Below are 72,089 nucleotides of genomic sequence, written 5' to 3' on the forward strand. Positions count from 1 at the left end.
TAAAGCATAAATTAGATTGATAAACTGTGTGCCTGCTGTGAAATCATTGCAGTTAGAATTGCACTTTTTTTTTCCTGCCTCATGTGTATCCAGTCCTTGTGTGCTTGAGAAACATCATGTCAAAGCCTCCAGGACAAGTGTGTGATTAATAACTCATCTTTAATTTTAAATTCACAAGAATGTGTTGCTGGACACAGCCCTTACTGACCCTGTGAAAATCCTCGTTGCTAATATCTGGAGACCAGTGTCGAAATTGGAAGAGCTATCTTACAGACTATTTAAGCAACAACCTGACATCTGGATGCTTCTGGAGTTAGAATTCCTACAATGTGGAAACTGGCCCTTCGGCCCAGCAAGTCCTCACCGACCCTCCGGAGAGTAACTCACCCAGACCCATTCCCTTATTTCTCTACATTTCCCACTGACTAATGCATTAACCCACCCATCCCTGAACAATATGTGCAACTTAGCATGATCAATTCAGCTAACCTCCACATCTTTGGATTGTGGGAGGAAACCCATGCAGACACCAGGAGAATGTGCAACCCACACAGACAGTTGTCTGAGGCTGGAATCGAACTTGTGTCGCTGGCGCTGCGAGGCAGCAGTGCTAACTATTGAGCCACCGTGCCACCCCATAATCTACAGACGGTGTACCAGATGTTACCATCATTATTGTGGGTATACCCACTCCAACTGACAGGACAGACTCAGCACTGTGGTGAACACTCAGCTTAGGGTTGCCTTGACAATCCTCAACCTTACCTCCAGACACATGAAATGTCATGGAATGAGGTCAAGCATTAGAAAGTAAAATTCCTGATTACCATCTACCATACACCATCCTCAGCCACCTTTGTCTGATGGATCAGTACTCCTCCATATTGAACACCATTCAGAAGAAGCAAATGTGTAAGTTGTACTCTGGGTGGTGTCTTTAATGTCCATTACCAAGAGTGTCTTGGCAGCACTACTACTGACCAAGTTGGTAAAGTCCCAAAAGACATAGCTGCTAGATAGGGTCTGCAGCAGTTGGTGAGGGAGCTAACTAGAGGGAAAGACATACTTTACCTCGCTCTTTCAAATCTTCCTGTGACAGATGCATCCATCTAAAGCCATTTCGGATCGTTCTTGTGGTGATGAAGTCCTGCTTTCATGCTTACAATGCCCTCCATTGTGTTATGTGGCACTACCATTGTGCTAACTGTGATCAATTATGAACAAATCTAGCAACTGGGTGTCCATGGGCCATCAGCAGTAGAAATGTATTCCAAAACACTCTGTAATTGTATGGCAAATCATCTACCCCACTCTGGTTCAATGAAGATTATATCCAGGCATACTTAAACATGAGGTCTCAACATGCTGAAGCTACAACACGGGACTACCTGTCTGCCAAACTGCATAATCAGCAAGTGCTCAGTATATCTAAACAATTCCATAACCAAAAGATAAGACTAAGCTTCAGAGTTCTGCCACATCCAATTGTAAATTGCGGTGAACAATTTTAAATAAAAGAACTCACTGGATAAGGCGGCTCCATAAATACCCCACTGTTATTAATAGAGTCGCACTGCACATTAGTGCAAAAGATAGGATCGATGTATTCATCGAGATGTGGATGATCCATCTCAGCCTCCTCCTGGAGTCGTGAGCATCGCAGATGCCAGTTTTTAGTCAATTTGTAATATTATTTGTGGATATCAAGAAATACTAGGTGCTGCAGAGGTGGCACACATTTACAGGATTCTGATAATAGTACTGAATGCATTTGCTCCAGACCCTGCTCTCCCCACCCCACCCCTGAAACACCCCCAACATTCCTGATGAAGGGCTTATGCCCAAAACTCTCCTGCTCCTTGGATGCTGCCTGACCCGCTGTGTTTTTCCAGTACCACACTTTTCGACTCTGACTCCCCAGCGCCTGCAGTCCTCACTTTCTCCTACTTGCTGTTGATCTGCCCATCGTGCTGTTTCAGCAGAGCCACAGCTCTGGCGGCTATGCACCAATTACCCACGTATATCTCAGGGATAGAGTGTGGTGCTGGAAAAGCACAGCAGGTCAGGCAGCATCCAAGGAGCAGGAGAATTGATGTTTCAGGCATAAGCCCTTCATCAGGAATGATGAATTTCCTGATGAGCAATTTCTGATGAAGCGCTTATGCCTGAAACATTGATTCTCCTGCTCCTCGGATACTGCCTGGCCTGCTGTGCTTTTCCAGCAACACTCTCTTGACTCTGACTCTCCAGTATCTGCAGTCCTCATGTTCTCCTATATCTCAGGTCTATACACAAAAATCTGGACATAATAAATTCCACCAATTGTCACCCCATTAGTGTACTGCCAATCATCAATAAATAGATACTAGCACAATTAATGATATCTATTAAAGTAGCACTTGGTTAGTTATAGTATATAAAGTGGGATGCTGGAAAAGCACAGCAGGTTAGGCAGCATTTGAGGAGCTAAATAGTTAACCCTTCGTCAGGACTGGGGAGAGGGAAGGGGGATCAGAAATAAGTAGGTGGAGGGGGTTGGGGCTGGGGGAAGGTTAGTTGGGATGGCGATAGGGGGGTGAAGGTAAGAGGTAATGGTGATAGGTCAGTGGGAAATGTGGAGCAGATACATAGAAAGGAAGGTGGACAGGTAGGACAGGTCAAGAGGTCAGGGCCGAGCTGGAAGGTCGGAGCTGGGATGAGGTGGTGGGAGAGGAAATTTGGAAACTAGCGAAGTCAATGCTGATGCTGTGTGTTTGTAAAGTCCCGATGTGGGAGGTGAGGCGTACCTCCTTCAGTTGGCGGGTGACTTTGATTTGGCAGCGGAGGAGGCCCAGGCTTTGTAAGTCCTTAGGTGAGTGGGAGGAGCGTTTGAAATGGTCGGCCACAGGGCAGTGAAGTTGTTGGGTGCATGTGTCCTGGAGATGTTCCTTGGACAACTCCACAAGTTGGTGGCCTGTCTCCCCGCTGTCGCGGAGACCACATCGAGAGCAACAAATCCAGTAAATGAGGTGGGTGGTTGTGCAGGAAAAACTCTGCCAGATTTGAAATGATCCTTTAGTGCCTTGAACAGAGATGAGGGGGGGAGGTGTGGGTGCAGGTTTTACACCTTATGCGGCAGCAAGGGAAGGTGCCAGGAGTGGAGGGTGGGTTGGTGGGGGGGCGTGGACCTAGCGAGGGACTCCTAGAGTGAATGGTCTCTATAGTATGCTGTTAGGGATGGGGAAGGAACTAAAACCCTGGTGGTGGGGTCTGACTGTAGGTGGCGGAAATTGAGGAGGATAATGCCCTGTATCTGGAGCTTCATGGGGCGAAAGTTGAGGACTGGAAGGGGGGCATCTATTGTTGTTGCTGTTTGAGCAGTGGGGTTAGAGGGCAGAGTTGTGGGAAGTGGAGGAGATGCACTGGAGGGCATTAATGAGCATGTGGGAGAGGAAATTGTGGTCCTTGAAATAGGAGGCCATCTGGGATGTTCTGTAGTGGAATTGTTCCTCTTGGGAGCAGATATGATGGAGGCCGAGGAATTGGCAGTGTTTTTACAGGGAGGGAGGTTGGAAGGAGGTGTAGTCATGATAGCTGTGGGAGTCAGTGGGTTTGAAATAATGTCTGTGCCAGGCAATAATCATCTCCAGGAAGACGGAATGTAACTATCATCCCATAACATTCCACTGTATTACCATCTCTGAATCCCCACTGCCAACAGCCTGTGGTTAAGATTGATCAGAAACTAAACTGGACAATGCTTATAAATATCGTGACAACAACAGCAGACCAGAAGTTTGGAATCCTGCAGCAATTAGCTCACCCCCACTTCCCCAAAGCCAGACCACATCTGCATTGCACAGATCGAGTGTGGAGTGGAATATTCCCCATGAGTAGAGCTACAACAACACCCAAGATGGTTCCTGTCTTCCAAGACAAGGCAGCCTCTACGATTTGCATCACATCCAAAAGCATCCACTCCCCCGGCCATCCAACGCACAGTAGCTGGAATGTGTACCATCTCCAAGATTCACTGTAGAAATTCATCAAGGGTGTTCCACCATCTGCTTCCAAACCTGGGACCACCACTGTCTAGAATAACAAGGGCAGTGGATTCATGGAAACACCATCATACTGGCTGCTTGTTCCTGTCCAAGCCACTCACCATCATGACTCAGAAATATATCACTGCTTCTTCACTACCATCGAGTCAAAGTCTTGGAGTTTCCTCCTTAATGATATTGTAGGGTGTACACTCTCCAAATGGAAAAAAATAGTTCAAGAGAACAGCTCAACACCATCTCCTGGTCAGGTCAGCAAAGCATCTCCTAAATGCAGTTTTTAAAAAATCATTTATTTTCGAAAACACTTTGACAATAAGAAAATAGATACACCTTACCAATTAAGACATTTTGATTATGGGCAGTCTGTGACAACATCATAAGGTGATGAAAAATCCTTTAATTAGCACATTTTATGAAATATTTCAAGAAAACTTATCCAAATTATATTGATTGGCTCAGCTAATAACAGAATCTCAATATAATAATGAATGTAATTAACCAGCCACAAACACAGATGTACTTAAACTAATTATTTAACAATTGCTATATTAGATGAGGAGGTGTGGATGAGCAACTTCGGTTTTTAAATCCCTCAGTAGGTCAGCACGAATATTTGTGTCCTTTTAGCGCACAGCTCAACTCTATTACAATATCATAACAGTCAATTAAGGAGTCAATTACAAGATTTTCTCAAATGAAAGAGGAATTTTATTGTTTAATAATCTCAGGAAAAATAATAAATGTGACCTTCAGGGCAGGTATAAAGTTTAAAACAAGACAATTGTTACAAAAGGAAGGGTTTTTTAGGAAAGATCCTTTGTGCCTTGAAATGTTATATTTTAATCCCGATTGTTTAACGGATGTCTTGTAAGCTCAACAGTGGCAAAATCTGTATGTATTCTTGAGGTCTCGATGTTTTTTGAGAGTCTGATGGATATATGCAGAGAAAAAGAGACAGAAAATAGTAAATGGATTAGTACGAAAACCATTCTCTGCCTAAAATTGTTTTTGTTTTGGAGTCCAGAACTACATGGCATAGGTTTACGGTGAGAGGGGCAAGATTGAAAAGAGACCTAAGAGGCAACATTTTCACACAGAGATTGGTGTATGTACGGAATGAGCTGCCAGTGCAAGTAGTGGTACAATTACAACATTTAGAAGGCACCTGGATGGGTATATGAATAGGAAGGGTTTAGAGGGATATGGGCCAAGTGCTGGAAAATGGGACCAGATTTATTTAGGATATCAGATCGGCATGGATAAGTTGGACTGAAGGGTCTGTTTCCACGCTGTACATCTCTATGACTCTATATTTCATTTTTATATTCTATATCTGGCAACACTGTATTTTTGTCCCAAGGCTGGATAATTTGCAGGTAACTTCATCCCAATGTGTGAAACTTCCAGAAAGGTGAACATCAAAGTAGGAAACAAAAGTTTCTTCACACCTGACTGAATTGTTTTGCCTTTTGCAAAATGTTATGGTGTTGCAGGTTAATATGGCCAGTACTGAGTCTATAAGCAATGTGCAGGGATTATGTCTGCACAAACTCTCCACACTTACACCCACTTTGGAGTTAGAGGACAGACTAGTGATTTGCAGGAATGTGGCATTCTAGCTTATGGCTTTCCAAAGGACAACACTGCCATTGTGTGCTGGGAATTGTGCAATGGGTCATTCACATCATTACTGTCACTCAATAGCCTGTCAGGAAATGTTGCACTACGTGCTGCATCTGTCACATTTACATATTGTTCTACAGAACGCTGAAGCATTTCTGGGTAATTCAACCATCGATGCAAATGCGAGAAGGAAGTGCCTCAGAATTGCCTTCAAGCTGCTGCCCATGATGAGGGACTGCACTGCACAGCACTCCGATTTCATATGTTGACTGAAGCCAGCCCTAACCTCACAGCCTTGTAATGTGAATACCTAGTCTCATTGTTGCCTTCTCTTGAAAGGTGGGAAGGACCTGAAAAAGTGCAGAGACTTTAAGGTGGGATCAGCTGAAGGCACATCTACTGAAGAGAAAAGTTCAACGAATACAAAATCATCAGATTCACTTGCGTACTCTCGCTGACTTGAGGCTGCTTGCCATCTAACTGAGAAAAATTAAAACCATGAAGTAAAGTCCAAGCCCGTTTTAATTATCCTGGAAGCAAGTTTCCATGGCATTCTGTTTGGCTTCTCATGCTCAATGACTCAGAGGTTTCTTGTGTTCTTTAGAAAGTCCCTCCCAGTGATGGGCCTGACCATCATCCTCAGGATTGCTGTCAATTTTCTTCAGGTCATCTGTATCCAGGACACCAGCCTCTCCACACCCTCCCCTTTCTGGATCCAATGTAAATAGCTCAACATGCTACAATGAGGGGGTGCACCCTTTTAAAGAATAATTGAAGGCATTGGATAGCTAAAAGGCTACGGGCTGTGACAACATTCTGGCAGTAGTACTAAAAGATCTGTGCTCCAGAATATCCCTCACCAAGCAGTTCCTGCATAGCAACAACACTGACATCTACTTACCTCAACAATGTGAACAATTGCCCAGGTTTGTCGTGTATAAAGCAGATCAAATCCAGCCTATCTCATGAATGAATGAATAATAAAAAAAGTACATCCATGTCGTTTAGTGTACCCTATTCTTATAGCATGCCCCTTTCTTACAGGGATATATCAATTCCATAAAAGGCTGTAATCATCGATGAAAGTTAAAGTGAAGTGGTAACATTTATTGCATGGCTCGTGCAATGCTGTTTGACATCTTATTTCAAAGAACCTACAGTCATTCCTTGATATCATTTAGAGTGAATCAAACTGGTTAGAGACCTTGTACCTGTGTTGCTGCAGACCACAGGAGGAGGCTGAGATGGATCATCAACCTTTGTTTCACACTGAATATTGTTGCTAAAGTTTCAGTTTATCATTTACGCGGATGGTTCCAAGTGGAGTAACAGCGCAGTGTACAGACTCCTGTTACAGCTCATCTACTCCGTCTGCTTTAACATGCTTTCCTTTCAGTGTTTTTCTTCTTTCACTACTTTTTTAACTTAGTTTAATCTACTTGCTGATATGAGGTGCACACTTGTGCAGCACGGAGGGAGATCAGCCCAACGTGGTGATAAGAGAAGCCGTCAGCATCACTGGCAGTCATCCTGATGACAGTGAGAGAGTAAACAGGCAGTCTACAGGGAGCAGTGAGAGCAGAAACAAGCAGACTGGGCAAGGGGCAGTGAGAGAGGGAACAGGCAGACTGGAGGAGGTGCAGTGAGAGTGGGAACAGGCAGACTCGGGGAGGTGCAGTGAGAGTGGGAACAGGCAGACTCGGGGAGGGGCAGTGAGACAGGGAACAGGCAGACTGGGGAAGGTGCAGTGAGAGTGGGAATAGGCAGACTTGGGGAGGGGCAGTGAGAGTGGGAACAGGCAGACTGGGGAAGGTGCAGTGAGAGTGGAAACAGGCAGACTCGGGGAGGGGCAGTGAGAGAGGGAACAGGCAGACTGGGGTAAAGGCAGTGAGAGAGGGAACAGGCAGCCTGGAGAGGGATGGTGAGACTAGGAACAGGCAGATTGGAGAGGGATGGTGAGAGTGGGAACAGGCAGACTGGGGTAGAGGCAGTGACAGTGGGAACAGGCAGACTGGGAGAGGGGCGGTGAGAGTGGGAACAGGCAGACTGGGGAAGGGGCAGTGATAGGGGGACAGTGTGGCCTGGGGGTGTGACAGCATGTTGAGGTTCCCTGGGGCAGCGGTTGGGATGGAGTTGAGCCTGGAGCAGGAGAGGTTGAGCCCTTGTGAGGAGTGTGAGTTCAGCATGGCCAGGTGTTGAAATGTTAATTAGGTTTCTTTGTTTTTCTACGTTTTAGGGAGAAGGATTGCAATGGTTAACCTTTTAACTTGGTTTACTTTATTTTTCTGCTTTGTACCAAGATTCTGTGCCTAGGTACCTTGTACCTAAGATACTGCTGTCAGTGGTGACTTGTGAGTACATGTGACAACAAATGAAATTCATATCAATGATTCAATTCAGTTGATTTTGGAGCTCCATATATTGAGGGTGTGAGTTCTACAGAGTACAATGATATCTAATTGTGCAAAACAAAACCTGCTTTGTTAGGTACATTTGACAATAATAAATCAAATCAAAATCAAAAAGCTGGTTTGCGATGCAGAGCAAAGCCAACAGTGTAGGTTGAAATCCTGGACAGGTTGAGGGTATCAAGAAGGATTCTCCTTATCAACGTCTCCCCTTGTCTGAGGTGTGGTGCCCCTCAGGTTAAACCACCACCAGTCGTCTGTCTCTGAGAGAGTAGCCCAGTGGTCTGGTATGACTATGGCAACTTTATCTTTTCTCATCTTTTGTTCCAAGAAAAGGAATTGACTGGAAACAACTGATGATGAGTGTCTCGATGTGTTTCCTGATTGAGGATGGAGACTTGGCTTTTATCTTGAGAATCATCAAATGAAAAAATGCAAGCCATCATGTTCTGTTTTTGTTTTCAAGGAGGTGACCAGCCATCTGGTGAGAGTAGTGCAGCTGAGGTTGTTTATATGGATTTCACTAAAACTTTTGACAAGGTCTCACATGGGAGGTTGATAAAGAAGGTAATAGCATATGGGGTCCAGTGCAACTTGGGTAAGATGAATCCAAAACTGGCTTAGTGACAGGAAGTGGTGGTAGAGGGCTCTTTGTCCTCTGTCCAGTGACGTAGCACAGGGATTAATGCTGGGACCCTTATTGTTTGTGATATAGATAAACTATCTTGATCAGAATATAGTAGGTGTCATGGGCACACGTTGTAGATTGCACTCAGTTACGAACTTGACTGAATCGTGAAAAGACTAACTTGTAAGTTTAATCCTCCTGCTTAACACTAAGATTACTTCAACCATTCTTCCTTATTGATGGCCTAACAGCTTTATCAGGAATGAGAAATGTAACTTGTATTACTACTATCTTCCCCCACAGGTTTATAAAGAAACTAACTGAGTCTCCTCAATTCAATGGACTTTTTCTGAGAGAATGGTTAAAGGAAGACATAGGATATTTCCAGAGCATCAATTCAATCTTGCAGTATCACCACAAAACAATCCGAAACTGTCCAATTAAGTCCTGCTCTCCCGTGGAGCTTTGCAATGTTCTACTTTTCAAGCATGTATCAAAGCTCCCAAAAGATCGGGATTCAAAGCCCACGTATCCCTGAGGAGTGTTACAGCCTGTCTGAACAGGTTGATTAAAATAGCTATATCTAATCCCTTTTCGAGAATTGCTAATCTATCCGCTTCCACTAACCTTTCAAGTTGTGCATTCCAGATTACAGCCTCTCTCTATATTAAACCATTCCTCTCATTTCACCCTGGATTCTTTTGGCAATGATCATTAGTTTAGGTCTCTCAATTTATGTTCACAAAACTCTTGCAACCCGATCCAATATAAAATCTCCCCTAACCATCACTTGTCTAATGACAGCAGCTCTCAGCTTCTGAAGTCCTTCCATGTCCCTGAAATCCCACACTCTGATGTTATTCTATTCCTGATGAAGGACTTTTGCCCAAAACATAGATGTTCCTGCTCTTTGGATGTTGCCTGACTTGCTGTGCTTTTCCAGCACCACTCTAATCTAAACCCTGGTTTCTAGCATCTGCAGGACCCACTTTTGCCCTGTTACTCTAGTGAACCCTCTTGTCACTCTTTAACAAGGAGACAAGTAAAAAGTTGAAAGTCAGTTTTGCATCATACGCTCAGAGACAAATTAGATACATACCAGGTTCCCCCAAATCCGAATTGCAATATTCAGCAGGAAGGTCACAAGTGTTCATTCTCCTGCCTCTGCTCAGCTGTTATAGAACATGCAGGAGGAAGAGGATGTAGGTACAGGGTGAGGGTCCTGAGCAGTCGATATTGGAGTGAGGATGTCTTGGAGGTTTCGGCAGGTTCAAAAGTGGACAAATCCCCAGATCCTTGGAGTAGTATTCCAGGCTGCTGTGGGAGATGAGGGAGGAAATTACAGGGACCTTAACCCAAACGTTTAATTCCTTTCTGGCCACAGTGGGAGGATAGCTAGCGTGGATCCACCTTTAAAGGAGGGTGGGAGAGATGAACCAGGGAATTACAGCAAAGTGAGTCTCCTATCAGTGTTAGGGAGAAAATTCTGAAGGAGGGATATACATCATGGCTTTGTCAGAGGGAGGTCATGACTAACAAATCTGGTTGAATTTTCCAAGGGGTGACCAACCATGTGGTGAGGGTAGTGCACCTGATGTTGTTTATATGGATTTCATTAAGACTTTTGACAAGGTCCCACATGGGAGATTGATAAAGAAAATAAAAGCATATGGAATCCAGTGCAACTTCATAAGGTGAATTCAAAATTGGTTTAGTGACAGGAAGTGATGGTAGAGGGCTCTTTGGGTGACTAAATTCCAGTGTCCACTGGCGTAGCACAGGGATCAGTGCTGGATCCCTTATTGTTTGTGATATAGATAAACTATCTCAATCAGAATATAGTAAGGATCATGAGTAAGTTTGCGGGGGACACAAAGATTGTTTGAGTGATTAACAGCGAGGAAGGAGATCTTGGGTTACATGAGGATTTAGCAGACTGGTCAGATAGGCTGTGAAACACCCCCATGAAGGCTGATATCCCATTACCAAGTCACCCTCTATTTACACATACACTGAATGTGACACTGACCCAGCTCGCATAGAGTCAGGTCCTACAATGAACAGAACCTCTAACGCTCTTGGTTATATCTGTCAGCCAGGACTCCCTGATTGGGGCTTTTAACCTGGTCTAATCAGGGAGTCCTGGCTGACTCATATTCTATGAGATCCATCTGGCTGACCTAATTCTGCTCACGACAGGAAAATCAGTGGCAGATGGAATTTAACCCTTATAAAGGAGAGGCGACACAGTTTGAAAGAAGTAATAAGACAAAGGAATGCTCAGTGAAGGACCTGATGAAAGGCTTATGCTCGAAACGTCGATTCTCCTGCTCCTTGGATGCTGCCTAACCTGCTGTGTTTTTCCAGCACCACACTCTTGACTCTGATCTCCAGCATCCACAGTCCACCCTTTCTCCAAGGGAATACTCAATAACTGGCTGGAGACTAGGAAGCTCAGAGGAACACAGGATCTTGGGATGCTTGGCCATGGACCACTGAGGTGGCAGGACAGGTTAACTGGGTAGCTACGAAGGCACACGGGACACATTACCAGTTGAAAAGTAGATTATTAGAGCAAGGAGTTTGCACAGAAGCTGTACGGGACTTTGGTAAAGCCACAGTTGGAGTACTGTGTGCATTTCTGGTCCCCACACGATAGGAAGATTACACTGGGAGGGGGTGAAGAGATTCACCAAGATGTTGCTAGAAAAGAGCAGCTTGCCAACGTAGAGAGGCTGCATAGCTCGGGGTGTTTTTTTTGGAGTAGAAATGGCTGAGGGGGGACCTGACAGTGGTGTATAATATAATGAGGGGTATGGACAGGGTGGATAGAATGCAGTTGTCCCCTTAGTTGAAAGGTTCATAATAAAAGGATGCACTTATAAGATGTTAGGGAGGACATTTAGTGAGGACTTGAGGAAGCATAAATTCACTCAGAAGGTGGTCAGGATCTGGAATGTACTGCCTTGGAGGGGAGTTGTGTTGGTAACATCACAAACTTTAAGAAGTACTTGGATGAGCATTTGAAATGCCCTACCATTCAATGCTATGAGCCAAGAAAGTGGAACCAATGAAGATTTAGTAAATGTTTGGCAATACAGACTTGATGGACCAAAGGACCTCTCTTTTGTGTTGTTCAAATCGATGATGCCAAGCAGAGATTTGGGACTATGGAGGTTGCTTATCCTCCTTTTGTTCAGTAAAGAAAAACAAAATTAGATTATGAAGATGGGGGAAGAAAAAATAACTTTCAGGTTCTTGGATAGGGATTAATTTTTTTATAAAGGAATAAAGGGGGGGAGTAAAACCAAAAACACAAGGTAACATCACAATCTGATGTGGCTCACCTCCAAAGTATGTTTTGATGTGTCTCCTTCCCCTCATACAGCAGTAACCTTTTCTGAATTATTATCCTGATCATAAGCCTCCTGCTGTCTGACGTATTCAATAAATAATTTAATAATAGGCACCCATCGTGAAAATATTACAGCAGCTTTGCTTGGCTGTTACCCTCATTTAAAATTCATCATGCAATTTGTATATCTCACCACTTCTCACAGACTTAATTACTGCATAGAGGTCTCTCAACATTTCTTACAGTAGTTTTGTGCGGGTTTTATTTGGTACATTTTTAAATGTTCTCTGTTGTAGTAATTATGTCTGTTCATGTTTTAATCACTATGGAAGTATCATAAAACAGATTGGAATATTGCAAAATTTTCATTGTGATTTATACATTTCTATTCAACGAACATAAATGTTGTTTTCAAAGTCTCTTGAGTTAGCTTTTATACTAAACATAACGGTTGCATCGCACACTTGCAAATACGTTCAATTAACTTTCTGGACCACATTGGTGCTGCAAAGCAATTGCAAACTTTAGACTGAATGGGTAGCAGTGATACTAATGATCATGTAAATGACAGAAAAACAACTTGCCTCAGATTCTGTAAATTTATCTGTTTACAAATAATAATATGGATCTGGCATGGAGAAAGCTTTGTAAGTTATAAGACATTGTACATTTATGAATCATCCAGTAAAACAAACAAATATCCAAATATCTTTTAAATGTTGTGACTGTACCTGCATTTATCCTTGTCTCTGAAAGTTCAGTCCACACATGTGTAAAAGTTGCCCCTCATGTCCTTTTTAAACCTTTCTCCTCTCACCTTAAAAATATGGCCCCAATCTTGCAATCCCCAACCTGACAGAAAAGACAACTGCTGTGCCCCACATGATTTTATAAAGTTCCTCAACCCCCTATGCTCCAGCGAACAAAGTCCCAAACTGTCACTCAAACCCTCCAATTCTTGGCAACATCCTGGTAAATCTTTTCAGAACCTTCTCCAACTTAATAATATTCTTCCTATTACAAGGCGACTAGACCTGGATACAGTATTCCAGAAAATACCTCAGGAAAATCCTGTGCAACCTTCATTTAAATCTTAAGAAAAAAAATCTCAGACCCACTCCTCTATTCGTCAAACTAAATATAAAATTCAATCCTATTTTGGTTTCTGCTACTTAGCCCCAGCATCATTATAAGATCCTTAATTTGCCCTGCCTTGTTGTACAATACCAGATCCAATGTAACATGCTATCTGGTCAGCTCAAGAACATATTGTTTTGAGAAACTTTCCCCAAAACATTTAATGAACTCCTCATTTAGGTTACCTTTGTCCATATGACTTCTGTAGATTGTATGAGGGTTAGAATCTCCCATGATCACTCCCATCCTTTCCCTACCAGCTCATCTTAAATCTTCCTTTATGCCCCACCCTACCGTGTGGTCACTCTTATTGGGCATGAAGAAGACTTTTCCACAAGTGATTTCTTACCTTCAACATGTCTCATCTCTACTCAAATCCACTTCCACATCTTGGTTTCTTAACTTGTGTCATCCCATTCCATTATGCTATTACTATCACTAACTAACAGAACCATCCCTCCATCTTTTCCTAGCTTCCTGTCCTTCCTAATTATCTGTACCCTTCAAGATTCAGGAATCAATCTATATCATCCTGCACCCACATCACTGTAATGGCTACCAAATGGTACTATTTCTTTTTATGTTCTATCTATCGATATTGTTTTGAATGCTATGTGCATTCAGATATGGAGTCTTTTAGTTTATCCTTTAATTTATTCTATCTTTTCTGTTGGGATCCTCTATCACTTCCTGTCATAGTCGATTATTGGTATTGAGTGGTCTGGAGCAGTTTTCCCAGACCCTGGGACAATGTCAGACAGCAGTGACTGAAGGAGCAGAGAGGGTGAAGGCTACGGAGAGGGAAGGATGAACTTTTGAAACTGTTTCCATTTTAGTAATATCAATTTAATATTAAGTTATTCAGTATTTTGCCATTTATACAACTTGTTCAGTAATTTATTCTGTAATCAAAGATCACGCTGGAACGTCATCACTTTTCACTGTGCCAAGGTACAAACAGCAATATACTGAATAAATAAATATATACATCAACATTCCAGCCACTGGCAGCAGTACATAATTTGTACTTCCTGGTTACTGCCATGTATTTAACATGCAGTCAGCACTAAACGTGGTATTGAATGGCTACATACCAGGACAGGGATGGAAAAGCAAGAGATGGTAGCATGATATCTAACTAGTTTGCCCTGTTAAAATCAGCCTGAAACTTTATAAGGTGCTGTTTGATTGGAGGCGATGCTTGGAGTCATTCTGAGAATGCTTTTACTCTGGAAAAGATGTGACAATAATATAACAGGGCTGGCACTGCTCTGCACAAATCAGCAAGGTAGCACTCCATGTCTTGTGAAAGATGTTGACAGGAGGAGAGGACATCTTTTAGGGAGACACTCCAAAGGCAATGGGAGCAGATTGCCGAATTGTTCAAAGACCTCTGGTGACCTAGATACTGTGCCACAAAATCTTCAATGGTCAAAGTGAGAGAATGTATCTTCAAATGCCACATCCAACCATTTTCCCTCCCAGCATCAGACCAAGGACGGGATACCTTACCCCTAGTACACAACGACCACCAACCTCCAATCACGACTCAATATTCCTTCAGAACTTATTCTCACTCTTACACAATTGGAACAGCTGACTGACAGTGAATCATGACCTATCACCCAAACAGATTGTACCAAACTCACTAATACATATTCCTCACTTGCATGACAAGATGCTCCATCAAGGGTAGCAGTATTTAACCCACAGGGTACTGTCGCATGTCTTCACCATGTCATGTTAGCTATCCTTCGAATGGTCACAACTGAAGCCATCAAAGAAGATAGTCTGCTCAAAAGTGATCTTCTTCCTTACATGCTACTTTCTTTTCACCTCTCCCCCCCTCCAACCCCAGCCCATAGCATGATCTGTTCTCATTGTTGAGCTGCAAGCTGGTGGGATAAGCGTGTGCTTCTTGCTTTTTACTTTTCTATCACTTTGTTCCATTCAATTTCAGATGCCCATAACTGCAACTACACCAAGCAATAGCACAGGGACAAGACATAGTGGAGGAACTATGGAAGAAATGTTGTCATTTTATTTCATAGTCATGAAATTCCACAGACCAGGAACTGCTCAGGTGATTGGTTCCTCTGAACTGACTTGATTCTCCTGTGGGGAGAAAGTGTTCCACCTTCTGAACTGAACTCCAGATTTTTCTGAACTAAAGCATTGAACCATGTGCTTTGCAGGTAATAATGAATCAATTGTGTTACACTTCCTGTATTAACCTAACAATGTAAATATTTTAACCATTACCACCACAATGGGTCTTCCAGATATTCTATTACAGTCACACAATTTCTTGTGACTGATATATTTAGATCATTGTTCCAAGTTGACTTTCTGACTGTTTTCAAAAATAATTGACAGAACTGATCTATGTTCATCTGCTTCTATTTTAACATCCAAATCCAAATATATAACACATTATGTACATTTTATCAGAAATAACTTTTATGTTAACCCTGGACATTCCATGGCAATAAAAATGACAGCTATAGGCTGAGAAGGTCCTATCCCCTTATGAATTGACATATTTATGGTCTTAAATGCATAATCTAATGAAAAATTAAGCATCTAAACTAATTTGAATTCATGTGTTCAAAGTAACTGGTGCAATTCTCACTATTTCAGCTTTAAGACTTTGCTTGTAGCAGGCCCTTTATTTCCTGTAACTACAGTCACTTTGTTCTATAAAGATCACATGCACAAGAATGCATCTTCAAGTATTTTTCAAGTCTGAAGGAAAAAACGGCCTCTTGGCAATTGCAATTTTCAGCTTATCTTAATTATACAATGCATTACGATATTTCTTGGAATCAGAAAGTTGGAATGTATGATTAAAGACACTGTCTACAAGCTTTATTTGATTCCTAACAACTAAGGAAGGATCTTATACTGCTTTGTACTCTGCTTCAGTGAAAGAGTTCTTACTTCTGAGTCTGAAAAACATGGGTTCATGTTCCCTAAGAGAGAACTGAATGCAGAATTTAAGCTAACATTATATTACCGCAAATCATAGAGATTGATATTTGGATCAGATATTAAGCTGAGGTCCTAGTTATCCTCCCTTGTGAATATAAAAACATAAATGGCAGGTATTTGAAGAAGACAGGCAATTTCTCTCTGGTGTCCTGACCAACATGTATCCATCAACAAATGCCACTAAAACTGATCATCTTATCATTATCTCATTATCTCCAACATTGAAGGGGAAACATTTTCTCCCCAGTTAGTCTGTTTGCCTATAAACAAAATACCTGTAATTAAAGGACACATTTCAACAAAATTTCTTCCCTATGTAGAATATAGTTCAAGAAGAAATGGATGGCTCAGATTTTCATATGACCAGATAATCATTTCTGAAGCATTGATGGGAGTTACACAAGGGGACCATGTGAAATCCCATTGTCATAGAGTCAAACAGCAAAGAAACAGGAGCATCATCCCAACGTATCTTTGCTGACCAACAGACACCAGACTACACTAATCCTAGTTACCTCCGCTTGGTCCATAGCTTACAATACCTTGGCATTTTAAGTACTGATCCTGAGTTGGACTGAAAGGTCTGTTTCCGTGTTGTATGACCCTATGACTCTACAAATGTTGCGAGGGTACTTGGTTGCACCACCTTCTCAGTTCCATATTGCTGCACTGTCTTTCTCAGGTCCCCTGTAAATCACTTTTAACCTGGGCCATCTGGCCTTAGACACATCTGCCACAGGGAAATGATTCTCACAACTTATTCTGTTTATGCCTGATATAACTCTTTATGGCTCAATCAGATCCTTCCTCTGCCTCTTCTGCTCCAAGGAAAACAAACCTAGCCTATCCACAGTCTCCCCATAACTGAGACTTTTCATCTCAGGCAACATCCTGATGAATCTCCTCTGTACCCTGTACAGTCTGGCAACTGTATACAGTGGCACACAATATTCCATCTGTAGCCTAACCAATGTTTCAACAAGTTCTAACAAAACTTTCTTACTCCTGTATTCCATGTCCTGGCTAATAAGAACGCCTCATCTTCCGCCTCAGAACACTTCAAACCCAGGGCATCAATGTGGACTTCAACAGTTTCCTCATTTCCCCTTCCCCCACCTCACCCTAGTTCTAAACTTCCAGCTCAGTAACTGTCCCCTTGACTTGTCCTTGACTTGTCCTACCTGCCTATCTTCTTTTCCACCTATCCACTCCACCCTCTCCTCCTTGACCTATCACCTTCATCCCCTCCCCCACTCACCCATTGTACTCTATGCTACTTTCTCCCCACCCCCACCCTCCTCTATCTTATCTCTCCACGCTTCAGGCTCACTGCCTTTATTCCTGATGAAGGGCTTTTACCCGAAATGTTGATTTCGAAGCTACTTGGATGCTGCCTGAACCGCTGTGCTCTTCCAGCATCACTAATCCAGAATAATAAAAACAAGTGCCCATGAAACTTTCTCCCCACCCTGCCTACCTGTGCTGACATCTTTGGGGTATTATAGACCATAGACAATAGGTGCAGGAGTAGGCCATTCTGCCCTTTGAGCCAGCACCACCATTCATTATGATCATGCCTGATCATCCTCAGTCAGTATCCTGTTCCTGCCTTATCCCCATAACCCTTGATCCCACTATCCTTAAGGGCTCTATCCAACTCTTTCTTGAATGTATCCAGAGACCTGGCCTCCACAACCTTCTGGGGCAGAGCATTCCATACACTCACCACTCTCTGGGTGAAGAAGTTTCACCTCAACTCTGTTCTAAGTGGCCTACCCCTTATTTTTAAACTGTGCCCTCTGGTTCGGGACTCACCCATCAGTGGAAACATGTTTCCTGCCTCCGGAGTGTCCAATCCTTTAATAACCTTATACTTCTCGATCAGATCCCCTCTCATCCTTCTAAACTCAAGCCCAGTTGCTCCAATCTTTCAGCATAAGATAGTCCCGCCATTCTGGGAATTGACCTCGTGAACCTACTCTGCACTCCCTGAAAAGCCAGAATGTCTTTCCTCAAATTTGGAGACCAAAACTGCGCACAATATTCCAGGTGCGGTCTCACCCGGGCCCTGAACAGCTGCAGAAGGATTTCTTTGCTTTGAGACTCAATTCCTCTTGTTATGAAGGCCAGCATGCTGTTAGCTTTCTTCACTGCCTGCTGTACCTGCATGCTTGCTTTCATTGACTGATGTACAAGAACACCCAGATCTCGTTGTACTGCCCCTTTACCTAACTTGAATCCATTTAGGTAGTAACCTGCCTTCCTGTTCTTGCCACCAAAGTGGATAGCCACACATTTATCCACATTAAACTTCATCTGCCATGCATCCGTCCACTCATCTAGCCTGTCCAGGTCACCCTGTAATCTCCGAACATCCTCCTCACATTTCACACTGCCACCCAGTTTTACGGACTTGTCCAGCAAGGTCCCTTTGTTCTTCAGTACTGCCTAAGGACCTACCAATCATTGCGTGTAACCTTTCCTTATTAGATCTCTCAAGATGTATCACCTTGCTATTATCGAGATTAAATTCCACTTGACAATGCTGTGCATCACTTACCAGCTGGTCAATATCAGATTGGAGCCTGAGACCATCCTCTTCACTATCAAGAACACCACCAATTTTCATGTTATCTGCAAACTTGCTAATTATACATTTTACATTCACATTCAGGTTGCTAATGCACTTAACAAGTAGCAAGGCTCCCAGCACCTATCCCAGTAGTACACTGCTGGGTCACTGGCTTCCATTCACAAAAATAACCCTCCACCATCATCATTCACCTCCTATTTGCAAACCAATTTTGGATCCAGTTTACAAACTTGCCTTGGATCCCATGGGTTCATACCCTCTGGACCAGTCTTCTATGTGTGACCTTGTCAAAGGCTTTCTGATCTCCATATATGATCCCTATCAATATATTTTAGTTAACTTGTTCAAATAATTCTGTTAAAATAGTCAGACATAGATCTTCCTTGGTTATCCCTGATCAATCTTTCCAAGTATTGATTAATCCTGTCCCTCAGAATTATTTCTAATAATTTCTCTACACTGACATCAGGCTAATGGCTCTGTAAATGTCTGGTCTATTCCTGCTGCCCTTCTTGAACAAAGGAACCACATTAGCTATCCTCCAGTCATCTGATACTTCACTTTTGGCCAGCGAAATATTAAATATATTGACTAGGACCTTAGAAATCTCCCCTGTCTCCCGTAGCAACGTGGGATGCATCTCATCAGGCCCAGGAGACTGATGCACCTTTATGCCTGCTGAAAGATCTAATACCTCCTCCTTATTTATCTTAACGTGTTGTAGCACCTCATAGTCCCAACTGAAATCCCTGGCGATAATGTTTTTCTCCTCTGTGAATTTAGATGAGATATATTCATTCAAGACTATACCCAATAATCCACTACTCTTAATAGTCTCATAAAATGCCTTGGGATTTTCCTGAATCCTACCTGCCAAAGAGATGTCATGGCCCCTCCTTGCCTTCCTAATTTCTTTTTTAAGCACCTTCCTAGACTCCCTTAATCCTTGAAGGCCCTTCTCTGTTTTTAATTTGGTGTCCCTGACATAAGCTTCCTTCTTTTTCTTTATCGAACCATCCCTTATCCCTTTGACCCCCAGGATTCCCTCGACTTGCTGTCCTTGCCCTTCACTCTTTAAGGAACATGCTGAGCCTGAAAGCTCACTGTTCAAGTTTTAAGAGGCTCCCACTTACTAAATAATAATAAATAGCAGATTCAGAAGGAATTGTCCCAAAGACTGAAAATCCCACTGGCAATTCCCTGGACCTTGGTACCCTCCAAAAGTATCCATTCAAATCAGAATTTGGAGGGTTCCACTGGAGTTAAGTAAATTGTTCCAGAGGAAACATTAGATTATTAAATATCTGGTCTTATCACTGAGTAACTAATCAACTGAGCTCCCACCTCCAACTTAACTCACATGCCCCAATTACACCCATCCCATCCCATAAATAGCCTAGCTCCTGAACTAACATACCCTCTCCCCAACCAGGACCCTAAAGCACCACACTAGATATTCCCCATCTACCCCCCTGACAACTCCCTTCAAGACTAGGACCCTACATAACTAGGCCCTCTCTCCCCAGGACATGACCCCTTCCCCCATACCCCGGCATGACAACCCGTTCATTAGACCCAACCCCTTTTCACTGTGGTTGGATCTGACAACATCCTCCTGCAGCACTCTGTAGAACGCAATACACCTTCCCTCATCGGCTGATCTCAAGCATCCTTCTCTCAATGGAACCAAGCCCCCACTCTGCCCCTTAACCAACACACCCAGTCTCTGCCTCAGTCACAGCACTCCACAATGGACTCAGCCCCCTGACAGCAGACCCAACCTCCGTCCTCCACTCCAGATCAGATCTCTCTGTCCTTGCTGCTAGATCTGCCCCTCCTTTCATCCTTGGGACCTAACTACCCCTTCCCTCACTCTCCCACATCATCCCCATTGGCCCTGCATCAGAAATGTGGAGGTCACTTTCATGGAATTAATAAGAAGTGGAGTGGTAATCTACGTGAGATTGCAATTCCTCAGAAAATCCAACCCAATGTGTTCTCGTCAAAGATTCAGATCTGGATCTGTGAGAGAGCTTACAGGTAGGTGAGTCTTGTTACAGCTTGCTTAACATATTGCTGAGGTTCTGGTCTCCTTACTTGAGGAAGCACATACTAACCTTGGCAGCAATTCAGAGAAGGTTCATTAGGCAGGTCCATAGGATAAATGAGTCAGGCTCAGTGGTTAGCACTGCTGCCTCACAGCGCCAGGGACCTGGGTTCGATTCGCACCTGTCTTTGTGAAGTTTGCACATTCTCCCCGTGTCTGTGTGGGTTTCCTCCGGATGCTCCGGTTTCCTCCCACAATCCAAAGATGTGCAGGTCAGGTGAATTGGCCATGCTAAATTGTCCACAGTGTTAGGTGCATTAGTCAGAGGTAAATATAGGGCAGGGGAATGGGTCTGGATGGGTTTCTCTTCGGTGGGGCGGTGTGGACTTGTTGGGCCGAAGGGCATGTTTCCACACTGTAGAGAATCTAATCTAAAAAAGATTAAATAGATGGAACCTGTATTATTCGGAGTTGTAAAAATGAGAGTTGATCGAAATGAAATTTTGCAGGACTTTACAGCGGAGGTAGTGGGAAGATATTTCCTCTTGTGGGAAAATAAATGTCTTCTCTTAACATGGAGAGGAATATCCTCTCTCAGAGCATTGTGAGCATTTGAAATTCTTTCTTCTACTAAGCAGTAGAGGATGGGTCACTGAATATGTTCAAGACTGAAGTCGATTTTTGTTCAGGATTTATGGGGCCAGACAGGTAAGTAGAATTAGCCATGATATTTTTCAGTGACAGAGCAGGCTCAAGGAGCTAAATAGTTGCCTAGAGTCATAGAGTCGTAAAGCATGGAAACAGACCCTTCGGCCCAACTTATCCATGCCGACCAGTTTTCTGAAACGTAACTAGTCCCATTTGCCTGCATTTGGCCCACATCCCGCTAAACCTTTCCTATCCATGCACCTGTTCAAATGTCTTTTACATGTTATAATTGTACTTGCCTCCACAACTTCAATTACTATTTTTTACGCTCTTATAAAATATTCGGTGCACAGACGCTATACAATATTGAGTTCGCTTTACAACACGAAAGCCTTCGTAATCAATATTTGATTGTCAATTCCTGCAAACTATAGATTTATTCCATTCACCTAATAAGCCCAATCATCACAGTTGTACAGGAAGTTCCCCAGCTGAAATATCCAGTAAAATATCAATGGAAATGATCAATAAATGCGCAATTCAAGGAGCAAAAGAACCAGGGAAAAGGTGAGATTTTTTTAACATAAATGAATTTTTATAATCGGGAATGAACTAACTGAAAGTGTGTGGGAGGCAATTTAATAGTAGTTTCAAAATGAAAATGAATACACACTGAAAAAAGAAACAATTGCAGGGCTATAAGGAATGAGCAGGGAAGTAGAACTAATTGGATAGCTATATCAAAGATTCAGCATAGTCAGGAGAGAACGAATGGTCTCCTTTGCTGAAGGACTCTAGTGAGGGAAAGTTTCGTATTCAGCTTTCATGACTAATTACACTTCCCATTTAATAAATATCCATTTCCTAATTATAGCAATAACGTACTAAGAAAAACATAATGGCATTTTTAAAATTTAATTGTGTTCTAAATATTTTTGCTTTCATTATAATGCAATATTCAAGAGCATTTTGCATAATCTGGAGTAATGTCATATAATGTTCCATATCTGCACAAATTGCAAAAATGAAGAATGAGGAACCAAAATATCTAATACAACAGCAGTGCAATAACTGAGGGTATGATAACAACTTTGGTTTGTTCCTAGAACTCCCATTATGCAACTATAAGTTTAATTATTTACAACAGCTGAAAATAATACTTTATCTTCCATATTTCTCAATGTCTACTGCATGAACACTCCTATCACCACAAGTCTTTCACTAATTTGAAAAGGAAAAAAACTGAATCATAATGAGGCTAAGATTTGCTATTGTTTTTGTTATCAATCTTACTCTGAACTGGTAAGATTATTATACTCAACAACATGGAAAAAAAAGCAGCATTGCCTGTCAGAAACATTTAATTAAAAAGTGATTAGCAGCTCTGCTGTTCAAACAATGGAAAAATGGTTAATGAAGCTGAATGCTAAACTAGACCTGCAAGGTTAAAGTAGAAAACCAATTACAAGATTCAACCAATGCTATAACTGTAGCTTGCTCTTAATTCCTACGTGCATCATAATTCACTTTATACACATCTCTCTTCCAGCAGAGCACATTTGTCTATGTGAACTTTGAAAATTAATAAAGCTATGTGGAAGGATGAAATCAATATAACATGTCAGCACACATGAATTATATACACAGCACCACTGCAATAAAGATAAGGCAGAGCGGTTCAGTGTTTGTTTTAAATGGGTGCACTCTTAAAATAAAATGGCTTTTCTAATTAAGTTCAGCTTAAACTGGCATTTTATCAATTTATTTAACCTTCAGAGATAATGCTGTAATTTTTTGATGGTTCAAAAACTTCTGGCAGGTTTTCTGCTACCTCATTTGTAAGCTGACAAAACCACCTGTGTCGGTGAGAATAACACAAGAATCATTACAGATGAAGATTCAATGAGAACAGCAATTATGAGTGCCCTTACCTCTAGAGAATACAAGAAATGGCACAGCTTTGTACACACACGATCAAAATGCACCCTGCAGTTGTATCATGTTTATTGGGTAACATGTGGAAGAGTATTTTCTTCAAAACTGAAGCTTAAGCATAATGGAGTCAGCATTAATTCCAGGCAGATGGGGAACAGGGTGTGAGTGGTATGTAAGTCTTGTTAGCCACTTTGTGAGATCAGTGACATTACACTTTAATTAGCAGCTTTGTAGGTAAGTTGTGAACACTGTAATTGGAACGCCATTTGTGTTCATCAGTCAGTCTCCTGCCTTCTACTAGTCAGTATATTTCAGATGGGAACCAGTTCCAGAGATCATAGGGTAGTGTTATGGGGAAAATCAGAGCCAGAGTCAGGGCTCAATGACACAGTATATTGTATAAGGAAATACAGGAGCTCCTGGGAGAGAAAGACACCAACAGCAGACTGGGCAGCTGTGAGTCTTCTCTCAACCCAGAGCGCATGTCAAAGATACTTTTATACATGTTGTGATATAATAGGTCAGTGATGAGGTTATTGTCTCTGTAACATAGCTTGTTTGCTGTAAACATTGTAGAATCATTGATAGGTTCGGTGCACTCATTGTCAGTTCCAGCACAACCTTTGTTAATTTAAGCGCGGTCGTTGCCAGTTTCAGTGTCTGCACGGAAGTCCATTGCTGTAGTAATGGGCACTAATCGTTCTTCCTGAGAAGGACAATTACTGCAGCCCTGACTATTAGCACTTTGTATTGAACCTGTATCAAACAGTTAGCATTTCTATGAAAGGTGTTGGCTGGACCCAGACACTTGGGCAGGCAGCATACGCTACTCATGTGTATTCTCTCCCCCACCCACTTTAAACTAATCAATGTGGTTGTGAGTGCATTGTGCTGGCATTCTGGTGGCCCAGGCAGTGCCTGTGTTTGCTCTGCTGTCTCTCTCCATATTGTGGCCCGGCGGCCATCTTGTGTGTCAATTGGCCAACTTATGGCGCAGCGGCCACTTTGTGTGTCCGTGTGCCTAGTGTCACCCTGCCCTGTGCCATTTCCCACTTCAGTAGTCAGCAGATTTTTCTTGTTCAGGATTGATTATGGCAGGCTAATTTTGTTAAGCTTACCTGAATACCGGTCCTCCCCACTAGGAAACCAGTGAGCTGGTTTAAAATTTGCACCAATATTTTAATTTACAACAGTAAAGGTTTCAACATCATTGCAGTCACTTACTGACATTTGTGGCACCATCTTCTACAGAAATGCAATATGCAATCATGTTTCAGAGAACCCACTACTTATACTCATCAATGGAAAGCAAGAAAATTAGATGTAGTACGAAAGGCCTAGCAAGCACTACAATATAGGGATGGGTGGTATGTTCTCAAATACCGCCACTGTACATGAATGAAGGAGCATGTAAATAAAACAGATGGTTAGCTCACCATCTTCCTGGTCACCCCCAAACTACCCCCATTATAGTGCACAAGATGTCAGTCAGCTCACTCAGATTTAAGGTAAAAACAATGACTGCAGATGCTGAAAACCAAATACTGGATTAGTGGTGCTGGAAGAGCACAGCAGTTCAGGCAGCATCCAACGAGCAGCGAAATCGATGTTTCGGGCAAAAGCCCTTCATCAGGAGCCGAAACGTCGATTTCGCTGCTCGTTGGATGCTGCCTGAACTGCTGTGCTCTTCCAGCACCACTAATCCAGTCACTCAGATTTAGGCTTATTCAGGCCCCTTAAGTTGCTAGTTCAAAGCCTTTTAAGAGACCTTTTCTGCCTTGGAAGACAGTAGATAGGGCAAAGAAAGGAACCATTTGCCATTTCAATCAATTCAGGGCTAAAAACAAGACATTGAGTGGCACAGTGGCTCAGTGGTTAGCATTGCTGCCTCACAGCACCAGGGACCCTGTTTCAAGTCCGGCCTCAGGCAATTATCTGAGTGGAGTTTGCACATTCTCCCCATGTCTGTGCGGGTTTCCTCTGGGTGCTCTAGTTTCCCCCCACAGTCCAAAGATTGGCAGGTTAGGTGAATTGGCCATGCTAAATTGCCCATAGTGTTCAGGGATGTGTAGGTTATGTGTTTAGTCAGGGGTAAATGTAGAGTAATAGGGTAGGGGAATGTGTCTTGGTGGGATACTCTTCAGAGTGTCAGTATGGACTTGCTTGGTGAGGGGCCTGTTACCACACTGTAGGGATTCAATGAGGAAGGGGGTACATCTTCTTTGGAGAGATCCCCTGTACCCATCAGCATATATGCCTCAACATGGTACATTCTCCTTTCTGTCTTTTTACCTGGCCTCTCAAAGCTCCACCCCAAAACACTTGCCCCAACACACACCATTTCCACCCCTCATTTGTGTACCCAGTCCTTATCCAAACAAAAACTCTAGACTTGCCTTTCACCCTGATCTTCTTTCTGGCAGTACCTTGTAGCCTTGCTGTGGTCATTGTTGCTCTCTCGCACTACTGGCGTTATTCAAGTGCCTGGCAATCGGTTTGGTTGGCAGCCCTTCAGGCCAAGACCTGAGGGCAAGATTCCCACTTTTTAAGACTGGGATGGGGTAGTCTTAGAAAAGTATTACTGCTACCTGGCAAGACACCCACTATCAAATTCAAAGCATGAAGTCCAACCATCTTAGATGTTCAATAAGATTTGAGTTACTGTTTGTTTTGAAATTCCCTGCTCTTTTTCAAGAAAATCAATAAACTGTTGATTTATTTTATGAACATTTACAATTTATAACAAAAATGTGCTCTTAGACAAATTGATGTTCTGGGGATTTCACTTTTCTGTTCTTATTAATTTATTGAATAATTAGTGTGTGGGTGGAATAATTCACTCTTAAAGGGACATGAAATTATTGGCCTAATTTTCCATTTTTATTCACAAACTACAAAATCAAATAGCTTAATTTACGTTTCAAAATTAACATTCTCTTTGGAGGAAACATTGCTGCACTCCATGCATATAATTGACTGATTTATTTCATTGATGGAAATAATGATGGATTATTTTTGTTTTAAAAGCATATCTCAATACATGCACAGTTTTATATATATATATATATATATATTTAAATGATTCATTAAGCTGATGGGGAACTAGGCTTTGTGAGATGATGTGACTCATTTTTCAAAACAGGCTACCACTTCACTCTGCTATGTTAGCCCATGCTGTAACTGAAAACTAACTGGATAAACAACTAACATCACTGTTTTAAGTCCCAGTAGTCACGCTATTGGCATTTGGGGTACCATTTTCTCCAAGTGCACAATATGTGATCAGGTTCTGAATTGGTGAAAGTGTTTTTGAACATCTACAGCCGCCTGTATTGTTTTCATTGGTGCTACCTTCTGTGTTGTCAGTGGCACAGATATCATAGAGATTTGCCGGATCAACATATCTCACTGCACAAACAGATAACTGCTGCCTTTTCTTTTACTGGCCATCACTCTATCAGCTTCCAAATTCAATGAATCAACAACAGAAAACACAAATGAATTTTTGTGTCAATGCTCGCATCTCTTAAGCTCAGGGAGTATTCATGTTGAAATATGTACATTGCTATAGATCCTATTCTGCAATCAAAATGTTTGTTCTTTTAAATGGGCAGATGTTCAGCAAGTTCCCGGGGTGATGTCATAACATGTTCCTTCTGTCCAGATTGTCACTTGCTATGCACTCAGTGAGAGATGAAACTCAGTGTCAATGAATAAAATTGTTCTTGATTGAATCAACATGTGTTACCATGCTCTGCATGTAGAATTATTGTATTTTTAACTTTTACAAGAATTTTGTTGATGATTTGATTTGATTTATTGTTGTCACGTGTCTAAGTGCAGTGAAAAGTTTTGTTTTACGTGCAGTACAGGCAGATCATGCCATACAAAGGTCATAGGGTGGTTGAACAGAGCGAGGATTACAATGTCACAGCTATAGAGAAGGTGCACAAAAGCAAGATCAACATTAGCGTTGAAATCTGAGAGGTCCATTCAGAAGTCTAATAACAGTGGGGAAGAAGCTGTTCTTGAATCTGTTGGTCCTTGTGTTTAAGTTTTTGTATCTTCTTCCTGATGGAAGAGGTTGGAAGAGATTATAACCAGGGTGGGAGGGGTCTTTGATTATGTTGGCTGCATTGAGAAATGTAGGTCAAGGTAATGGATGGGAAGTTGGCTTGCGTGATGGACAGGGCTGAGTTCACAACTCTCTGTAGTTCCTTATGGTCTTGGGCAGAGCAGTTGCTGTACCAAGCCGTGAAAGTGAGAGCAGAAAGGGGTACAAACCCAGCTCATGAGTCAGCATTTATTTTTGCACAAATCAACAACTGCCTTCTATATCCTCAAACCATGATTCTAACACTTCCTCTTTATAATGTTTATTATTTGCCCGATCTTAGCCTGTGGAAGGTCATGCTAAGATGTGGAATATTTCTCTCGGAATTGTCTTGCCTGTACTTGTAATGATTTTGAAGTTTCCCAGAGTGTAGACATTCTAAACTTTCTTCAATGGTTATTATTCTGTGGTGATCGTTGGAAATGGGAATGAGGTAAGGGGAAGTAGAAAATTGGATTTAAAAGACAGGACTGATCTGAAATATCCTGATTTTGTATGTTGATGATGATGATGCACTGTCAATACTTAATGTATCAAACATTATGGGGTCTACATTACTCTTAGCTGGCTTTTTTCACTGAATATAGTTTGTACTATTGTTGTCTTTTTTTATCCCACAAAAGGTTTTGTTGTGAAAAGTTCTGAAAAAGTTAATGTCAATGGTGTGGGAGGTTACAGGAGCAGGAAGATGGGAATCGAAGTCTCACCTATAGCTCCTTATGCGCCAAAGTCATTACTCCTCACAAGCTGGAGCCCAGCATGACAGAACCTTGTCATATGCCCTTTTTTAAGCTCTTTTCACCTGACCTGCAGTTGTTTCTGCATCTCCCAGTCAATGGGATCTCCACTGTTAGCTGCACATATTTTCGATATTTCTTTTAATGGTATAATACCTCACTTTAGTTGACCAAAATTGGTTAATTACACCATCAGAGCTCTCCATGTACAGAGCATTGCAATAGTGATGGGTTTTGTAGGATTATGTTTTTTTGATCATACCTTCAATATCGGTAAAATAAAGTGAGTCAAGTGACCGGTACTGAGGTCTGCCTAACATCAGGTCTGGATATTGTGGCTGTTTAATGATAAGAAGGAAGTCCGGACTGTTTGCAGCAAAGAAGGTGGACTGTTCTCAAAACGCGGAGACATGACTGCGTTAACAATGGTCAGTCTGCATCTCCAAAATCCCAGGAAGGTGTTAAGGAAGTAACGTTGTAAATAGTTACACTTTAAACTGTCCACTAACCTCCAGGATAGAATAGAATCGGGGGAGGGGTGGGGGCAGTCTAAGGAAGAGGTAACCAGCATCGATACCTGCAAAGTCCATGAAATCCACATTGGAATGGAGATAGGGTTTGAAGTAAAGTGCATATCAATGCAAAGCTATTGTGAGACCAGTTAAACATTTTCCTAAGAAAGTACCACTAAACCTCACAAATGGGCTGATCTACTGTGTCCAGGGAGAAGGTGTACCCAGGGCCTGCAGTCTCCATCCATGGTCAACCTACAGAAATCCATCGTCAGATTAAAAAACCCTAAATCCGTGGGGACCCACCTAGCTTGTGCGAGTGAGAGACTCTCTGGGAATAAAACCCTTTACTAAATTTGCAAGTTATGAGGTGGCAACAAAGAAAGAAAAGTAAGTCTTCAGGAGCTAAAAATTCATTTGGATCGAGCCCATGAAAATTTGAATGACTGCTCAAAGGCCAGTGTAAATTGTACCCGTGAACTAGACGGTCTGTTAAAAGTGAACAGGGAAAGGTATGTTCTGTCACTTTCGGAGCACTCCAAAAGCTTGTGATTTCAAATAAAACTTTTGGACTATAACCTGGTGTCATGTGACATCTGACCTTGTCCACGCCAGTCCAACACCAACACCTCCACTTCCTGTCGCTTAAAATCTACAATTAGCCAAAATATGTTTAGCCAAAGCTACTTTTAGTCTGTTTGTTACAGTAAAAGTTTTAAAAAGTGAAGTTTTATGTCAGCTTTTAGCATTTTACTTAAGTTGAATTGTTTTCTAAAATTCTATATTGGGATCATAATAATATTGACAGATCAGTGTATTCTATAAACTTTCTTTGTTTTCCTCTTACTATTCGTTTGTTCACAGTTTGATCCTTTGATTGTTCTGTTCAGTAAATTCTAGTCACGTTCTCCAAATCCCTCCAAAACCAGCATTTTCTAAATTTAAAATCTTGTACGATGACTCACCTTTCTCCCTTGCAAACAGAAAATTGAATTCAATTAAATTATGGCAACTGCAAGACAGGTGCTCCCTTAACATTACATTATTGACTAAGTCAAGCTCATTACTCATTCGAACTCATTATATATTATTAAATCCATTTGTATAGCATCTTTTATAACTTCGGGATGTCTCACAGCATTTTACAGGCTATTGTCACTCAGGAAATATGATAGAGTCCTGAGGCGTAAGTTTAAAAGTTGAAGCTCTCTGTTTTACAGATCAGCTATTGAAAATTGTTACAGTCACATCAACTGATTTCATCCAGAGTACAGTATGTGTATGTGTGTGTGAGTGAGACAGAGAATGTGTGTGTATGTTTGTGTGCAAGAGAGAGAGTGTGTGTGTGCGAGAGAGTGTGTGCATGAGTGAGAGTGTGTGTGTGTCTGTGTGCGTGTGCAGGGGTTTGTGTGAGTGTGTGTGTAGGGGTGTGTGTGTTTCTGTGAGAGTGTGTGTGTGCATGTGCTTATGTGTGAGAGGGTGTGTGCATGAGTGAGAATGTGTGTGTGTGTCTGTGTGTAGGGGTATCTGTGTTTGTATGTGGGTGTGTGTGTTAGGGGTGTGTGTGTGTAAGGCTGTGTGTGTCGGAGTGTGTGTGTATGTGTAGGGGTGTGTGTATGTAGGAGTGTGTAGGTGTGTGTGTGGGGGTTGTGTAGGTATGTGTGTGTTAGGGATGTGTGTGTGTAGGTGTGTGTGTGTGTGTGTGTATGGCTGTGCGTGTAAGGCTGTGTGTGTGTGTGTGTGTGTGTGTGTGTGTGTGTGTGTGGTCTGGAGGGTATGGGCACAACTCTACACTCCATTGTTTTAACCATTGGTGCACCGCACCACGACAAGGTAACCTGGGAAGCTCATTCACTGTAGGTGACCCTTTCTGACAAGGAAACCGAGTGGGGACGAATGATGGTGAGGAGGAACCATTTCTAGGCTCCCCTGAAATCTCAAGCTGTTCTTTCAGTGTCTGGCACCTCCACCACCACCACTGTGCTTGGGACATCGAGCATTGGACAGTGAGTCTGCTCCTGTCCAGGACACTGTCAGCATGTCTGGCTCCACTGCACCAAAGCCCCTGGGGTCCTCTACCCAGATATTGAAGACCAAAGGGTGTCACTTTCAGACATGCTCAGACCTCGAGACAACAGCTCGAAGTAGTGAAAGGGAAAGAAAAAGAAAACCATAAGGGGACACATAAATGACATGAGTGACACTTCATTATACAGAGCATTTGAAATTTGTAAATACATGTTAAATTTTCATCAGCTGTTGTTTTAGCTGCAGCTACATGAATGAAGTTGAGGGAGATTAGCCAGCCTTCACAGCCACACACACATGATATTTGGAGATTGTGCTGCAAACATTGGAACAGGAAATCTCCGACAAGGATGGTAACAGAATACACTTCCATGAACCTTTTACATGTGCGCCTGAGTCAGATATATACTGGGTGAAAGTGGGTACTGCAGATGCTGGAGATTAAAGTCAAGATTAGAGTGGTGCTGAAAAAGCACAGCAGGTCAGGCAGCATCCGAGGAGCAGGAGAATCAACTTTTCGGGCAAAAGCCCTTCCTGCTGAAGGGCTTTTGCCCAAAACATCAGTTTTCCTGCCCCTCGGATACTGCCTGACCTGCTGTGCTTTTTCAGCACCACTCTAATCTTGGCTCAGATACATACTTCACCAGTTATTTGACACACACATAGTAGGAAGAATGAGAATGTTCCCCACTTTCCTCCCCAGTTCCTACATTAACTAAGAAAAGCAGCATTGCATATTGGATAACAGTGCAAAATGTTAAAGTTCAAGGTTTGAAGTGAGTATCTGCTGGGCACTTGCAAGGTATGAGATCTTAAACTGTCTTTGAAGATTATTGAATTCAGGTGAAACCTGAAACTATTGCTGTTTCAGAGGCATTACCAAAACAAATTTGTAATGTTCAATGACATTGTCAAGATCACAAGTGGCTCGGAAGTTTTAGACACAATCGATGGTCACTTCACATAATTCACTTTCAGAATTGAATGTTAGCAGGTGTCTGTCTACTGTACTGTGTGAGTACCTGTTTAATACTATTGCTCTTTGAAAGTTACCACATCATTCACATTGACAACCTGCTCCCTCAGAGATTAAAAGAAATTTACTCCACCCACTCACCATGTGGAAGCAGCCACATTCATTTCTATTGTACATTTGCAATTTGGATGTGTGTAAGTTCACACAAGCAGTACTTCATGGAGCATCAGTATAGATAATACCCAAACTTTAATGTTTCTTTCTTCCCTGCACTCCCTGATGACACTATTGGCCTTGAATTTCCTTCTGTTCTTATTCAACTCTTTCAATTAACTGCCTATCTCCACACTTTACTCCCTGAGACCTAGGCATAGAGCTCAGTCTTGCCAAATATGCACTAGCACAGTTGCCCCCATCAAGGCCAGGGTGGTGGTGACCATTGATGACCACTCCCTCATGGTAGTACCCCATGTTCTCTAATGTCTTCCCCTTTTATATATTGAGTTACTGCCTTTCCTAATTATTGACTTTCTGCACTCCAATATGCTGCCCTTAAACACCCCCCTCCCCAACACACACACACAAAACAATGGCTCCTGATTATCCCTCTGACTGTCAGTGGGGACACACACACACACACACAAAACAGTGGCTCCTGATTAGTCCCTCTGACTGTTAGTGGACAGACCCCCCCAGGACAGAGAATAGTCCACCCCAGACTGACTTGGAAGGACAGCCATGACTGATGAATGACCAGATTCTTGACTGATCTTTGAACAGCTCACTGACTGAGCTACTACTAATATCAAGACTTGCACTGGACCTGGAGGACAGATTGTTCTCCATTCCCCAGATTGTTAAGGGATGGAGTATCTGACTGTGACCACTCCAAGTGACCAACTTACCACATTGAAGCCCCTGGTTAGAGATCGGATAATGCCCTTGACTAATTATGGCACCTCTCTCAGTTGATGATGGGCCCCCTGTATTTGACTGAAGATTGTGAGAGAGGATCACCTTGTTAAAGCGTGTACTGTGTGCTTGCCAAATAAGCTGCTGGTATCTGCTGTAGATGTGACATTGACATAGCACAGTGCCAGACAGCAACATATCCACCTTCTTGACTGATCACTGCTGACAACAGTGACAACCTGTCTGCCTTTGTGCCAGCGCTGAAAGACAGGGCAAGACAGAACTGCAGTGAGCTTGTGAGTTCTGAATGATGAAAGGACACACACAAAGACCAGGCGAGGTGAGCATCCAATTTGGCATAAAGTGAGTGCAACAACAGAAGAAATGAGCTAGTGGGTCACCGAGTCAAACAGCACAGAAACACACCCTTTGGTCCAACTCATCCATATCACCCTTCCTCCTCTCGTCCATTCTTGTCCATTCTCGTCCATTCTTCAGTTCCTCTGTTGCCTTTGCATCTGCTCCAATTGTGCCACTTCTTTCTCAACCATCAGTGGTTGACAAAGCCCTCAGCCATGCCCATCTCCTGCACTTCAGACCTCATGAAGAGACAAGGCCTTTTCCCTGGGGTGGGGGATTTCCAAAACTAAAGACATAGGTTTAGGGTGAGAGGGGAAAGATATAAAAGGGACCTAAGGGGCAACTTTTTCACACAGAGAGTGATACGTGTATGGAATGAGCTGCCAGAGGAAGTGGTAGAGGCTGGTACAATTGCAACATTTAAGAGGCATTTGGATGGGCATATGAATAGGAAGGCTTTGGAGGGATATGGGCCGGGTGCTGGCAGGTGGGACTAGATTGGGTTTGGCTAACTGGTCAGCATGGACAAGTAGGACTGAAGGGTCTGTTTCCATGCTGTACATCTCTCTGACTCTATATTTCATTTTTATATTCTATATCTGGCATCATTGCATTTTTCCCCCAAGACTGAATAATTTGCAGGTAACTTCATCCCAATGTGTGAAACTTCCAGAAAGGTGAACATCAAAATAGGAGACAAAAGTTTCCTCTATGACGCTCTGACCAAGTATACTAAACTGAACTAGCCCCATTTGCCTGTGTCGGATCCATATTCCTCTAAACCTTTCCGATTCATGGACCTGTCTGAATGTTTTTAAATGTTGTGCTTGTACCCACCTTCACCACTTTTCTGGCAGCCCATTTCATACACGCTGCATTCTTTATGTGAAGAAGTCGCCTCTCAGATCCCTTTTAAATCTTTCCCCTCTCGTCTTAAACCTACGCCCGCTAGTTTTGGACTCCCCTACCCTAGGGAGGAGACCTTGGCTATTCACCTTATTTATGCCCCTTGTGAGTTGATAAACTACTTTAAGGTCATCCCTCAGCCTCCCTGAAAGGTACCCTGCTCTGAAGGATGAGATGGGTTCCTGTCCCTGCAGCATTGCTACAAAAGGTGTCAGTGAATGCTAAGGTGTAGTTTTGAAGTGGTGTGGAAATATAAAACAAACCATATTGGATCACTAGGCTTGCTAAGACATTGTATTTAGTCAACTTAGAATTAAAACTTACTTCAGCAACTACTATCAATCTAAATGTCAGCAGTTGTAATTAGGTATTGCAATATCTTGCAACAACAAAGACAACCTGCATTCCTTGCTTAAAGTATAACCAAAGTGAGGGATGATGACACTGAAATATAGCAAAGGAGACAAAGAAAGATTAATCCCCATAAGTAGACGTTACCCAAAAACACCGATATTTGGATAATAACAACACTGAAGAAGCAGCTGAAAGGTGGTAAACTTTGTACTATGACACAAACTGCTTTAATCACATTGAGGAAGAACCATTACACAAGGTCATATGGAACTTGTTGATGTGAGTGTGTAAAAATGCTAGGTAAAAACAATGACTGCAGATGCTGGAAACCAGAGTCTTGATTAGAATGGTGCTGGAAAAGCACAGCAGTTCAGGCAGCATCCGAGGAGCAGGAAAATCAACGTTTCGGGCAAAAGCCCTTCATCAGGAGTACAGGCAGAGAGCCTGAAGGCTGGAGAGATAAATGAGAGGAGGGTGGGGGTGGGGAGAAAGTAGCATAGAGTACAATAGGTGAGTGGGGGAGGGGATGAAGGTGATAGGTCAGGGGGAAGGTGTGGACATTGGGGAGACTGGGTGCCTCCTAGCAGAGCGCTTTAGGGAACATCTCTGGGACACCCGCACCAATCAACCACACCGCCCCGTGGCCCAACATTTCAACTCCCCCTCCCACTCTGCCGAGGACATGGAGGTCCTGGGCCTCCTTCACCGCCGCTCCCTCACCACCAGACGCCTGGAGGAAGAACGCCTCATCTTCCGCCTCAGAACACTTCAACCCCAGGGCATCAATGTGGACTTCAACAGTTTCCTCAATTCCCCTTCCCCCACCTCACCCCAGTTCCAAACTTCCAGCTCAGCACTGTCCCCATGTCTTGTCCTACCTGCCGAAAATCCTTTCCACCTATCCACTCCACCCCCCCGAACTATCACCTCCATCTCCACCCCCACTCGCCTAATGTACTCTATGCTACTTTCTCCTCATCCCCACCCTCCTCTCATTTATCTCTCCAGCCTTCAGGCTTTCTGCCTGTATTCCTGATGAAAGGCTTTTGCCCGAAACGTCGATTTTACTGCTCCTCGGATGCTGCCTGAACTGCTGTGCTTTTCCAGTACCACTCTAATCTAGACCCCGTGTAAAAATGCTGCTGTAACTGATCAGGCTGCCCTGTGACTGTGCACTCTCCCCTTGTGTACAGGTAAAATAAAAGAAGCTGCAATCTGACGGTCACATATCCTGAATGTGTGTGTGTGTGTGTGTGTTAAGCGTCGAACTCGGAGTCGGATTTCGATTGTGGTGACTGTATCATAAATGAGTCAGAAATGTGCCATGATGCTCTGGTGAGGCTGGCACATGTGGGATACCAACTCCATGAATGGGAGAATGCAGCCAGTCAGTGTCTACACAGAGGGCCAGGCGATTCTGGGAAATGCTGGCCATGATGGCAGCATGGAAGAGCAAAGGGGTGAGATGCAGCCACTGGGGATGTGCATGTCAGGAGTTGACACTGGCTAGTTTCACTCTGCCATGTGGGAAGAGAGCAAATTGCATGTAAGTGAGAAGCTGTATTATGAATTGAAGAATGGGTGTTATGCAGTGGAGCTGCAGAGCTATGCACCGAGCTAGAATTCTAAGTACTGGAGTTTGGGTGTTATGTACAGAAGTGGAAGTGTCATCTATGTACGTAGCTATGTTACTGTTAAGGCAAAGATGCCAATTACTGAAGCAGATGTGTCAGATGGAACAGAAGTGCCAACTGCAAGTGAGTAAGTATTATATACCAGAAGAACTGGAGCAGAGCCATTATGTACCGCATCAGAAATTATATTCCCTATAATAATTTATAATTGCTTTGGGTAAAAATATTTGTTTGAAGTAAGATGTTGTGTAAGCAGCAGCATTATGAATTGGCCAAGAGTGTCATTTACTGCCTGTCTCTCCGTGGATGCTGCCTGACCCACTGTGATTTCCAGCTTATTTGTTGTTTTCAGTACAGATTGCAGCATCTACAGTAATTTGCTCCTACATTGTGTTAGTTATTGGAACTGGGAACATATGGACTGGAGCAGAGGGATCTGGAACAAGTGCTACACAATGAGAATAATATATGAGTGTTATCTACTGGGGAAATGTGTTACATTCTGGAGTAGGGAATCTACATGATAATGCAGATGTGCCACATATAACAGCAGGAACTCTATTTATGACAGCAGAAATGTTATCTACTGGAGTAGGTATGTCACATACAGCAGCAGAGTTGTTTGTTACTGGATTAGAGGTTCAATGGTCTGTACGTAGTAGGGATGCTTGATGTAAATGCAAGTGTTCTGTAGATGAAGTGTGTTATGTTCTGCAACAGAAGTATTCCAGCCTAAAACATGGAATCCTTTTTCCAGTACAATAACCCACCCATATCTGCAGTTAACATTGTTGTTCCAGTACAGAGAATCCATGCTTTAGGATCCTGGGTTAAAGCCCCATTTGATCCCAGGTTTCACAGCCTCCTGCCTGTCTGTTTTGGATTCCAGCATCTGTAGTTCCTTTTGCCTCTAACCCAGGTTTGCCTGAACAGACTGATTATGAGTATATCCCTGTTCTATTGACTCAGCATAACCAATCTCCCTGTGCATTTGCTGTACTCCTCTCCGAGGTGCAACTTTAACTCTGCCAAAGATAGTCATTATTTTTGGTTATTTGGTCAGTGTCTGATTTTTCACTTTCCTTCCATTACTTCTCCATCTCCATTTATGGAGTTTTTTGGATTATTTAGCACAAACCCCTATACCTACCTCATCTACACTGCTTTCCACCATGCTTGCAGTTACATTATATTGTGGTTTTCCCCCCCCCACCCCCCCCACCCACTCCACTAAGGAATGCTCAGTGGCATGGTGTAAAGACAACAAACTCCATCGACACTAGCAAAAATGAAGGAGCTAGTCACTGACTTCAGGAAAGGGAGAGAGATCCCAGTGCAGGGGGAGACAGAGCCCAGTGTAGAGGGAGAGAGAGCCAAGTGTGGGCGGAGAGTGAGCCTGTTGTGGGGAAAGATTGAGCCCAGTGTTGTGGGGAGAGTGAGCCCAGAGCCAGGGGGAGAGTTAGCCCAGTGCAGGAGAGAGAGAGTCCAGTACAGGGAAAGATTCAGCCCAATGCGGAGGGGAGGGGAATGAACCCATTGTGGGGAAAGATTGAGCCCATTGCGGTGAGGGAGAGTGAATCCTGCGCTGAGGGAGAGTGAGCCCAGTGCAGGAAGAGAGTGAGCTCAGAGCGAAGGGAGGGTGAACCTACTGCGGGGCAGATTGAGCCCAGTGCTGGGGGAGAGTGAGCCCATTGTGGGGAGAGATTGAGCCCAATGTTGGGGGAGAAAGAGTCCTACACTGACGGAGTGTGAGGCCAGTGCGGGGGGAGAGTGAGCCCAGTGCAGAGGAGAGAAAGAGGCCAGTGTGGTGGGGAGAGGGGGCTCAGAGCGGGCGGAGAGTGAGCCCAGTATGGGGGAGAATGAGCACAGTGCTGGGGGAGAGTGAGGCAGTATGAGGAGAGAGAGTCCAGCACTGGGGGAGAGTAAGCCCAGTGCGGGGAAGAAGGAGCCCAGCGCTGGGGGAGAGTGAACCCAATGAGGGGGAGAGTGAGCCCAGTGTGGGGGAGAGTGACCCCAGTGTGGGGGAGAGTGAGCCCAGTGTGGGGGAGAGTAAGACCAGTGCAGGGTGGGGGGGCGGGCGGTGAGTCCAGCGCAGGGGGAGAGTGAGCCCAGCCATAATATTACTGTGGGCTGTATTGAAACACTCCAACATTGTTGGATCCAGCACAGCCAGTGCTGGCGTTGAATCGGTCGGAGGTGAAAGATGGTGCCTGAAGATCAGCACCTTTGATGTTAGTAGGGTCTGGCATAGATGGTGGTCAGGCAGCTCTGAATTTGAATGTAAATGGACTTCTCTCTCAGCTATATCATTTAATTTTTCTCTTTTTCTTAAATGATCAAAATGACACCATTACATTCTATTCGCTTTCCTTGATGTACTACTTGCTGTACCCGCATACTAACCTTCTGTATTCATTCACTAGGACACCAGATGTCTCTGCCTCTCCGAGCTCTGGAATCTCTCACCATTTAGACAATATGCTTTGTTGTTATTTTTTTCTGCCACACAAAGACAATGTCAGTCTTTGACACAGCGGACTCCATTCGCCAGAACTTCAGAAGAGACACATTCAGGGTGACAAAACTGTGCTAGGTTTCTGAATGAAAGCAAATGGGACAAATAAACATGTTCAACAATACACAGAACCAACAAATAACCAATACAAGTAAAATAATCCCGGGATAACTGCATAGATGATGGAAACAGAAGATGCAATTAAACAAGGTATTATAATAAATATTCTGAAAAAGAGTCATACTGGACCCGAAACGTTAACTGTTCCTCTCTCCACAGATGCTGTCAGACTTTGAGTTTCTCCAGTATTTCGGTTTTCAGTTCAGATTTCCAGCATCTACAATATTTTGTTCTTATTATAATACTAGATCACATGTCAGGCATGTGGATAGAGTTAAGGAACCAGCAATGAGCACTTCTACAGCTTGGGAAAATCCAAAAGAGACTTTCAGCTGTCATTGGACTATTGTTCAAAGGTAAAGAGAAACCCAGTCTATAAGATAAATATAAGGGGAAATGGATTAATCACTCCGAGTATTATGGAAAAAGTGTCAAAATTAAAGCTCTGTAAAAGTCCTTCATTCAGTAGAAGTGCAGTTCAGACAATTGGACACAAAGGTCAACATGCCCAATTCATCAGTTCCCAATTTTAGAGTCATTAAAATTAATGGCTGAAACACTGGAAGAGCTGCAAATTGGACATGGTGACCTCCACGGCCCTTTGTCACAACCGTTCCCTTATTCAGTGAAAAGTTCCCTGCCAGAAATACCAACCCATGAAATTTATTCTATTGCAACAAGGGATAAAAAATGCAGTAAGCAGAAAGTCAGAGCAGCTAAAGAGAGAACACAAAGTCATGATGTGCAAGCACAAAGCAAAAGATGCAAAGATGCCAGTTTCTACATTGCTTCCAGTGTTACCTGGGGCATTAAAATAATGAACAACATAACGGATATCGATAGGAGCTTATTAAACTAGATGCAGGGCAGAAAATTGAGTTGTAGGTGTAAAGTGAGATTTCTGTGTGGGAAGAATTTAAGGAACAAGAGTGAAATGCAAGCAAATTCAAGTTGTTGCTGGAAAATACAGAAAGCATGCCATATTTACGACTACATTTTGAGAAGCTAATATTTCAGGGAACGAACGTCAGTCTTGTTAAGTAACAACTCCACACTAAAAGTTACCATATATTTTATTGTTCAAGTGGCCCTCTAAGTACCAAGTGTTGGCAAACAATTCTGTTGTGAAAGGCCTTCAAATGCCCGAGCTCAGCGGGTTGTTTTTATTTTCTGTGTTTAAGTCCATGCCATACTGGATGTAATTGGGTGGATGCTGGATAAAAGGGAAGAGAGTGCGGTGGGCATTGGGGACAGTCGCACTGGCTCAAAAGGTGTTCAAACAGGATGGCAGGCAGGCAGGTTGGGTCCCATAGCCAGCCTGGCTTTATGGCTGCTATGCGATGGCATCACTGGTGAGGGGCAGTGCCGGGTTATGAATGATTGCCCAGGTAATTTAAACATGGTGCCGACACAATGGATGTGGATCTTTCGGTGGATATCCACGGAGTGGCTAATGGTCCAATAACATGGAGTAAGGTGGGGCCAAAACTCAGGCGTGATGGATATCATAAGGACAGTAACTCTTCGGAAGGTCAGTATGGACTTGTTGGGCCGAAGGGCCTGTTTCCACACTGTAGAGAATCTAATCTAATCTAAAACATTAAAACTGGAGGATAGGTTAAGGCAGATACTTCTTGTAAGAAACGTAGAAAATAGGTGCAGGAGTAGGCCATTCAACCCTTTGAGGCTGCACCACTATTCAGTATGATCATGGCTGATCATGCAATTACAGTATCCCACTTCTGCTTTCTCTGAAATTGTGCTTTTTGTACAGATTTATAAAGTACATAAAAGGTAAGATCTCCATAGACTTACCAGATCATAGGGCAGCTTTCAGACTAGAACAAGACAACTAGTGGTGACTTAACCTGAGGGTCACCATGTCTCAGGCAAGGGTGGAGGTTGAGACACAGTCCTGTATGGTCACCTCAGTTGGTTCAGCAATTGAACTCATACTGTTGGTGTGACTCTGTATTACAAAGTATAGGTGAATACATTGCTGCTGCAAATTCAACTAATGTATGACATGGCAACTCTTGTTGAACAATGAAACAGTTTGGCCTGGGAATTAAATATACTGCATCATAAGATCCACAGGAAAAACAAGCAAAAGTGCAGAGGGGAAGGAATTATGAATCCACATCAATGATCAAAGAAGATACAATAACAGGCGAGTGAGCAATGGAATGGGTTGACTTAAAAAATCAATAAATTATTAAAATTATAGTGTGAATTGTGAATGCATTACTTGGTAATAGATATGACATGGCAGATTGTATTAATGCAGACGAAGGCAAGCAGGTAAAGGCAGGGCAGTTTAGACTTTCAATATCGCATGTAAAAAATCAACTTGCACATGTCAGAAAGGTTTCTTAGGGTGTGTTCAGGATTGTTTTCTGTAACAGTTTGCTCTACAAATGACAATTAATCAATGAGAAATAATTGAAAAAGTGTGATAATCAACGTTTCCTGTAAGTGTGTGTGTGAGAGAGAGAGAGAGTGCATGTGGGTGTGGGTCATTGTATACATGTATGGGAGAGTGTGTCAATGTTTGTGTGGGTATGGGTGTATATGGGTATGGGAGTATATGGGTATGGGAGGTTGTGTGTGTGTGGCTGTGAGAGTACGGGAGTGTCTGTGTGCGTATGGGAGTGTGTGAATGTGTGTGGGTGTGGGTGTGTATGGGTATGGGATGGTGTGTGTGGATGTGGGTCTGTGTGTGAATGTATGGGAAAGTTTGAGTGTGGGTATGGGAGGGTGTGTGTATGTGGGTGTGGGTGTATGTGTGGGTGTGTAGGTGAGGGTGTGGGTGTGTGGGTGTATGGGTGTGGGTGAGAGTATGTGTGGGTGAGAGTATATGTGCGTGCAGGGAATGGGATAGTGGGTGTGTAGGTGTGTATGCGCGGGTATGGGAGGGTGTGGATCTGTGTGTATGGGAGAGTGTGTGGTGGGGTGTGGGAGTGTGTGTGTGGGTGTGGGTCAGTGTGTGGGTCTGTGTGTGTGTCATAGAAGTTTTGTGTGTGTGTGTATGTGTGCGCGCGCGTGTGTCTGTGTGTGTATGGGAGAGGTTGTATGCATGTGTGTGTGCACATGTGTGTATGGGTGAGGTTTTGTGTGTGTCTGTGTGTATGTCTCTGTGTGCGCGTATGTCTGTGTGTGTTTATGGGTTTGTGTGTGATTTCTTTAAGTCTAAGTCTTCTGTTATCTGGAACATGTCTGTAATTTAAAGTGGATAACTTCTCCCATTTTCATTCTGACTTCAGCTTGCTATCAGCAAGAATAAGAAATCGCAGATTTATTCCTCTGGAATGCATAGATTCTCTACAGCAGGCCACTTGGCCCATCGGTATCACACCAACCCCTCTGAAAAACATCTCAACCAAACCCACCCCCTACCGTTTTCCTGTAACCCTGCATTTCCCAAGGCTAACACACCGTAACCTGCACATCTTTGGATTTTGGTAGGAAACCAAAGCACCCGGAGGAAACCCGCACAGACATGGGGAGAATGTGCAAACTCCGCACAGAGAGTCACCCCGAGGCCAGAATCGAACCCGGATCTCTGATGCTGTGAGGCAGCAGTGCTAATCACTGAGACACCACATTGATAACGTTACTAAAATTGTTAAAGACAGTTACATTTATTCATGTGCTCTATCCACGCTTTAATATTTACCATGTCTTAAGCTCTGGTCTCCTACTTTATTTGGTCTTTGTCAGAACGGTGAAATATTATTCAGGAAGAACACATTCCGTGCAATTGCTGAAATGAAGTGACTCTCATCGCTGGCTGAAAGAGAACATAGAACATAGAACAATACGGCACAGAACAGGCCCTTCAGCCCTCGATGTTACAACGACCTGTGAACTAATCCAAGCCCATCCCCCCTACACTATCCCATCATCATCCATGTGCTTATCCAAGGATTGTTTAAATCTCCCTAATGTGGCTGAGTTAACCACATTGGCAAGTAGGGCATTCCACGCCCTTACCACCCTCTGAGTAAAGAACCTGCCTCTGACATCTGTCTTAAATCTACCGCTCCTCAATTTGTAGTCATGCCCCCTTCTACAAGCTGACGTCATCATCCTAGGAAAAAGACTTTCACTGTCTACCCTATCTAATCCTCTGATCATCTTGTATGTCTCTATCAAATCCCCTCTTAGCCTTCTTCTCTCCAATGAGAACAGACCCAAGTCTCTCAGTCTTTCTTCATAAGACCTTCCCTCACAGCCAGGCAACATCCTGGTAAATCTCCTTTAGATTAGATTAGATTAGATTACTTACAGTGTGGAAACAGGCCCTTCGGCCCAACAAGTCCACACCGCCCCGCCGAAGCGCAACCCACCCAGACCCTTACCTAACACTACGGGCAATTTTAGCATGGCCAATTCACCTGACCTGCACATCTTTGGACCATGGGAGGAAACCGGAGCACCCGGAGGAAACCCACGCAGACACGGGGAGAACGTGCAAACTCCACACAGTCAGTCGCCTGAGGCGGGAATTGAACCCGGGTCTCTGGCGCTGTGAGGCAGCAGTGCTAACCACTGTGCCACCGTGCCACCCACTGCACCTTTTCCTCTGCACCTTTTCCAATGTTTCCACATCCTTCCCGAAATATGGGGACCAGAACTGTACACAATATTCCAAGTGTGGCCACTCTTGCGTTTTGTATAATTGCAGCATGGCATCACGGCTCTGGAACTAAATCCCTCCACCAATGAAACCTAACATACTGTATGCCTTCTTAACAGCACTATCAACCTGGGTGGCAACTTTCAGGGATCTATGTACATGGACTCCAAGATCCCTTTGCACATCTACACTACCAAGAATTTTTCCACTGACCCAATATTCCGCTTTCTTGTTATTCTTCCCAAAGTGAATCACCTCATATTTAGCTGCATTGAACTCCATTTGCCACCTCGCAGCCCAATTCTGCAGTTTATCCAAGTGCCCTGCAATCTGCAACATTCTTCAACACTAACCACTGCTCCACCAACTTTAGTGTCATCTACAAACTTACTAAACCATCCACCTATGCCTGCCATTTTTTTATAAAAATGATAAACTGCAGTGGTCCCATGTCCTATAGATTGGTGGATCACATCAAAAAGTATGATCCTTTGGCTTTTCACAAAACGTGAAGTGTCAACCATATTCTAACTGACACTAAGTGATTCAGCAATTGGACAGCATTGACTGAATATGCCAAGTGTGTGAATAATTACATTCACAACGAATTTAAGATTGTCAGTTGCAGTCACAATGTGGTGGGTCTGCATGAACTGGAAGCTCTGTGTATTACTATAGGGTCCTGTTGATTGTAGACTGAAAGAACAATGTTTCAAGTCAACACAATAAATGACGACTGTTCACTAGTTTGTTTCTCAGGGCAATTCCCTGACCAATTAAAATCTAAACAAAGCTTGGCAATTAACTGTCAATCATTAACACCTGCATTCTTTGTGGCAACACCTCTACTGATTGTGACCAAATTATCATGCTCCTTATCCATGATTTATATTATTGCAAGTTGTTCTGATGACAAAATATGTGTCTGTTTCAGTAATAGTGGCGATTTGGAGATTGGGGAAAATGTGTCTGTCCTGTAAAACTGTGACTTTATTCTGTCAACAGAACACATGGGATGATAGATCATTTCCTGCCTCAAAATGGATAGTATTGGACACCAATTTAACATACACCCCTTACAGATATACTGCAACATTCCTTATTTTAAAATCCAAAATTGAGTTTTATCTTTAAAATTAAAAATGCATTGTGTTGCATGAGAAGAAAGTTAGTGTTTTAATATACTATTACACAAGGCAAGAATTTATGTGTCAGGAAAATACTGGCAGTTTACTTAAATTTGCAGATTTAGAATTAGAAAGCTTGATTTGAAATTGATGCATGTTCTCATAATGCTGTTTGTTAGTAGGAGTCTTGGGTCACAAGTTACAGACACTAGGGTTATGTGATGTTTCTGGTTGTGCTAATGGATTGGTTTAGCATCTGTGTTTTTGTACTTTCAATTGGTGTTCACACTTGATATAATTTTAACTCTTGGTATACACTGATAATTTCGATTGGATTCCATGGGCTGTTGATTTAGTGTTGTACTCCAGCTTTTTGTCCAAACATACAAACATAAATCATTGTTTGCTTGCCAGTTGTGGGCATCTTTCACCTCCCCTTGTTTCTTGATGAAGGCATCCCTTCATTTGCATGTACCGTTGAGTGGTGACTGGGAAGTATTGATTGCACTTATCTGCAACACAGTAACTCCTCACTGATTCCACAGTAAGATGAAGTTTGTCAGTTCAGAATAGATGCACATGATTGCTGCAGAAACTGCCATTTAGCATATCAGCTTTCATGATGCGAAGTTCGGATATAATGGCTATCGTCACAGCGTTTGCAAATTAACTCCATGTGAACTTGCAATTGTCATGACAATACCATGAATGTTAACCAATAACCACATCAGTAGCTCTGCAATTAATGGATCTGTGCAGACCATTATTTAAATTTCTGTGTGACCAGGATGGGTTGTTGTCGTGATATTGAAGTGCTGGGGGGTGGGGGGGTGGTTTGTTAACACAGTTCAATACACTGTTAGTGATCTTCAAAATCATTAGATTCTGGAAAAGTAACAGAGGATTAGAAAACTTCAAATATAACATCTTTTTTTTAAAAAGGGAAGAAGAGGGGAAAAAAGCAGTTAACTCCAGGCCACTTAGCTTAATGTTTGTTATCGAGAAAATGCTGGAGTCGATTATAAAGGATGCAATAGTAGAGCATTTAGAAATACATTTTATGATCAGGCAGAGACAGCAAGGCTTCATGAGGGGGAAATCATGCCTGACAAAATTCTTTGAATTTTTTTGAGGCAGTAACAAACAAGATCAATAAAGGGCAAACAATGGATGTAATATATTTGGATTTTCAGACGGCATTGATGAGTTAGAACGTATTTGGCTACTTAATAAAGTAAGCACCAATGGAGTTGGGAGTAGTAGATTGGCATTATTGAGGATTGGCTAACCAATAGAAGACAGAGTTGGGATTGGGGGGTGGGAGCGCTTTCAGGATGACAATCTGTAACTAGCAAAGTCCCACAGAGACCATTGCTGGGGCCATAATTATTTACAATACAAAATAATGACTGGGATGAGGAAGGTGTCTGTGGATGACATAAAAATATGAGAGAAGGCAACAGGTGAAGATGACAAAGAATCTGCACAGGGATACAGAGAAGTCAAGCAACTGGGTGAAGAACTTGAATGAAATATAATGCGGGAAAATGTAAGTGGGTTATGTGCTTTGACAGGACGACTATACAGGGTTAAGCAATATTTAAATGGAGAAAGACTGCAGAAGGTTACAGAGGAGAGAGATTTGGGAGTGCTCATACCTGAATCATAAAACACTAGTATCCAAGTTCAGTGGATAGTAGGGAAGGCAAATGGAATGGTGGCCTTTGTTATAAAGGGATTGAAGTATAAAAATAGGAAGGTTTTCCTAAAATCTTGCAAGGCACTCACAGACCACAGCTGGAGTACTGTGAACAGCTTTGGGCCCCTTGTCTAAGCAAAGCTACACTGGCATTGGAGGCAGTCCAGAGTAGGCTGATCACTCGGCTGATCCTGGGTATGGAGGGGCTGGCTTATGAAGAGAGGTTGAGTACATTGGGCCAGTACTCATTGGGGTTTGGAACAACAAAAGATGATTCTTATTGAAACATACAAATTTCTGAGGTAAATTGACAGGTTAGATGCAGAAAGGTTGCTTGCCCATGTGGGGAAGTCTAGGACCAGAAGGCATTACCTCAGAACAAGGAGTCACACATTTAAGACAAAGAACAAGGATAAATCTTTTACTCTCGGAGTACTGAGTCTGTGGAATTCTTTACTGAAGAGGGCTGTGGAGGTTGGGTCATTCTGTATATTTAAAGCTGTGATAGTTTAGAAATCAAAAAGTACTGGAAAACGCAAGAAAGTGCAGTTGAGGATACTCAGATCAGCCATGCTTTCATTGAGTGGCAGAACAGATTCAAGGTGCTATTTCTGTTCCCACATCTTATGGTCTTATATGTTTCTCAAGTGAATCTTCAAAGATCATGGGCTGGACAACAATCAACATTCTTCAATTTAGTGCAGAGATAACAATTATATATCAAAGATTGGTAGAATAATAAAGTGGGCTTTTATGTGAAAATAATAGAACACACAGATAATGGTAACTGGGAGGCGAGGTACTTAGAGCAGGCCTGACCTGTAGGACCATGCTCTGTTCTGACTACAGAGTACATGTGATTATACATTACAGCTAGATTCTTAGTGAACAATGGCAGAGAGTAGTTTAAGATACATTCCATATTAAATACTACCCATAATGGTGGTATTAAGTGTCAGATTCTGTTCATGAGAAAAATAATCTAAATTTTAGGTGGTCTGACCTCAGTTTCTGGTACTAGGCAAAAAAATAAGAAAAGATAACCAAAGTGTTTATTGTAATCTTTCAACAGCCTGAGCATTACTTCCTTGTTGAGGCAGTGCGTTGTGCAGAATGATAAGAACAATTAACTTTACTGCAGCTACGCCATAAACAGGGTGGAAAGCAGTAACCAAAAATCTCATGTGAAGGTAAGTTTTAATAGATAGACGAATAGAATAATAAATAAATGTTAATAAATATGAAGTCATCCATTTTGGTTGGAATAACAGTAAAAAGGAGTATTACTTGAGTGGTAAAAAATTGCAGCGTGCTGCTGTGCAGAGGGACCTGGGTGTCCCTGTGCATGAATCACAGAAGGTTGGTCTGCAGGTACAACAGGTAATTAGGAAGGCAAATGGAGTTATGTCATTCATTACTAAACGAGTTGAGTTTAAAAGCTGCTGAGTTCGTACCTGGAGTGACTGCGTGCAGTTTTGGTCTTCTTATTGAGAAAGGTATACTGACACTAGAGAGGATGCAGAGGAGGTTCACCAGGTTGATTTCAGAGTTGAGGAGTGACTGAGTAGACTGGGATTATATTCATTGGAATTCAGAAGAATGAGGGGACATCTTAGAAAAATATATAAAATTATGAAGGGAATAGGTAAGATAAACATAGAGAGGATACTTCCACTGACAGGTGAAACTAGGTTCAAGAGGATGTAGTCTCAAGATTAGGGGGAGCAGAATAAGAATTGAATTGAGAAGGAACTTCTTCACTTAGAGGGTTGTGAATTGATGGAATTCCTTGTCCTGGGAAGAAGTTGGCATTACTTCAGTAAATGTTTTTAAAGATAAGAGAGATTTTCTTTGAACAATAAAGGAATTAAGGGTTATGGAGAGTGGGTGGGTAAGTAGAGCTGAGACCATGAAAAGATCAGCCATGACCTTATTGAATGGCGGTGCAGACTCAATGGGCCAGACAGTCTACCCCTGCTCCTCGTTCTTATGGTCTTATGTTAATGAGAATCCTGGCAAGTAAACTAGTCACGGATATTAGTTCCACATTAAGTGGTACCTATAGTTCAGTGGAAGTACTATCAGTGACAGCATTAACAGTGACACCATTGTCAGTGGCAGTACTGCCAGTGTCAGTACAGTCAGTATCAGTACAGTCAGTCGCAGTACTGCCAGTGGCAGTACTGTCAGTGACAGTACTATCAGTGACAGTAATTGCAGTGGCAGTACTGTCAGTGGCAATATTATCACTGTCAGTACTGTCAGAGGCAGCACTATCAATGGCAGTACTTTCAGTCGCAGTACTACCAGTGACAGTACTGTCAGTGACAGTACTATCAGTGACAGTAATTGCAGTGGCAGTACTGTCAGTGGCAATATTATCACTGTCAGTACTGTCAGAGGCAGCACTATCAATGGCAGTACTTTCAGTCGCAGTACTACCAGTGACAGTACTGTCAGTGGCAGTAAGGTCAGTGTCACTACTGTCAGTGGCAGTACTGTCAGTGGCAGCACTATCAGTGGCAATACCATCAGTGGCAATACCATCAGTGGCAGTACTATCAGTGGCATTAGTATCAGTGACAGTACTATCCACGGCAGTACTATCAGCGACAGTACAGTTAGTGACAGTATTATCAGTGGCAGCACTATCATTGGCAATACTGTCAGGGTCAGTACTGTGAGTGGCAGTACTATCTGTGACAGTACTACCAGTGGCCGTACTATCAGTGTCAGTGCTGCCACTGACAGTACTGTCATTGATAGTACAGCCACAGACAGTACTGACCCTGACAGTGTCAGTACTTTCAGTGGCAGTGCTATCAGTGGCAGTACTATCAGTGTCAGTACTGTCAGTGTCAGTGTCAGTACTGTCAATGACAGTACTATCAGTGGAAATACTATCAGTGTCAGTACTGTCAATGACAGTACTATCAGTGGCAGTACTATCAGTGGCAGTATTATCAGTGACGTTATTATCAGTGACAGTCCTGTCAGTGGCAGTACTATCAGTTTCAGCACTTTCAGTGGCAGTACTGTCAGTGACAGTATTATCAGCCGCAGTACTCTCAGTGGCAGGACTGTCAGGGTCAGTACGGTCAGCGGCAGTGCTATCTGAGACAGTACTAACAGTAGCCGTACTGTCAGTGGTAGTACTATCAGTGTCAGTACTCTCCGTGGCAGTATTATCAGCGACAGCACTATCAGTGTCACTACTATCAGTGACTGTATTATCAGTGTCAGTACTATCAGTGTCAGTACTGTCAATGACAGTACTATCAGCGACAACACTATCAGTGTCAGTGCTGTCATTGTCAGTACTATCAGTGACATTACAATCAGTGACAGTACCATCAGTGGAAGTACTGTCAGTGTCAGTACTGCCAACGACAGTAATATCAGTGGCAGTACTGTCACTGTCAGTACTCTCAGTGTCAGTACTGTCAATGTCAGTACTATCAGTGCCAATACAGTCAGTGTCAGTGCAGTCAGTGTCAGTACTGTCAGTGTCAGTACTGTCAGTGGCAGTATTGTCAGTTTCAGTACTATCAGTGGCAGTACTGTCACTGTCAGTACTCTCAGTGTCAATACTATCAGTGCCAGTACAGTTAGTGTCAGTGCAGTCAGTGTCAGTACCGTCAGTGGCAGTACTGTCAGTGGCATTACTATCAGTGGCAGTACTATCAGTGGCAGTTCTATCAGAGGCAGTACTATCTGTGACTTTGTTATCAGTGTCAGCATTATCAGTGGCAGTACTATCAGTGTCTGTACTTTCAGTGGCAGTACTATCAATGAAAGTACTGTCTGCGGCAGTACTATCAGTGGCAGTACTATCAGTGGCAGTACTATCAGTGGCAGTACTGTCTGCGGCATTACTATCGGTGGCAGTACTATCAGTTTCAGTACTGTCAGTGGCAGTACTGTCAGTGGCAGTTCTATCAGAGGTAGTACTATCTGTGACTTTGTTATCAGTGTCAGTATTATCAGTGGTAGTACTATCAGTATCCGTACTTTCAGTGGCAGTACTATCAGCGACAGTACTATCAGCGGCAGTACTATCAGCGGCAGTACTATCAGTGGCAGTACTATCAGTGTCAGTGCTGTCAGCGGCAGTACTATCAATGACAGTACTGTCTGCGGCAGTACTATCAGTGGCAGTACTATCAGTGACAGTACTGTCAGTGACAGTACTGTCAGTGGCATTACTATCAGTGGCAGTACTATCAGTGGCAGTTCTATCAGAGGCAGTACTATCTGTGACTTTGTTATCAGTGTCAGCATTATCAGTGGCAGTACTATCAGTGTCTGTACTTTCAGTGGCAGTACTATCAATGAAAGTACTGTCTGCGGCAGTACTATCAGTGGCAGTACTATCAGTGGCAGTACTATCAGCGGCAGTACTGTCTGCGGCATTACTATCGGTGGCAGTACTATCAGTTTCAGTACTGTCAGTGGCAGTACTGTCAGTGGCAGTTCTATCAGAGGTAGTACTATCTGTGACTTTGTTATCAGTGTCAGTATTATCAGTGGTAGTACTATCAGTATCCGTACTTTCAGTGGCAGTACTATCAGCGACAGTACTATCAGCGGCAGTACTATCAGCGGCAGTACTATCAGTGGCAGTACTATCAGTGTCAGTGCTGTCAGCGGCAGTACTATCAATGACAGTACTGTCTGCGGCAGTACTATCAGTGGCAGTACTATCAGTGACAGTACTGTCAGTGACAGTACTGTCAGTGGCAGCACTGTCAGTGGCAGCACTGTCAGTGGCAGCACTGTCAGTGTCAGTACTGTCAGTGTCAGTACTGTCAGTGGCAGTATTGTCAGTTTCAGTACTATCAGTGGCAGTACTGTCAGTGGCAGTACTATCAGTGTCCATACTTTCAGTGGCAGTACTATCAGCGGCAGTACTATCAGCGGCAGTACTATCAGTGTCAGTGCTGTCAGTGGCAGTAGTATCAGTGACAGTACTGTCTGAGGCAGTACTATCAGTGACAGTACTATCAGTGACAGTACTGTCAGTGTCAGTACTGTCAGTGTCAGTTCTGTCAGTGTCAGTTCTGTCAGTGTCAGTTTTGTCAGTGTCCGCACTTTCAGTGTCCATAATTTCATTGGCAGTACTACCAGTGACAGTATTATCAGTGGCAGTACTATCAGCGACAGTACTATCAGCGACAATACTATCAGCGGCAGTAATCTCAGTGTCAGTACTGTCAGTGTCAGGACTGTCGATGACAGTACTCTCAGTGGCAGTACCATCAGTGGCAGTACTATCTGTGACTTTATTATCAGTGACAGTATTATCAGCGGCAGTACCATCAGCGACAGTACCATCGGCGGCAGTAATATCAGTGTCAGTGCTGTCAGCAGCAGTACTATCACTGACAGTACTGTCTGCGGCAGTACTATCAGCAACAGTACTATCAGTGGCAGTTCTATCAGAGGCAGTACTATCTGTGACTTTGTTATCAGTGTCTGTATTATCAGTGGTAGTACTATCAGTATCCGTACTTTCAGTGGCAGTACTATCAGTGGCAGTACTATCAGTGGCAGTGCTGTCAGCGGCAGTACTATCAATGACAGTACTGTCTGCGGCAGTACTATCAGTGGCAGTACTATCAGGGACAGTACTGTCAGTGACAGTACTGTCAGTGGCAGCACTGTCAGTGGCAGCACTGTCAGTGGCAGCACTGTCAGTGTCAGTACTGTCAGTGTCAGTACTGTCAGTGGCAGTATTGTCAGTTTCAGTACTATCAGTGGCAGTACTGTCAGTGGCAGTACTATCAGTGTCTATACTTTCAGTGGCAGTACTATCAGCGGCAGTACTATCAGTGTCAGTGCTGTCAGTGGCAGTACTATCAGTGACAGTACTGTCTGAGGCAGTACTATCAGTGACAGTACTATCAGTGACAGTACTGCCAGTAGCAGTACTGTAAGTGGCAGCACTGTCAGTGGCAGTACTGTCAGTGTCAGTACTGTCAGTGGCAGTATTGTCAGTTTCAGTACTATCAGTGGCAGTACTGTCAGTGGCAGTACTATCAGTGGCAGTTCTATCAGAGCCAGTACTATCTGTGACTTTGTTATCAGTGTCAGTATTATCAGTGGCAGTACTATCAGTGTCTGTACTTTCAGTGGCAGTTCTATCAGCGGCAGTACTATCAGCGGCAGTACTATCAGTGTCAGTGCTGTCAGCGGCAGTACTATCAGTGACAGTACTGTCTGAGGCAGTACCATCAGTAACAGTACTATCAGTGACAGTACTGTCAGTGGCAGCACTGTCTGTGGCAGTACTGTCAGTGGCAGTACTGTTGGTGGCAGTACTGTCAGTTTCAGTACTATCAGTGGCAGTACTGTCAGTGGCAGTACTATCACTGGCAGTTCTAACAGAGGCAGTACTATCTGTGACTTTGTTATCAGTGTCAGTATTATCAGTGGCAGTACTATCAGTGTCCGTACTTTCAGTGGCAGTGCTATCAGCGGCAGTACTATCAGTGTCAGTGCTGTCAGCAGCAGTAGTATCAGTGACAGTACTGTCTGAGGCAGTACTATCAGTGGCAGTACTATCAGTGTCCGTACTTTCAGTGGCAGTACTATCAGCGGCAGTACTATCAGCGGCAGTACTATCAGTGTCAGTGCTGTCAGCAGCAGTAGTATCAGTGACAGTACTGTCTGAGGCAGTACTATCAGTGACAGTACTATCAGTGACAGTACTGTGAGTGTCAGTACTGTCAGTGTCAGTTCTGTCAGTGTCAGTTTTTTCAGTGTCGGTACTTTCAGTGTCCATAATTTCATTGGCAGTACTACCAGTGACAGTATTATCAGTGGCAGTACTATCAGCGACAGTACTATCAGCGACAATACTATCAGCGGCAGTAATCTCAGTGTCAGTACTGTCAGTGTCAGGACTGTCGATGACAGTACTCTCAGTGGCAGTACCATCAGTGGCAGTACTATCAGTGGCAGTACTATCTGTGACTTTATTATCAGTGACAGTATTATCAGCGGCAGTACCATCAGCGACAGTACCATCGGCGGCAGTACTATCAGTGTCAGTGCTGTCAGCAGCAGTACTATCACTGACAGTACTGTCTGCGGCAGTACTATCAGCAACAGTACTATCAGTGTCACTACTTTCAGTGTCAGTATTATCAGTGGCAGTACTTTTAGTGGCAATACTTTCAGTGGCAGTGCAATCAGTGGCAGTACTGTCAGTGGCAGTACATTCAGTGGCAGTACTTTCAGTGGCAGTAATATCAGTGACAGTACTATCAGTGACAGTACTGTCAGTGTCAGTACTGTCAGTGTCAGTACTGTCAGTACCAGTACTGTTAGTGCCAGTACTGTCAGTATCAGTACTATCAGTGACAGTATTATTAGCAGCAGTACCATCAGTGACAGTACTATCAGTGGCGGTACTATCAGCGGCAGTACTATCAGTGTCAGTGCTGTTAACAGCAGTACTATCACTGACAGTACTGAGTGCGGCAGTACTATCAGCAACAGTACTATCAGAGACAGGACGATCAGTGTCAGTACTATCAGTGGCAATACTGTCAGTGGCCGTACTTTCAGTGGCAGTTCTATCAGCGGCAGTACTATCAGCGGCAGTACTATCAGTGTCAGTGCTGTCAGCGGCAGTACTATCAGTGACAGTACTGTCTGAGGCAGTACCATCAGTAACAGTACTATCAGTGACAGTACTGTCAGTGGCAGCACTGTCTGTGGCAGTACTGTCAGTGGCAGTACTGTTGGTGGCAGTACTGTCAGTTTCAGTACTATCAGTGGCAGTACTGTCAGTGGCAGTACTGTCACTGGCAGTTCTAACAGAGGCAGTACTATCTGTGACTTTGTTATCAGTGTCAGTATTATCAGTGGCAGTACTATCAGTGTCCGTACTTTCAGTGGCAGTACTATCAGCGGCAGTACTATCAGTGTCAGTGCTGTCAGCAGCAGTAGTATCAGTGACAGTACTGTCTGAGGCAGTACTATCAGTGACAGTACTATCAGTGACAGTACTGTGAGTGTCAGTACTGTCAGTGTCAGTTCTGTCAGTGTCAGTTTTTTCAGTGTCGGTACTTTCAGTGTCCATAATTTCATTGGCAGTACTACCAGTGACAGTATTATCAGTGGCAGTACTATCAGCGACAGTACTATCAGCGACAATACTATCAGCGGCAGTAATCTCAGTGTCAGTACTGTCAGTGTCAGGACTGTCGATGACAGTACTCTCAGTGGCAGTACCATCAGTGGCAGTACTATCAGTGGCAGTACTATCTGTGACTTTATTATCAGTGACAGTATTATCAGCGGCAGTACCATCAGCGACAGTACCATCGGCGGCAGTACTATCAGTGTCAGTGCTGTCAGCAGCAGTACTATCACTGACAGTACTGTCTGCGGCAGTACTATCAGCAACAGTACTATCAGTGTCACTACTTTCAGTGTCAGTATTATCAGTGTCAGTACTTTCAGTGGCAGTACTTTTAGTGGCAATACTTTCAGTGGCAGTGCAATCAGTGGCAGTACTGTCAGTGGCAGTACATTCAGTGGCAGTACTTTCATTGGCAGTAATATCAGTGACAGTACTATCAGTGACAGTACTGTCAGTGTCAGTACTGTCAGTGTCAGTAATGTCAGTACCAGTACTGTTAGTGCCAGTACTGTCAGTATCAGTACTATCAGTGACAGTATTATTAGCAGCAGTACCATCAGTGACAGTACTATCAGTGGCAGTACTATCAGTGTCAGTGCTGTTAACAGCAGTACTATCACTGACAGTACTGAGTGCGGCAGTACTATCAGCAACAGTACTATCAGAGACAGGACGATCAGTGTCAGTACTATCAGTGGCAATACTGTCAGTGGCCGTACTTTCAGTGACAGTACTTTCAGTGGCAGTACTTTCAGTGGCAGTGCCATCAGTGGCTGTACTGTCAGTGTCAGTACTATCAGTGACAGTAATATCAGTGTCAGTACTATCAGTGGCAGTACTGTCAGTGGCAGTGCTATCAGTGGCAGTGCTATCATTGGCAGTACTTTCAGTGTCAGTACTGTCAGTGTCAGTACTGTCAGTGTCAGTACTATCAGTGGCAATACTATCAGTGTCACGACTTTCAGTAGCAGCACTATCAGTGACAGTATTATCATTCACAGTACTTTCAGTGGCAGTACTGTCAGTGACAGTATTATCAGTGGCCATGCTGTCAGTGGCAGTACTTTCAGTGTCAGTACTGTCCATGGCAGTACTCTCAGTGGCAGTACTCTCAGTAGCAGTACGCTCAGTGTCCGTACTTTCAGGGGCAGTACTCTCAGTGACAGTATTGTCAATGACAGTACTGTCAGTGGCATTAATATCGGTGACAGTACTGTCAGTGGCAATAATATCAGTGACAGTACTGTCAGTGTCAATACTCTCAGTGTCAGTCCTATCAATGACTGTAATATCAGTGACAGTTCTATCAGTGACAGTACTATCAGTGACAGTACTGCCAGTGTCAGTACTGTCAGTGTCAGTACATTCAGTGGAGTACAGTCAGTGTCAGTAAAGTCAGCGTCAGTACTGTCAGTGACAGTACTCTCAGTGGCAGTACTCTCTGTGGCAGTACTGTCAGTGGCAGTACAGTCAGTATCAGGACTGTCAGTGTCCATACTTTCATGGACAGTACTGTCAGTGTCAGTACTGTCAATGACAGTGATATCAGTGGTCGTATTGCCAGTGGTAGTACAGTCAGCGGCAGTACTATTAGTAACAGTACTATCAGTGACAGTATTATCAGTGAAAGTACATTCAGTGACAGTAATTTCAGTGGCAGTATTGTCAGTGTCAGTAATTGTAGTGGCAGTACTGTCAGTGGCAATACTATCACTGTCAGTACTATCTGTGACTTTATTATCAGTGTCAGTATTATCAGTGGCAGTATTATCAGTGCCCGTACTTTCAGTGTCCGTACTACCAGTGTCCGTACTATCAGCGACAGTACTGTCTGCGGCAGTACTATCAGCGGCAGGACTTTCAGTGTCAGTACTATCAGCGACAGTACTATCAGCGGTAGTACTGTCTGCGGCAGTACTATCAGCGGCAGGACTTTCAGTGTCAGTACTATCAGCGGCAGTACTATCAGCGACAGCGGCAGTACTATCAGTGACAGTACTATCAGTGTTAGTACCTTCAGTGGCAGTGCTATCAGTGGCACTACTGTCAGTGGCAGTACTGTCAGTGGCAGTACTCTCCGTAGCAGTATTGTCAGAGGCAGTACTATCAGTGGCAGTACTATCTGTGACTTTATTATCAATGGCAGTACTATCTGTGACTTTATTATCAGTGATAGTATTATCAGTGACAGTACTATCAGTGTCTGTACTATCAGTGTCCGTACTATCAGTGACAGTATGTCAGCGGCAGTAGCATCAGCAGCAGTACTATCAACGGCAGTTCTATCAGTGTCAGTGCTGTCAGCGGCAGTACCATCACTGACAGTACTGTCTGCTGCAGTACTATCAGCAACAGTACTATCAGAGTCAGTAATATTAGCAGCAGTACCTCCAGTGGCAGTACTGTCAGTGGCAGTACTATCAGTGGCAGTTCTATCAGAGGCAGTACTGTCAGTGTCAGTACTGTCAGCGTCAGTACTGTCACTGACAGTGTTATCAGTGGTCGTACTGCCAGTGGCAGTACTGTCAGTTGCAGTACTATTAGTAATAGTACTATCAATGACAGTATTATCAGTGAAAGTACATTCAGTGACAGTAATTTCATTGGCAGTATTGTCAGTGTCAGTAATTGTAGTGGCAGTACTGTTAGTGGCAATACTATCACTGTCAGTACTGTCAGTGGCAGTACTATCTGTGACAGTATTATCAATGACTGTATTATCAGTGATAGTACTATCAGTGACAGTACTATCAGTGGCAGTAATGTCAGTGTCAGTACTGTCAGTGTCAGTACTGTCAATGACAGTACTATCAGTGGCAATACTATCAGTGTCATGACTTTCAGTGGCAGTACTCTCAGTGACAGTATTATCATTCACAGTACTTTCAGTGGCAGTACTGTCAGTGACAGTATTATCAGTGGAATTACTGTCAGGGCCTGTACTGTCAGTGGCAGTACTACCTGTGACAGTACTACCAGTGGCCATGCTGTCAGTGGGAGTACTTTCAGTGTCAGTACTGTCCGTGGCAGTACGGCCAGTGGCAGTACGATCAGTGTCCGTACTTTCAGGGGCTGTAATCTCAGTGACAGTATTGTCAATGACAGTACTATCAGTGGCAGTAATATCTGTAACAGTACTGTCAGTGTCAATACTCTCAGTGTCAGTCGTATCAATAACTGTAATATCAGTGGCAGTACTTTCAGTGGCAGTAATATCAGTGACAGTACTATCAGTGAGAGTACTGTCAGTGTCAGTACTGTCAGTATCAGTACTGTTAGTGTCAGTACTGTCAGTATCAGTACTATCAGTGACAGTATTATCAGCAGCAGTACCATCAGTGACAGCACTATCAGCGGCAGTACTATCAGTGTCAGTGCTGTCAGCGGCAGTACTATCACTGACTGTACTGTCTGCGGCAGTACTATCAGCAACTGTACTATCAGAGACAGTACTATCAGTGACAGTACTATCAGTGTCAGTACTATCAGTGTCAGTACTATCAGTGTCAGTGCTGTCAGCGGCAGTACTATCACTGACAGTACTGTCTGCAGCAGTACTATCTGCAATAGTACTATCAGAGACAGTACTATCAGTGTCAGTACGATCAGTGTCAGTGCTGTCAACAGCAGTACTATCACTGACAGTACTGAGTGCGGCAGTACTATCAGCAACAGTACTATCAGAGACAGGACGATCTGTGTCAGTACTATCGGTGGCAATACTGTCAGTGGCCGTACGTTCAGTGACAGTACCTTCAGTGGCAGTACTTTCAGTGGCAGTGCTATCAGTGACAGTAATATCAGTGGCAGTACTGTCAGTGGCAGTGCTATCAGTGGCAGTGCTATCAGTGGCAGTGCTATCAGTGGCAGTACTGTCAGTGGCAGTATTATCAGTGACATTACTGTCAGTGATAGTCCTATCAGTGGCAGTACTTTCAGTGTCAGTACTGTCAGTGTCAGTACTGTCAGTGTCAGTACTATCAGTGTCACGACTTTCAGTAGCAGCACTATCAGTGACAGTATTATCATTCACAGTACTTTCAGTGGCAGTACTGTCAGTGACAGTATTATCAGTGGCCATGCTGTCAGTGGCTGTACTTTCAGTGTCAGTACTGTCCATGGCAGTACTCTCAGTGGCAGTACTCTCAGTAGCAGTACGCTCAGTGTCCGTACTTTCAGGGGCAGTACTCTCAGTGACAGTCTTGTCAATGACAGTACTGTCAGTGGCAATAATATCGGTGACAGTACTGTCAGTGTCAATACTCTCAGTGTCAGTCCTATCAATGACTGTAATATCAGTGACAGTACTATCAGTGACAGTACTATCAGTGACAGTACTCTCAGTGTCAGTACATTCAGTGGAGTACAGTCAGTGTCAGTAAAGTCAGCGTCAGTACTGTCAGTGACCGTACTCTCAGTGGCAGTACTCTCAGTGGCAGTACTGTCAGTGGCAGTACAGTCAGTATCAGGACTGTCAGTGTCCCTACTTTCATGGGCAGTACTATCAGTGTCAGTACTGTCAGTGTCAGTACTGTCAATGACAGTGATATCAGTGGTCGTATTGCCAGTGGTAGTACAGTCAGTGGCAGTACTATTAGTAACAGTACTATCAGTGACAGTATTATCAGTGAAAGTACATTCAGTGACAGTAATTTCAGTGGCAGTATTGTCAGTGTCAGTAATTGTAGTGGCAGTACTGTCAGTACTATCTGTGACTTTATTAGCAGTGTCAGTATTATCAGTGTCCGTACTGTCAGTGTCCGTACTTTCAGTGTCCGTACTACCAGTGTCCGTACTATCAGCGGCAGTACTATCAGCGACAATACTATCAGCGACAATACTATCAGCGGCAGGACTTTCAGTGTCAATACTATCAGCGGCAGTACTATCAACGACAGCGACAGTACTATCAGTGACAGTACTATCAGTGTCAGTACCTTCAGTGGCAGTGCTATCAGTGGCAGTGCTATCAGTGGCACTACTGTCAGTGGCAGTACTCTCTGTGGCAGTACTGTCAGTAGCAGTACTATCAGTGGCAGTACTATCTGTGACTTTATTATCAGTGATAGTATTATCAGTGACAGTACTATCAGTGTCTGTACTATCAGTGTCCGTACTATCAGTGACAGTATGTCAGCGGCAGTAGCATCAGCAGCAGTACTATCAGCGGCAGTTCTATCAGTGTCAGTGCTGTCAGCGGCAGTACCATCACTGACAGTACTGTCTGCTGCAGTACTATCAGCAACAGTACTATCAGAGTCAGTAATATTAGCAGCAGTACCTCCAGTGGCAGTACTATCAGCGGCAGTACTATCAGTGACAGTACTATCAGTGACAGTACTGTCAGTGTCAGTACTGTCATTGGCAGTACTGTCAGTGTCAGTACTGTCAGTGTCAGTACTGTCAATTACAGTGATATCAGTGGCAGTACTGTCAGTGGCAGTACAGTCAGTATCAGTACTGTCTGTGACAGTACCGTCATTGACAGTACCATCAATGACAGTACCATCAGTGGTAGTACTATCAGTGACATTACTATCAGTGACAGTACCATCAGTGGCAGTACCATCAGTGGCAGTACTATCAGTGGTAGTAGTCAGTGCGAGTACTGTCAATGTCAGTACTATCAGTGGTAGTACTGTCAGTGTCAGTACTGTCAATGACAGTGATATCAGTGGCAGGCCTGTCAGTGGCAGTAGTATTAGTAACAGTACTATCAGTGACAATATTATCAGTGAAAGTACATTCAGTGACAGTAATTTCAGTGGCAGTATTGTCAGTGTCAGTAATTGTAGTGGCAGTACTGTCAGTGGCAATACTATCACTGTCAGTACTATCTGTGACTTTATTAGCAGTGTCAGTATTGTCAGTGTCCGTACTTTCAGTGTCAGTACTGTCAGTGTCAGTACTGTCAGTGTCAGTACTTTCAGTGTCAGTTCTATCAGTGGCAATACTATCAGTGTCACGACTTTCAGTAGCAGCACTATCAGTGACAGTATTATCATTCACAGTACTTTCAGTGGCAGTACTGTCAGTGACAGTATTATCAGTGGCAGTACTTTCAGTGGCAGTATTATCAGTGACAGTACTGTCAGTGACATTACTTTCAGTGACAGTACTATCAGTGACAGTACTGTCAGTGTCAGTAAATCAGTGGCAATACTATCAGTGTCATGACTTTCAGTAGCAGCACTATCAATGACAGTATTATCAGTGGCCATGCTATTAGTGGCAGTACTTTCAGTGTCAGTACTGTCTGTGGCAGTACTCTCAGTGGCAGTACGATCAGTGTCCGTACTTTCAGGGGCAGTACTCTCAGTGACAGTATTGTCAGTGTCAATACTCTCAGTGTCAGACCTATCAATGTCAGTAATATCACTGTCAGTGTCAGTAAAGTAAGTGGCAGTACTATTTGTGACAGTGCTACCAGTGGCCGTACTATCAGTATCAATAATGTCCGTGGCAGTACTATCAGCGGCAGTAGTTTCAGTGGCAGTACTATCAGTGACAGTACTATCAGTGGAAGTACTGTCAGTGGCAATACAGTCAGTGGGTGTACTATCAGTGACAGTACTGTCAGTGTCAGTACTGTCAGTGGTAGTGCTGTCAGTGGCAGTACAGTCAGTTTCAGTATAGTAAGTGTCAGTACTGTCAGTTTCAGTACAGTCAGTGTCAGTACTGTCAGTGTCAGTACTGTCAGTGTCAGAACTATCTGTGTCAGCACTGTCAGTGTCAGCGCTGTCAGTGTCAGTGCTGTCAGTTTCAGTACTGTCAGTTTCAGTACTGTCAGTGACAGTATTATCAGTGTCAGTACGATCAGTGACTGTGCTATCAAAGGCAGTAATATCAGTTGCAGCACTATCAGCGACTACTATCAGTGACAGTACTATCAGTGGAAGTACTGTCAGTGTCAGTACTGTAAATGACAGTACTATCAGCGGCAGTACTATCAGCAGCCATTCTATCAGTGAGAGTACTATAAGTGTCAGTACTGTCAGTGGCAGAACTATCAGTGACAGTATAATCAGTTACAGTACTATCAGTGGCAGTACTGTCCGTGGCAGTACTATCAGCGGTAGTACTATCAGTCAGAAGTACTATCAGTCAGAAGTACAATCAGTGTCAGTACTCTCAGTGGCAGTACTCTCATTGGCAGTATTATCAGTGACAGCACTGTCAGTGGCAATACTGTCAGTGGCAGTACTATCAGTGACAGTACAATCGGTGGCTGTACTGCCAGTGTCAATACTGTCAATGACAGTACTATCAGTGTCAATACTGTCAGTGTCAGTACTGTCAGTGTCAGTACTATCAATGACAGTACTATCTGTGGCAGTACTGTCAGTGTTAATACTTTCGTTGGCAGTAGTGTCAGTGACAGTATTATCAGTGGCAGTACTGTCAGGGTCAGTACTGTCAGGGTCAGTACTATCTGAGACAGTACTACCAGTGTCAGTACTTTCAGTGTCAGTACTCTCAGTGTCAGTACTGTCAGTGACAGTATTATCAGCAGCAGTACTATCAGTGGCAGTACTATCATTGGCAGAACTGTCAGGGTCCGTACTGTCAGTGGCAGTACTATCTGAGACAGTACTACCAGTGTCAGTACTTTCAGTGTCAGTACTATCAGTGACAGTACTATCAGTGGCAGAACTGTCAGGGTCAGTACTGTCAGAGGCAGTACTATCTGAAACAGTATTAACAGTGGCCGTACTGTCAGTGGCAGTACTCACAGTGTCAGTACTGTCTGTGGCAGTACTATCAGTGTCAGTAGTATCAGTGTCAGTACTTTCAGTGTCTGTCCTGTCAGTGTCAGTACTGTCAATGACAGTACTATCAGTGGCAGTACTATCAGTGACAGTATTATCAGTCATAGCACTTTCAGTGGCAGTACTGTCAGTGTCAATACTTTCAGTGGCAGTACTGTCAGTGGCAGTACTGTCAGTGGTAGTACTACCAGTGGCCATACTGTCAGTCTCAGTACTTTCAGGGGCAGTACTATCAGTGACAGTACGGTCAGTGTCAATACTCGCAGTGTCAGTCCTATCAATGACAGTAATATCAGTGGCAGTAATATCAGTGGCAGTGTCAGTACTGTCAGTGGTAGTCCTCTTGTGGCAGTACTATCAGTGTCGGTACTGTCAGTGTCCGTACTATCAGTGTCCGTACTATCAGTGTCACTTCTATCAGTGTCACTTCTATCAGTGTCAGTACTATCAGTTTCAGTACTATCAGTTTCAGTTCTGTCAGTGTCAGTTCTATCAGTGACAGTTCTATCAGTGTCAGTACTGTCAGTTTCAGTGCTGTCATTGACAGTATTATCAGGGTCAGTACTATCAGTGACTGTGCTATCAAAGGCAGTAATATCAGTGGCAGCACTATCAGCGACTACTATCAGCGACAGTACTATCAGCGTCCGTACTTTTAGTGGCAGTATTATCAGTGGCAGTATTATCAGTGCCAGTGCTATCAGTGCCAGTATTATAAGTGGCAGCAATATCAGTGGCAGTACTATCAGTGGCAGTGCTGTCAGTGGCAGTACTATCAGTGACAGTACTGTCTGCGGCAGTACTTTCAGTGGCAGTACTATCAGCGTCAGTACTATCAGTGACAGTACTATCAGCTGCAATACTATCCATGTCAGTACTATCAGTGACAGTACTATCAGCGACAGTACTAATCAGCGACAGTACTATCAGCGGCAATACTATCCATGTCAGTACTATCAGCGACAGTACTAATCAGCGACAGTAGTGTTAGATCTCAGTGCTAGATGCCGGCAGTTCAAGTTCCATGCCAGGTACCTGAGCATGAAAACGACTCCCACATGACAGTGTGATAGTGAGAAATCACACCACACCAGGTCATATTCCAACAGGTTTGTTTGAAATCACAAGCTTTAAGAGCACTGCTCCTTTGTCAGATGAAGTGATGTTATGGAAGGGCTGAATTTTTGGAGATTCTGTCATTTCAATGAGATATTAAAACCACATGCTATCTGTTGTCACCGATGGATAAATGGAGCAAATGAGAGCACTTTGAAAGGAAGTCGAAGAGTGTGGCTCGTGGAAAGCACAGCTGGCCAGGCAGCATCCGAGGAACAGGAGAATAGACATTTCACAGGCATCAGCCCTTTGCCTGAAACATTGACTCTATTCTCCTGATCAAAACTTATCTCAACAGCATCATCACTAAAACAAATCACCTGGTGATTATCTCACTGCTTTCTGTGGGACATTGCTGTGTATATATTGAGAGCGGCAATTCTTACAACAGGAAGTAGACTTCAAAATTACTTCATCAGTGTAAAGCGTTTGAAAGATCCTGAGACCATGACAAGCTTTCATGCAAGTTTTGTTTTTTCCAGAGGTGTGAAACCAGAAATCCACTTAACATCTATTTCAGTTGGGAGAGCAGCTGATGACAAATTTTATTCACAGTTGTTTGTGACCCTTGGTTATTGCTGCAGAGACTCCAGAGAATCCTTGTAACAATAACAGCTGTGAATGTAATTTTGCTGAATTGCACAGCCCAGTGAGATTATTACAATCACTGAGTTCATTGCCATTAAAGGGAAATTCAGCCTTAATTAATTTGTGGCTACTCTTAACAGCTGTCTGTTTTTATATACATTTTAATTAGGTGCAACTTTTCACTTTTGCAGCTGTCAGAAAAAAACTTTTTTTTAGGAAAAGAAAAATTTCTTGTTGCTTGGATTTTCACGGAATTCACGCAAACTTTCCCCTCTTACAATTCTCATCAGCTCTACATTACCAGAAATGCTTGACAAGGGAAATTCTTTCCAGTCTTATAATTACAGCTGCTTCTGAAGCCAAAATCAATAAGTTTAATTCGTGTTTAATATTAACTGATCTTTAATTAATATCTTATATCCAGGAGGCACGGCAGAAAAAGTCAAACCAAGTCAGTTTCTTAGACCTTCTAGTGACTGGTTCAAGATATTAACAACGGCTGAGTGTAGGTCACCTTCACACTCCCTTAGCCAGGGATTAGCACTTTGCATGCATAAAGAGGAGCAAGAAAAAGACAAGGGGAATTTCAAACAGCTGAAAAATAGTGGAGTTTCCTTGGAGCAAAAATTGAATACTGGGTTTTCTCAAAATGCTCAACAATCCGTAACTTAACTTTGGTCTGTCCTGTACACCAAGGTGATCAAATTCACAGTTAAATTCCGGAGGAAGTTCTTGAATTATTTTGGTGAGTGAGGTTGTTGATTGTTAATCTTTGCAACACGACACAATCTTTCAATAAGGGATGTGTTCTTTTCTGACACTTTCCAAAATTGGTACGTTACTAAAGACTAGAAAACTCCACCGATAGTAAATGTGAAATTTTATGAAAGAATGTAACTGAAACTGAAGTCAGTCAGATCCACAGTCGAGATATTCGGAACTGTTTTTTCTACATCCCCCACTATGCTTCAAGAAGTCCTAAATTCATGATGTTAAGTCACAGCATCATAACTATTAATTCAACAAACCCTGACACAGGTGAATAAGCAATTTGCATGCTAGACAAAGCAATTACAGAAATAAGAAAATAAACAAGAAAAATAATTGGATATCTGATCAAAGGTATATAGGAAATATCTGAGATAGGGTCATTACACCTAAAATCAACGAGGTAAAAACAATGACTGCAGATGCTGGAAACCAGATTCTGGATTAGTGGTGCTGGAAGAGCCCAGCAGGTCAGGCAGCATCCAACGAGCAGCGAAATCGACGTTTCGGGCAAAAGCCCTTCATCAGGAATAAAGGCAGTGAGCCTGAAGCATGGAGAGATAAGCTAAGGAGGGTGGGGGTGGGGAGAGAGTAGCATAGAGTACAATGGGTGAGTGGGGGAGGAGATGAAGGTGATAGGTCAAGGAGGAGAGGGTGGAGCGGATAGGTGGAAAAGGAGATTGGCAGGTCGGACAAGTCCGGACAAGTCAAGGGGAAAGTGCTGAGCTGGAAGTTTGAAACTAGGATGAGGTGGGGGAAGGGGAAATGAGGAAACTGTTGAAGTCCACATTGATGCCCTGGGGTTGAAGTGTTCCGAGGCGGAAGATAAGGCGTTCTTCCTCCAGGTGTCTGGTGGTGAGGGAGCGGTGGTGAAGGAGGCCCAGGACCTCCATGTCCTCGGCAGAGTGGGAGGGGGAGTTGAAATGTTGGGCCACGGGACGGTGTGGTTGATTGGTGCGGGTGTCTCGGAGATGTTCCCTAAAGCGCTCTGCTAGGAGGCGCCCAGTCTCCCCAATGTAGAGGAGACCGCATCGGGAGCAACGGATACAATAAATGATATTAGTGGAAATGCAGGTAAAACTTTGATGGATGTGGAAGGCTCCTTTAGGGCCTTGGATAGAGGTGAGGGCGGAGGTGCGGGATGTGGACGAGATGCATTGGAGGGCATCTTTAACCACGTGGGAAGGGAAATTGCGGTCTCTAAAGAAGGAAGCCATCTGGTGTGTTTTGCAATTTCCCTTCCCACATGGTTAAAGATGCCCTCCAACGCATCTCGTCCACATCCCACACCTCCGCCCTCAGACCCCACCCCTCCAACCGTAACAAGGACAGAACGCCCCTGGTGCTCACCTTCCACCCTACAAACCTTCGCATCAACCAAATCATCCACCGACATTTCCGCCACCTCCAAAAAGACCCCACCACCAGGGATATATTTCCCTCCCCACCCCTTTCCACCTTCCGCAAAGACCGTTCCCTCCGTGACTACCTGGTCAGGTCCACGTCCCCCTACGATCCACCCTCCCATTCTGGCACTTTCCCCTGCCACCGCAGGAACTGTAAAACCTGTGCCCACACCTCCTCCCTCACCTCTATCCAAGGCCCTAAAGGAGCCTTCCACATCCATCAAAGTTTTACCTGCACATCCACTAATATCATTTTTTTTAAAATAGGAAATATCTGTTGCCTTAGACAGTGTAGGATGTTATTGCTGGACTTTTAGCGTCTTTAATCAACAGACATACAAGTTAAGGTAACATTGAGGATTTTAACATTCAAGGCCAGATTTTTTAAAAAAAACTGCCAGTAATGAATCGGTCACCTTGTTCCCGGTATACTTGTGATATATTCCCAGTTAGAGAGGACATATTGAGAGCACCAGTATATGACTGTGCAAATGCAAGTTCAAAATTCTGACCCCTCGTTTTGATTCATTTATTCCATCACTGCTAATGGAAACTGGAAAAACATTGTTAATTTTTCAAAGAGCAACAGAATGCAGAGAACTGAATGATTACTGAAAAGAGTTACAGGGAAACAGGGATAGACAAGATCCATGCATGCTTCTGGAGAGGGTAATGAACACTCAGGCTGTCGACATTTTTCATGTAATTATTGGTTCTCCACTTGCCTGACAATACAGGGCTGTCAGAACAATTGGGGGTGGATGAGGTATGAAACCACAGCCCCATCTGCCTTCTCAGGTGAATGTAAAGGATTTCATTACATTCTTATAAAGAAGGACAGTGAAATTCAACCCGAAGTCCAGCTCAATAACGAGCCAACAATTCCACTGATTATCTACTCACTTATATCTTTGTTAATTCTGGCACTGGGCTGTGTACAAACTGGTGCTGTGAATTCCTGTTTTACAACTGGGACACTTCATAATTAAAACTTAATTGGGTGGAAAAGGCTTTTGAGACATCCTAAAGTTATAAAAGGAATTATATAAATGAGTACCTTCTTATTTTTGTAAGCAATCACATCAGAATTGCTTACATTTCTCATGTTTCATCACTGCTTTCTGAACCTTAATAAATCAGAGGCACAAAAGATGCTCAGACTTTCTTGAGTCACGTCAACCTGATGTCATAAGGTCATTAGACCAACAGAAATAGGAGCAGAAGGAAGCTATTCAGCTCCTTAAGCCCGCTCTGCCATTCAATAGGATTATGGTTGATCCTGACATTCTTCATGTCCACGTTCCTGTCCTTTTCCATAACACTTGACTTCCTGACTGGGAAATTGTCTACTTCAGCCTTAACTATACACAAGGACTCTACTCCCACACACAGCTCTTTGTGGTAAGGAGTTCCAACAATTCACAACTCCCTGAGAGAAGAAATTCCTCATCTCAGTCTTAAATTAGTGCCCTTTTATTCTGAGATTATTTCCTCTAGTCCTAGTCTCTCCCCTGAGGAATTCTCTCAGTATTTATCTTTCCAAGCCCCTTAAGAATCCTACATGTTTCAACAAGATCATCTTTCATATTTCCAAACTCCAGTGAGTCGACTCCCAATCTGTTTAGCCTTTGCTCATAAAACAATCCCTCCATATAGGGATCATCCCAGAGAACCTTCTCTGTACTGCCTTCATTGAAATGATAAGTTTTCTTAAATAAGAGGATGAAAACTGCTCAAAGTACTCTAGATGTGATCTTACCAACACCTTCCTGATGAAGGGCTTCTGCCTGAAACGTTGATTCTCCTGCTTCTTGGATGTTGCCTGACCTGCTGTGCTTCTCCAGCACCACACTCTCGACTCTGATCTCCAGCAACTGTCGTCCTCACTTTCTACAACTTTCAGCAACACCTTGTCCAATTGCAGTAAGACTTCTCATTCTTACACTCCATCCCCCATCCCCCCCCCACCACCGAAATAAGGATCAACATTCCATTAGCCTTCCTAATTACCTGCTGACCCTGTGTGCTTGCTTTCTGTGTATTATGTACAAGTCCCCTTGTGTTGCAACTTTCTGCTGTTACTTTACATTTAAATAATATTCTGTTCTTTATTCTCCATTTCAAAATGATGCTTTTTTTTCCCATATTTTACTTCATTTGGCAACTTTTTGCCCACTAACGTTACACTGCCTGTGTCCCTCTCACAACCTGCCTTTTCATCTATTTTTGTATTGTCTGCAAATTTGGCTCCAGAACATTTCCTCCTTCCAAGTCACTAATATATATTGTAAACAGTTGTTGTCCGAGCAATGCTTCCTGTAGAAACCCGCTGGTCACAGATTGCCAATCCGCGAAATCCCCACTCCATGCTATATTCTGCCTAATTTCCCTCTGCATTCAATTCGCAATTTCAATTTGCAAGCCAGAAGAAACACCATTTTGGGGTGCTCTGCAAATAACCACAACACGTTTCAAATTACATAATGTTTCAAATTACATAATGTTAAAATTACTGTCTAACACTTGTTATAAAATACCTAACTGATCTTGAACTCTCTCAAACCCTAATTCATTACATTACAAACTGACCGAACAACTTGTACAGGCAGTTGGGACCGTTTAACTATTTGTCATCAGAATGTGTTTTAGATAAAACTACAAAGTAAAAAAGGAGTACATGTTGTGAAAGAGAGAACACTGCATGATTTCTGCACTGGTAGAACAGTGATAGATTACTGTAGGCATGCAAATCCAGAGAACTGAGATAAAGTTATTGGACACAGGTTCAGATCCCATCCCAGCTGTTTAACAAATAAGTCAAGAACTAAAGACAAATCTCAGTAATTTGACCATAAGGAGTAGACTGTGGAGACCACTGAGCTTGCTCGGCCATTCTATAAGATGGTGGCTGATCTGTCCCACGCCTCAACTCCTTAATATTTTAAATATCAGTCTGCTTTGTCTTTAAGTGCTTCCAGTGATCAAGTCTTCACAACTCTATGGGGCAGAAATTCCTAGACATTCACTCCCAAATAGGTGAAGAAATTCTTTCACTTCTCAGTTTTAAATGAGTGTCTCCTTACTCTGTGACTATGTCCCTAGTTTGAGATTCCCTCATTAGTTGAAATGTCTTCTCAACATCTAACCTGCCAAGCCCCCTCACACCTAGTGCCTGCCTTTCCTTTTGTGAGTGTATATATACCAGCTAGAATCATTGTTGCTACCACCTTCAGTTCCTTTGTTCCAGCTGCTTTCAACCTGCCACTTAAGACACATTGAGCATACCACAGTCAAATGCACATACACTTACGTTAATGTATAAGGCAGGTGATAGAAAGATTATTTGCCCAGGTGAACAGATGTGCACATCGCCTGTGGTGTTAATAGCCAGAATGAGCCAATCTGTAGATGGCTGTTTTCAGTCTTTATCCCATTTCTGATATGTTGGACCCACCTTCCAGAAAAGGTAAGAGAGAAGGCTCATATCAGATGGGAGTATTGTTTACGTCTGATGAATGCAGTGTCGTCTATGACAATGGAAATCAGTTATATGCATGACCAGTGGCCGAGGCATGTATTTGAGAATCTATGTCAAGTATGCATTTCCTTTCTGTAGAAATGTAATATTTAATCCACTTAGAGTCATAGAGATGTACAGCACGGAAACAGACCCTTCGGTCCAACCCGTCCATGCCGGCCAGATATCCCAACCCAATCTAGTCCCACCTACCAGCACCCGGCCCCTATCCCTCCAAACCCTTCCTGTGCATATACCCATCAAAATGCCTCTTAAATGTTGCAATTCTACCAGCCTCCACCACTTCCTCTGGCAGCTTATTCCATACATGTACCACCCTCTGCGTGAAAAGGTTGTCTAGTAGGTCTCTTTTGTACCTTTCCCTTCTTACCCTAAACCTATGCCCCCTAGTTCTAGACACCCCAACCCCAGGGAAAAGACTTTGTCTATTTACCCTCTGCATGCCCCCACATCCTTTCACACAATTCATTGCAAAACATAACTTGCAGCGTAAAAAGATCTTGTCCTCGTCCCCTATTTCTACTTTTGCCAATAGTCTTGATTCTGCAATCCATTATTCCTCAAAAAAAAGCTGAATATTGCTGGAGGTTAGAAGAGTCAATATGATATTCATGGTTGGAACATGAAACAAAGGCAGAGTCATAAAGTCATACAGCATGGAAACAGACCTTTCAGTCCATACATCGATGGTGGCCAACTTTCCCAAACTGAACTATTCCCACTTGTTTGTGTTTGGTCCATGTCCCTCTAAACATTTCCTATTCATATACCTGCCCAAATGTCTTTTAAATGTTTTTAACTGCAGCTGCACCTGCCACTTCTTCTGGCACTTTGTTCCACGTATGAACCAGTCTATGTGTAAAAATGTTGCCCCTCAAGTCCCTTTTAAATCTTTCCATTCTCACTTTAAAATGATGCCATCTCATTTTGAACTCCTGGGAAAAAGACCTTCGCTATTCTCCTTGTCTATCATCCTCCTCAACTTTTTACACACCTCTCTAAGGTCACCCCTCAACCTCCTACCCTTCAGGGAAAATATCTTAGCCTATCCAGCCTGACCTTTAACTGAAACCCTTCAGCCCCAGTATCATCCTGGTAAATCTTTTCTGCACCTTTTCTGATTTAATAATATCCTTCCTATAACAGGGGGACTGGAAGTGCATACAATACTCCAAAAACAGCCTCACCAATGTCCTGTGTAGCTGCAACATGACATCGCAACTCCGATACTCAACGGTCTGGGCAATGAAGGCAAGCATGCCAAACACCTTGTTCATCACCCCATCTCCCTGTGATGCCACTTCCAAGCAACTATGTACCTGAACTCTTAGGTCCATCTGTTCATCAACACTCCCAAGAGACCTATCATTAACTGTGTAAGTCTTCTTCTGATTTGCCTTTCCAAAACCACCTCACATTTATCTAAATTTAACTCCATCTGCCACTCCTCAGCCATTGGCCCAGATGATCAGAATCCTGTTGTACTCTAAGATAACCTTCTTCACTCTCCGCTATACCACCAATTTTGGTGTCATCTACAAACTTATGGATCATACTTCCTATATTCTCATCTAAATTGTTTATGTAAATGAGAAACAACAATGGACCCAGCATCAATCCCTGTAGAACACCACTGGTCACAGATATCCAGCCCAAAACAAATCCTCTACCACCACCCACTGTGTCCTACTATCAAGTCAATTTTGTATCTGATTGGCTCACTATCCCTGGATCCCATGTGATCTAACCTTACTATCCAGTCTACCATGTGGAACCTTGATGAAGGCCTTGCTAAAATTCTTCCTCTCTGCCCTCAACTAACTTCTTGGTCACACCCTCAAAAAACCCAATCATCTTTGTGAGACATCCCAACTCCGATACTCAATGGTTTGGGCAATGAAGGCAAGTGTGCCAAACACCTTGTTCATCACCCCATCTCCCTGTGACGCCACTTCCAAGCAACTATGTTCACATGCAGAACACCACGCTGATTATCCCTCATCAGTTCCTGCCTTTCCAAATTCATGTAGAATCCTCTCAGAATCCTCTCCAACGACTTACCGATAACTGATGTCAGACTCATCGGTCTAAAGTTCTTTGGCTTTTTCTTGCAGCCTTCCTTCAAAAAAGACACAACATTAGCCATCTTCTCATCTTCTGGTACCTCAACTGTGGCTGTAGATGATACAAGTATCTTTGCAAGGGGCCCGTAATGACTTCCTTAGCTTCCCACAATGTCCTGGGATACACTTGATCAGGTCTCAAGGACCTATCTATATTTATGCATTTTAAGACCTCTAGTACTTCCTCTTCTGTAGTGTGGACTGTTCTCAACATTGAAGAAGATGGTGCTGTTTTCAAAGTGCACTTGAATATTGGAAACTGATGCAGAGGAAATGCTTTATTCTGCTACATGGTTAACAGTTCTGATGTTGTCAGTTCTGTACTCACAACACATCCTCCCAAAAATACAAAGGACATAGAATGTGGAGAACATAGAATTATCAAGCTTAGTAATTACACTGTGAAAATCCCTCCAAAATTAATACAAGCAAAATTAAAAAGCTGACAGGGAATTAAGCAAGTCTTTTTGTCTATAATTCAGAAAACCAGGTGACTAATGCCAATTTTTACAGACTTTTATGCATTTTTTTTACAGAGACATTAAACTGAGGCCTCATCTGCTGTGTCAGGTAAATGTGAAAGCTTAT

This window comes from Chiloscyllium punctatum, chromosome 9, assembly GCF_047496795.1.
Source record: "Chiloscyllium punctatum isolate Juve2018m chromosome 9, sChiPun1.3, whole genome shotgun sequence".
In the NCBI taxonomy this organism is placed as follows: domain Eukaryota; kingdom Metazoa; phylum Chordata; class Chondrichthyes; order Orectolobiformes; family Hemiscylliidae; genus Chiloscyllium; species Chiloscyllium punctatum.